Source organism: Cryptomeria japonica, chromosome 11 (assembly GCF_030272615.1).
Source record: "Cryptomeria japonica chromosome 11, Sugi_1.0, whole genome shotgun sequence".
Classification (NCBI taxonomy): Eukaryota; Viridiplantae; Streptophyta; class Pinopsida; order Cupressales; family Cupressaceae; genus Cryptomeria; species Cryptomeria japonica.
The window spans coordinates 641,667,987-641,740,075 of NC_081415.1; the positions used below are offsets into that span (position 1 = coordinate 641,667,987).

At 36.8% G+C, this 72,089-nt stretch overlaps 1 protein-coding gene across 2 annotated transcripts; it reads right to left on the reverse strand.

Annotated features, from left to right (window-relative positions):
* Positions 1-16,489: 16,489 nt before the first annotated feature.
* On the reverse strand, positions 16,490-58,655 carry LOC131055867 (lysine--tRNA ligase). Of its 2 annotated transcripts, XM_057990184.2 has the most exons (17): positions 58,316-58,655; positions 58,130-58,240; positions 57,964-58,039; positions 56,756-56,830; positions 55,994-56,159; positions 55,792-55,885; positions 51,718-51,803; positions 35,567-35,658; positions 35,368-35,448; positions 34,921-35,046; positions 34,527-34,809; positions 34,249-34,345; positions 33,954-34,110; positions 19,661-19,804; positions 19,290-19,358; positions 17,366-17,509; positions 16,490-17,282 (listed from the first exon to the last, which is right to left on the reverse strand). In XM_057990184.2, exons 2-17 carry the CDS (start codon positions 58,183-58,185, stop codon positions 17,208-17,210), a joined length of 1,821 nt encoding a protein of 606 aa, XP_057846167.1. In that variant the 5' UTR covers positions 58,186-58,240; positions 58,316-58,655; the 3' UTR covers positions 16,490-17,207. The 2 variants fall into 2 exon arrangements, with proteins under 2 accessions (XP_057846167.1, XP_057846166.1); XM_057990183.2 differs by having other exon boundaries at positions 58,130-58,655.
* Positions 58,656-72,089: the final 13,434 nt, after the last annotated feature.

Below are 72,089 nucleotides of genomic sequence, written 5' to 3' on the forward strand. Positions count from 1 at the left end.
TATTTAAAATCATTTCTTAGATTAAAAGGTGAACCTTTTAATATAACCCATTAAGATCTATGAAACTTATTTCTCTTCTAACTAGCAATGAAGCTAAACTCCTTTATTTATTATAAATAAATAAGCACTATATATATATATATATATATATATATATATATATATAGATATATATATATATATATATATAGATATATATATAGATATATATATATAGATATATATATATATATATATATACAAGATGGTGTGTAAAAAGGGGGTATAAGTGGGCACTTTTTTCTGAAATCAACTAAACCTGAACTTGGAGGAGAAATTTAAGAGTCATCCACTCAAAATATGAAGATACTCAAAGAACAAAGATTGTAGTACTCTGAATCTAGTTTCCAAACTACTAATTACTTTCAAAATTGGATAAAATTAAGGGGGCAAAATTCTTCGCACACGAAAAATAGATCCATTTTTTTGAAAAACATAACATAGTGTCTGACATGTGCATCAAAACAGTCATAGTTAAATTTAGTTTTTTGACAAATCCTTTGGTAGAAAGATAGTTAAGAGTGAGCACTACAAGATTTGTATTTTTTTATAATTTTTTGTTGAGTATTTTTTTTTTTTATGATTTTTCGAATCGAGCACATCCTGAAAATCGGGTACCTGTTCATGTGCGAAGCATAACTTGCACCAAATTAATCAAAAAATGCAAAAAAAAAATTGAAAGTGTAAAGAATCAAGTGGACTACAATAACATATAAAGTTTTTTAAATTTGGATAAGTAGATCAAAAGTTATTGAAAAAATGGCACACATGTCTCTGAGAACTATGGAGACATTGGTAAAAGAAATTCAAGATTAATATGTTATTGTTGTTCAAATTTTTAAAAAAATTATATGGCTAGAAAGCTCATAAGATGGGTGAAAATATGGTGGCAATTTTAGAAATACCCAATTGATGAGGTGTAAAAATGATGATGACAAAGTCGAGAAACCAATTTGATTAAACAAAACACATCAAAAATGAGAGAAATGGAGGAAAATCAAACTTCCAACCCTCGGACTTATCATCCAAGCATATTCACAAGCCTAAATGCATTAAACGCATACATGTTTTGTTTAACTAATAGCTTGTACGGGGTTTGTAGAAACAAAAGCACGTACACGTTTTAGAGAGAACAAAACTTGTATGGGTTATGTCAATATAAAGACATCCTAATATATAGAAATACATATGTATGTATATAATATGTGTATGTGTATGTATACATATATGTATGTAAATTATATGTGTATGTATACATATATGTATGTATATAATATGTACATGTATAATATGTATGTATATGTATATTAAATATGTATGTGTATGTATACATATATTTATGTAAAATATAAGTATATATATTATCTCTCAATATCTTAGTACATTGTATTACTACCCTCTTTAAATCTCTCTCTCTCTCTCCCTCTCTCTCCCCCTTAGGACCCCTCATCTACCCTACTGACATCATATAAGTTCACTTAGCACACAAGATGACCCCTTAAGACCATATGATTTCCTAAGGGGTCATATGATGTTCTAACACGTGTGCGGCCCCATTAGGACCCCACATGACGCCCAATGACACCATATGACCCCTTAAAACCATGTATGATATTCTAAGGGGTCATATGGTGTCGTAAAGGGTCATATGGTGTTGTAACACATGTGTGGACCAATTAGGACCCCACGTGACCCCTAACAACATCATGTGACCCCTTAGCACACCACATGACCCCTTAGGAACATATGTCGTCCTAAGGGGTCATATGGTGTCGTAATGGGTCATATGGTGTTCTAACACATGTGTGGCACCATTAGGACTCCACATGACCCCTAATGACACCATATGACCCCTTAGCACACCACATGACCCCTTAGGACCATAAGATATCCTAAGGGGTTGTATGGTGTCCTAAGGGGTCATATGGTGTCTAACACATGTGGAGACCCATTAGGACCCCACGAGATCCCTAATGGATCCATATGACCCCTTAGCACACCACATGACCTCTTAGTACCATATGATGTCCTAAGGAGTTGTGTGGTGTCCAAAGGGCTCTTATGGTGTTCTAGCACGTGTGGCCACATTAGGACCCTGAAGACCCCTAACGACACCATAAAACCCCTTAGCACATGACATGACCCTAAGGACCATATGATATCCTAAGGGGTCGTATGATGTCCTAAGGGGTCATATGATGTTCTAACACATGTGTGGGCCCATTAGGACCCCACATGACCCCTAATGACACCATATGACCCCTTAGGACCATGTATGATATCCTAAGGGGTCATATGGTGTTGTAACACATGCATGGCCCAATTAGGACCCCACATGACCCCTAATGACATCATGTGACCCCTTAGCACACCACATGACCCCTTAGGAGCATATGATGTCCTAAGGGGTCATATGGTGTCCCAATGGGTCATATGGTGTTGTAATACATGTGTGGCACCACTAGGACCCTAGATGACCCCTAACAACACCATATGACCCCTTAGCACACTATATGACCCTTTTGGACCATATAATGTCCTAAGGGATTGTATGGTGTCCTAAGGGGTCATATGGTGTTGTAACACATTTGTGGCCCCATTCGGACCCTGCATGACCCCTAATGACACCATAAGACCTCTTAGCACACCATATGACCCCATGTAGAACCACATGATATCCTAAGGTATCGTATGGTGTTTTAAGGGGTCATATGGTGTCCTAAGGGGTCATATGATGTCATAAGGGGCAAGATGAACCATTATTACAATATAAAAATCAATGCCAATACTTCTTACAAAAATAAGTTTAAATCACCCAAGCCCTTAGCATACCATACAACCCCTTAGGACCCCACATGAACCCTAACAACACCATAAGATCCCTTAGCTTACCATACGACCCCAAGTAGGACCATATGATATCCTAAGGTGTTATATGGTGTCCTAAGAGGTCATATGGTGTCCTAAGAGGTTGTATGGTGTCCTAAGGGGTCATATAGTGTTATGAGGGGCAATATGAACCATTATTACAATATAAAAAGTAGTGCCAATACTTCTTACAAAAACAAGTTCAGATCACTCTAGCCCTTAGCACACCATACGACCACTTAGGACCCCACATGACCCCTAACAACACCATAAGATCCCTTAGCACACCATACGACCCCAAGTAGAACCATGTGATATCCTAAGGCATTGTATGGTATCCTAAGGGGTCATATGGTATCCTACAAGGTCGTATGGTGTCCTAAGGGGTCATATGGTGTCCTGAGGGGAAAGATAAACCATTATTACAATATAAAAAGAGTGTCAATACTACTTACAAAAATAACTTCAGATCATCCCCTGAGCGCGAGCATGAGGTTCAAGAATGAAAATAATAAATCACTATGTTCCCCCTCTTTCCCTTCCTCCATACTCTCTCTCTCTCTCTCTCTCTCTCTCTCTCTCTCTCTCTCTCTCTCTCTCTCTCTCTCTCTCTCTCTTCCTTTCCCATCCTCTCCCTCTCCCTCACTCTCCCTCTCCCTCCCTCCCCAACTATATTTCCCCCTTCCTTTCTCTCTCTCTATCTATCTCCCTTTTCCTTCACCCTTTCTTTTCTAGAAGTAACGTGTACAGGTTTTTAACATAAGAAGCACGTACGGGTTATGGTAATTATGAACGTTGGCATGTTGGGGTATTTATAGGGACTAATTATGTGTATGGGTTAACTAAACATAACTCGTCTGTGTTTCTTGCACATATTTTTATTTGGTCAACAGCCTCAACAACCACAAAAGGATTTTTTGAAGTCATTGAGAACCCGACTACAACTGATACTGCGATTATGTGACAGTTTTATATGTCAAAGTAAGTGAAAATTTTGGTTTGCATGATTTCAAATGATTGAATTGTTGTTCTAATTAGTTTGTTCAATGTTCATGGAAGACCTCGGGAGAAAAGAAAGAAGAATGAGATGCAAATCGAGAGGGAGATCGAAACCTCCTGGAAAGTCCAAAGTCATTTGCTAGAATTGAGGTAAACTAGGTCACGTCCATAAGGACTGCAATGAGTCCTAAGTGGACCATTCATTCTCATGAGAGATGGGTTCTTGTCAAACACTACTCATAAAACATGGGACAATGAGTTTGACTCAAACACAACACAATTGAACAATGATAGCAATATCATAGTTTGACTTGCTGTGAAAATAACATCCTGAAGAGGGGGAAATGAGCAACATAAGGATTGATGGTTAGTATTCAAATAAAATATTCAAAAAAATAATAAACCACTTATACCTTATTATCTTGCCTACTCCTTCGGATTAGACCTTTGGTGAAGTGAAGAATGCACCCTTTCCTCACTTGAGTGGATCGGTCCTTGATGGGGATGTAGATTTATCTCCTTTGCTCAACAAGAGGGATTGGATTTTATAGGATTTTGGATGGATTTGGATTGGAATATTGAAGGAAGAAGAGAGAGGAGAAATGGGTAGCATGATAATGCTATGGAGGAAGTGGATCCTTTTGTGAGGAAATGATCCTCCAATTTATAGATTGGAGGAGGCCAATGAAGGACCAAGATTGATTTGGTTATGGAGGGTTGAGATTGATCCAAGGTGGAAGGCATGGATCAAAGGTGCCTTGGGAAAATAAATAGGAATATAAAATTCCTTGAGAAGAGGGGGGAAAGAAGATTTGAATTTCAAAATGAGAAATTAAAAATTCCAAAATAAGGATGCATTGAGGGATTCAAAGAAATTTGAATTTCTTTGAGAGCCTCAATGTTAATGTGACATGAGTGGGAATATAAAATTGAAGGATAATGATAAGAGTGATTATGAGAGATTCTAGAAGGATTGACTAGGCTAAATGGGATTAGGAAAAGTGATTTGTAGGAATCACATGACTAGGTTAATTAATTAAGCTTAATTAACTGAGTGGGTTTAGAGGAAATAATTATTGAGATGACTTTAGAAGAATTGGGGAGTAATTAATTAATTTGATAAATTAATTAATAGAAAATAGTGACAAGATTAATTAAATTAGATTTAATTAACACTGGGAAGAATAAGGATAACACAATTAAATCAAGTGGATGGATATGGATAGGAAATGAAGGAATAAAGGATGGAGGGTAAGATGATGGAGACCCAAGTGTTAGGGTTTCAACCAGATCCGAAGCAAATATGAACTAACAATTATATGCAGATTTAAATACAAAAGATAAAGAAATAAAGTAGGACACAGATAACACAGAGATTTAACGTGGTTCACCTAGAATGGGTTATGTCCACCATACACAGCCGTCCAATCTTTGTTATTATCCAGCAAAAACAGTACGCCAACCTTACAATGCCTTAAGCATCCCATCTGCTTATAACATGCATTTTTAGGGCAACAAACAAAGTCAGCTTTTTTAGGGTTTTATTACAATGTCGGTTTTCATCAACGAAACTAAGTGTACAGTACTTTGCTGATCAGTCACCACATTTCAACAATCTCCCACTTGGAGACTAATCAGGCTCCACACCGAACAATCTCCCACTTAGAGGCTGATACTACACGACACCACTGTACATGCAACATCCACTGGATAAAACACTGGGACTTGACTGGTATAAATTCCACAATTATCAATCAAGAAGACCAATAGAAACTGATGAAGAAATCAACTTCTCCTGTGGAACTGCCTTCGTGAACATATCGGCAGGATTCTCACTTGTGTGAATCTTCTCAAGCCATAACTGACCCTCCTCCAAAACAGTTCAGATCAAGTGGTACCTGAGCTGAATGTGCTTTGTCCTTGAATGAAAAGCAGAGTTCTTCGCAAGATGAATGGCACTCTGGCTATCAGTATACAATGGGCGATCCTCCTGTGTCTGACCCAATTCCTCCAGAAAATATTGTAACCAAATCATCTCCTTGCTGGCTTCTGTAGCAGCAACATACTCAGCTTCAGTGGTTGAAAGTGCAACAACCTTTTGCAGCCTAGAAACCCAACTGACTGCAATTCCCCCTATAGTAAAAACATACCCTGTAGTACTCCTCCGTGAATCAATATCACCCGCCAGATCAGAGTCAACAAATCCACTTAGAGCAGCATTAGATCTTTTGAAACATAATGCCTTCGTAGTAGTTCCTTTCAAATACCAAAGAATCCATTTCACAGCATTCCAATGTTCCATACCCGGATTACTCATAAACCTGCTCACAACTCCCACTACATGTGCAATATCTGGCCTTGTGCACACCATTGCATACATCAGACTGCCAACAGCTGATGAATACGAGATGTTAGGCATTTTATTAACCTCTTCCTGTGCCTTTGGGCACATCTCCTTAGTCAATTTGAAATGACTAGCCAAAGGTGTACTAACTGCTTTTGCATCCTGCATGTTAAATCTTTTCAACACCTTCTTTATATACTCACTTTGGGACAAATTCAAGGTTCTATTTTTCCTGTCCCGTGTAATCCTCATACTGAGAATTTGCTTAGCTGCACCCAAATCCTTCATAGCAAATGACCTGGCTAATTTCTGTTTAAGATCATTTATATGTTGCATGTTAGACCCAGCAACAAGCATGTCATCAACATAAAGCAACAGGATAATATAACTGCCATTATCAAATCTCTTAAAATATACACAATGATCATAATGACATCTATGATAACCGTGTTCAACCATGAAACTATCAAATTTTAAATACCATTGTCGAGGTGCTTGCTTTATGCCATATAGACTTTTCTTCAACCTGCACACCAAGTTCTCCTTACCTTTGACCTCATATCCCTGTGGTTGCTACATGTAAATTTCCTCCTCCAAATCTCCATGGAGAAAAGTTGTTTTGACATCTAATTGTTCAAGATGTAAATCATCTGCAGCCACAAGACTAAGTACAGTTCTAATTGAAGTCATTTTTACAACTGGAGAAAATATTTCATCATAATCTATACCCTTTTTTTGTGCAAAACTTTTTACCACAAGTCTGACCTTATATCTTTTCTGACCTCCTTCCTCCTCCTTCAGCCGATAAACCCATTTGTTAGGCAAGGCTCTTTTTTCTGCAAGTAAAGGGACTAAGTCCCAAGTCTTATTTTTCATCAAGGAGTCCATCTCCTCTTTCATGCCTAGCTCCCACTGTTGTTTGGCATCTACCTGCATTACTTCTTCATATTCTTCTGGTTCACCAGAATCCATTAATAAAATAGAATACAAAGAAAGAGAAAATCTTTCAGGGGGTCTACTTGTCCTCGTAGAACGTCTAACACTTGCAGGAGTTTGCGGGACAATTTGTTGTTGCTGAGCATCAGGTACTTGTGGCATTTCATTTTTAGGAATCTCATCCAACACCACATATTCTTGTTTGTCCTGTTCATGCTTCTTTTCCTACATCTGTTCTTTATACATAACCTTCTCATTGAATATAACATCTCTACTTCTAATTATTTTCTTATTTTCAAAATCTCATAACTGATAGCCATATTCATCTATCACATATCCAATGAAGGTACATTTCTGAGATTTAGCATCAAGCTTGGTTCTATTTTCTTTATCAACATGGACAAAAGCTTCGCAACCAAAAGTTTTTAGAAAAGAATAATTTACCTTTTTACCATACCATGCCTCCTCTAGAATACCACCATCCAAAGGGGTTGAAGGTCCTCTATTTATCAAATAGATAGCAGTATGTACATCATCTGCCCAAAAATGTAAGGGCAATCCAGCATGCAATCTCATGCTCCTCGCACATTCCGTGATGGTCCTATTCATTCTCTCTGACACACCATTTTCCTGTGGAGTTCTTGGAACTGTCTTCTGCTTTCGAATCCCATTTAAGGAACAGTAATCTTCAAATGCTTTGCTGCAATACTCACCTCCATTATCCGATCTGAGACACTTCAACTTTTTTCCTGTCTCATTCTCAACCAAAGCTTTCCATTTCTTAAAAGTTTCAAAAACATCTGATTTTTGTTTTAAGAAATATACCCATGTTTTTCTGGTTGAGTCATCAATAAAAATAACATAATAACAAGAGCCACCAAGAGATGATACCTGAGCCAGTCCCCATACATCTGAATGTACAAGCTCTAACTTCTCACTCTTCTTCTCTCTCCCAACCTTGAGAAATCTGACTCTTTTCTGTTTACCATAAACACAGTTTTCATAGAACTCTAAATCAATCTTCTTTAGTCCTGGCAATAGATTTTTGGAGTGAAGGATTTTCATCCCTTTCTCACTCATGTGCCCAAGCCTATGGTGCCACATTATCGAATTTGTTCTTGCAACATTTATTGTTGTTGTCCCTGCAGTAACTTTATCTGTAGCAGCTAAGGTAGAGTAAGTGTTACCAGTACACAGATATAATGTGCCTACCTTTGCACATTTAGCTACTACTAATGATCCTTTAGTGACCTTCCACATACTGTCTGAGAAGGTAACTATGCAACCTTCACTACCTAGTTGCCCTGCAGAAATTAAATTTCTTCTTAAATTAGGAACATGTCTTACCTCCTGTAGAAACCAGTCATTACCATTCTGCAACTTTATCTTTATCTTTCCTTTTCCAACAATTTGACAGGGCTCATCATCACCCAAATATACCTGTCCAAAATCACCTTAAACATAATCTAGAAAATATTTTCTATGGGGTGTGGCATGAAATGAAGCCCTAGAATCTATTACCCAGGAATCATTAACATTATCCAAACATAAGATTAAAGCATCTTGTAAAGTATTACTTGCAATATTAGCTTCCTTACTGTCATTTTCATTTTTGTCTCCTTCTTTGTTTTTCTGAGACCAACAGTCTTTCTTTAGATGATCAGGCTTTCCGCAATACCAGCAATCTTTCTTTCCTCTAGATTGAGAGCATCCTTTCTTTGACTTCCCTCGTGACTTCTCATTCCCAGGGCCTTTTCCTCTTTCCTTTGATCTTCCTCTATTCTCCACATTCAAAACACTACCCAATGATGTTGGAATCTCACCTGTGCCTTTTCTTTGCATTTCCTTGCTTAGGATAACACCAACAATATCATCAAATACCAAAGTATTTTTACCAGAGATAGAGTTACTTACAGCCATAACCAAGCTATTCCAGCTTTCTGGCAAAGAACATAAAATCAAGAGAGCCCTAACCTCTTCTGCAAAGGTAATTTTTACCAAAGACAATTGACTGGTAATTGTATTAAATTCATTTAAGTGCTCTGCTACAGATCCTCCCTCACTCATTTTCAAATTAAACAAACGCTTCATAAGAAATACCTTATTCGAAGATGAGGGTTTCTCATACAACTTAGCCAATGTTGCCATCAAATCTACAGCCGTTTTTGCTTCTGTTATATTGAATGTTACAAACAGCGCAAGGCACAATCGAATGGATCCCAGTGCCTTTCTATCTTAAATGTCCCACTCTTCATCTGACATTGTGGTCGGTTTCTTTGCCTTTCCTTCCAATGGCCGCCACAAATCCTTTTGATACAGGTAATCCTCCATCTGCATTTTCCATAACTGATAATTCTGGTCGTTAAACTTTTCGACCTTGAATTTGGAATCCTCCATTGCTCCCACTCAAATTTGAAAGTCCTGCCAATTTACAGAAAACCTCGCTCTGATACCAATTGTTAGGGTTTCAAGCAGATCCGAAGCAAATATGAACTAACAATTATATGTAGATTTAAATACAAAAGATAAAAAAATAAAACAGGACACAGATAACACAGAGATTTAACGTGGTTCACCCAGAATGGGTTACGTCCACCATACACAGTCGTCCAATCTTTCTTATTATCCAGCAAAAACGGTACATCAACCTTACAATGCCTTAAGCATCCTAGCCGCTTATAACATGCATTTTTAGGGCAACAAACAAAGTCAGCTTTTTTAGGGTTTTATTACAATGTCGGTACTTTACTGATCAGTGTACAGTACTTTGCTGATTAGTCGCCACATTTCAACACCAAGGACTATGTTGCAAAGGAGTGCAATGCCCCACAATAGAGGCAGTGGAATTAAGGATGTAAGGATGGTGTATAAAGATGTATGAGTTTGAAGGATAATATGTAATGGATTTGGATGGTAGAGGATTTAAGGCTTGTGTTTTCCAAAGCATACATGCATATACATTATTTTGCCTCTATATGATCAAGACCAAAGATAAGAATGGAGGATTCATTTTGATAGGATGAGGGATATGAGATGGAGGATATGGATAGAATAATAAAGATCAAAGATAGGAAAGGATAATGGACTTAGATAGGATGCAGATGGATGGGAGGATTGCATGGATGAAGCTTTCCCCCAAGTGTAGAGTGCAAGAGGATGAGGGAATTACCCATGAGGATTGTTTGCCAAGTTTTCATCACGGTACTTACCCAAGGTGCCATAAGAAGTGGTTTTCACCATTGGATGAAATGATTTTTCTTTACTTTTTTTATAAAAAAAATTGTTTTGTATTTTTCTTGATGTATTTTTATTTTTGATTTTTTGATTTTGAATTTTTAGAATAGTTTGGATGGATAAGGATGAGGATGAGTGGATATGGAAGATAGTGGATACGTGAAGGAGTAAGGGAGGACTCAAGAATCTAGCTCCATGGATGGTATCCCTTAGTATTGCTTTGAATTGGAGGTATGCTCATAGATGTTGGTAACCATAATTGGGCAGATGAAATGGATAGGGGATGGAAAATAAGGATTTGTGAAGGATTGGACTAGCGGAATGGGATTGTGAGAAATGGATGGTGGATAATGGATGGGTTTTTGAAGAATTTGTGGAAGATCAACATTGGCACACACCTTGAAGGGTGGTGGAGTAGTGGGAGGGAGTGTTTTTGAATTAGGTAGAGGATAAAGTGTGGATTTTGGGAAATGTGGACCCAAAATAGAAGAGGGGGGTGACGGAGTTGTGATGGTGGATTTTGGGACATAAGGACCAAATATGGATTTTGAAGATGGAGGAGTGATTGATTTATGAATGGATGGAGCTTTTTGATTAGCAAATTTGGATGCCAATTTTAATTTTACTTTGGGATGCATTGCTTCTTTGAGTAGTTTGGGAATCCACATAGTTTTTGATTTTTTCTTTTGGGGCCTTTGTGGCCTTTTTTATTTTTCTTTCTTTTAGATCATATTTTTCTTTTGAGCATGTCATTTTGAGGGGACATGTTGATCCTTTGATTTTTGTGGATTTTGAGCTTTATGCTTTTTAGATTGGGCATCCAAATTGCTTCCAATGGCATTGGGATGGGTGTGCGAGGATGAATGACTTAATGATTTTATGGATGGTGGGATGATGAAAGGAGAGTGTTGGAAGGCATTCAATGATGTGTGCCTTTGTTGATCTTGCTTAGGGATTATTTGAGGTGATGGAGTGGTGGATAAAGCGATGTAAGGACCCAAAATGGATGGAAGGAATGAGGGATTTATCTTTGGAATATAGGGTCCCAACATGGATGTGGATGATGGGGGATGACGAGATTTTGATTTGCATGAAGCATTTTTTAATTTAGGAGGAATAGGGGATGTACCAACATCTTGAGAGTTATCTTGAGGACCCTTATTATTTTGGAAACAAGATGCGAGTCCATTTTGAAGGGGATGAGATGTGGAAGGAATTGTAGGCGATTGAAGACAGCTGGCTTGGATGGGAGTGATGGGATCTAGAGAAGGATTAGGTTCGTGTGGGGGATCGGGATTATGCGGAGGATTGGGATTATGTGGAGGATTACGAGTGTGAGATGGATTGGGATCATGACATGGAGATGAAGGGATACTTTGATCTTGACTAGGGAGGGTATCATGAGATGGAGTGGGAGGGGTGATTGGATCATGAGATGAAAGAGGATCATGCAATGGAGGGAGAAGGTTGGATTAGATGGGGGATGAGGATTGGATGGAGGATTGGGATAATGGGTTGGGGAATTAGGATTAATGCTTGGGGGACTATGGAGTAAAAGGATTTGGATGGGGAGTAGAGGTAATGAATGTGTTGTAAAAGGATGGGGATTGGGATGTAGATGGGAGGAGAGATGAAGGTATATGTGTGGATGAGGGATAATATAGAGATACAGATGGGGAATAAGATGGATTTCCCTTGTCAAAGGTAGAGGAAGGATAAGAGATATGATACAGATTGGGATTAGGTGCAATGTGTTGAGGTGGGATGGATTAAGGTTGAGGTGGTTCATGAACTTCCATGAGCATCTTCTCATACCAATCTTTGAAATTCTGGGTAGCCAAGTTGAGAATGAAGGATTAGATGGGAATTGGATGAATATGAGAATTAGGACTTGGCTTTGAATGATGATGGGTCGAATTTGATTGGATTTTGATTGGAATCAATTTGGATTGGACTTGATTTAATTGAATTGGTCCTTGGATTAGGAATTGGTTTGATTTGATTGGTCCTTAGATTAGGACTTGATTGGATTGGATTGAATTGGATTGGAATTTTGGAGATTTGATTAGATTAGAGGGAGAATGATTATGGAAGAACGAATAGATAATAGAAAGAATAAAGGGGGAGGCTACCCAAAGTCGGATGAATGATTTGGAAAAAAAATATTAGTTGAGGAAGGATGATTGTTTGAATGGATGAAAGTGGATTGAGGATTTGAGAACTGGAGAACTGCTTGGATAAATAGAAATAGATTAAAGATTTAATGATGACAAGATGAAATTTGGAAAGAGGGAAGATTGATTGGTTGGAGGAATGATGGAGTTGGCAAGAGATATCAAGCAATGAATACACATTTGCCACTGATGCACATAGAGAATCCAACCACAACGTGATATCCTAGGAAGTTGGATGAGGAGGAAAACCTTTGCTTGCTAACTTAGGTACACACCCAATAGCTAATTAGAATACGGTCGTTAAGTCTCACACAATGGATTCTCAATGCTGTATTACCCGACTCCAAACGCTAATGGGGGCACGATATAGCAAGTCTCTTGGGGGAGTTTCTATCTCCCTTGCACAAATATTATCCACCTTTCGGAGGTGAATCGAGTGGCTTCTATTCCTAGGGTTTTTAATACGGATTTTTCGTTCGAAGACTACTCCTTGTAGTCGCACAAGCGCAATTGAGGCCTATAGCCCTACAAAGTACTAAGAAAGATGTAGTCACACAAGTGTGATTGAGACCTCAAGGGGCCCTACAAAGTGCTCAATATGAGAGTGAACTCTCAAATAGCTCTGTCCTCCGAAACTTTTGTCTCAAGAGTCTTATTTAACATAACTCCTTACTAAGGCATTTGATGTCACAAGCATTATTTTATGTTATTTTTTTATATGTTCTGTGTTTAATTTAATTACAAAATCAAAAGATGCGCCCATGCATAGTGTATCTTAAATTAAGTGAGGTTCTTTATCAATTAGATCACCATCTTTGCTTTTCTATATATCTTTTCCTCTAACTTGCACAGCATGTCACTTATCTTTAAACGGTAAGCTAATAAATTTTATTACCTAAACTTCCTCAAACCTTGAGGCTTTTGTAGTTTTGTCGACTCTTCAAAACAAACATTTAATATTTTATGTGCTTCATTTCATTTAATGGCTTGATTATTAAAGAGTAGATTGATATGATCGATCGAATATCCTTACTTTTAATTCAGCCTTTTTCCTTATGGCAATGTTTTTCGTAGTCTCTCTTCCATATTCGAAGCCTTCTCTATTTATAGGAATATTCAAAATATATTTTTGTTTTTGTGTTTGTAGGAATGTTAAGCTCCTACATACTATTTTTAGAAGAGAAAATTAAGGGAATTCAACCCATTGGGTAGAGTGGGGGAGGTGGTGTTCAAAAGAAAACAAATAAAGTAGATAGTCTATAGATATCTTAAATTTTATAAGAATGTGTTTGGGTATATAATTGAATGACAAGAACGATCTTTTCAAATCATTATCTTTGATTTTATTATGATTATATCAAGAAATCAGATCTTACTTATTGACATGAAATCTATTATTTAATGTTCTTTTTAGATAATTGCATATGTAATGAAGGTTATATATATCCATATGTGTATATATATACTATAGCCAAAATAATTTTAATAGTTTAATAATAAAGAAAAATATACTTTTTAGAAAACCTTCATTTAATTCTCTAAATCACGCTCAAGTATATCACACTTCAACCAAGTTATGATATAGTTTTTTAGTTACAGAGCTTCAATGAGCTGAAGTTGAGTTGCTAATATATTAATATTTTGTAAAGATGTAAAGAGTAAGCTGTAACCAGTAGCGAAATACAAAATTGTGCTCAATAAAAGAGCAAGATAAAGAGCTAGGCTAATAGTAATAATATGATTATAGAATTACAAGAAATTCTTCCCCTAGCACCATCCTAATCACTTTGAGCATTAGGTTATTCATAGCCAAGAAAAACTGCATTGTCACTGCTCTATAATGTGGTCAAGAAAAGTTATTTAGCAATGAGGGCTTAGCAAGCGAATTGGCATATCCATGTCCACCACAAAATTCACTTTGCTTGATGAAAAAATTTGAATGCCTAGAACTAGCTTCCTCATCATTTTGGACGAGCCGAAGCAACAAATCGCAACATTCAAATGAAGGAGATTAAAAGCTATCACCGCATAATGTAATGTTCCCACTTTGAAATATAGTTTAATATAAAATAATAATAATAAAATTAAAATACAAAAGAATAAAAATAAAACTATATTCAAATATAATTAAATATTAATACACTTATTTAGTACTATTAATCATTCATTTATTTCTATCAGCAATGTAATATGAATTGAATCAATTAAACTATATTTGTCACACCTAATCAATGAATATAACCTAAATGTAGCAATTAAATTATTATTAATTAATAGATGTTTATTAATTTAATATCTAATTTGAATATATTAAATAAATGTAATAATTATTATTAAATTAATTTTATAATTAATTCATGAATGTTTATTTGATATTATTATGGAAGATGTAAATATAAAGATGATCTTACATATATAGAATGGAAAAATTTGTATCAGAGAAGATCTTGCAGATATGAATTCAGATATATATCAAGAGTATTAATGGTGTGAAGGGGAATATATGATACATTGCTACAGAGCAGAAATTTGGAGGAAAACGTGGTCACATTTATGATCAAATTTTGAGGACAGATATTACCATTAGCACAAATAAGAGGAAGTTATCAGGCTAAATTCTATCTTTCGAATTATTCTTAGAATTTTAAGTTAAATATTATAATGAAACGACTGTGGACTTTAAGAGAGAATTATTGTTGACTAGATTATGAAAAAGCCCGGAAGGGGACATTACACATAAGGAATGAAGTGATGCCAGTTTGCTACCTCAATCAAAGAGACTTTGATTCCAAAAGAGTCACCTATTTCCTCTTCAAGTGATAATTACATTTTATTATTCCTACACACAAATTATGATAGATCTAATATAAAACATGACCCATTATGATTTATCTATTCACATTTCACTAGGGAGCCTAGTGTTGATGATTTATCATCCTCTAAGAAAGAATTCAAGAATGATCCATAAAAATGGGGCAATTTATGAGGTAGACCCATTATTCACATTTCATAATTCATTTTTTAAATGAATGCATAGACTTTCTGATTGATGACTTGTCATCCTCTAAGAAAGAATTCAAGAATAATCCATCAAAAATTATGCATTTCATAATTCATTTTTAAAATGCATGCATCGATTTTTATTTCAAAATCTAGGATTAGTGGTGGTTGTTGGGCCCCCAAAACTACAGCCAAGTAAACTTTTCGAAGTAGGTAGTCTCTCCTACTCTTTGGAATCAACTAGGCCCAAAAGGGTATTCCTAGAGGTATCCTTAATACAGTTAATAAATCATTTAGAATATAACACATGATTGTAGTAACGATAACTACCTAACGTATGCTTCACCCTTACAATTTTCACTTTCACTAGGACAAAGACTGTCTATATAAAATCTCTTAATTGATATAATACCTTGCACATTCACTTATAGATATCAACGGTATTTAATCCTTATAGATAATTTTATGGAACATTTCATACCCATTGGCAGGGTAAAAAGATACATACCATGATGCTTTGATGACTATGTTTTTTTGTGTGGCTTTAGATTATTCCATGGTTTATGATAATTAATCATGAACAACATGCATGGATCCTAATCTACTCATACTTTTAAGTAGTAGAATAGAGAGATTGTTTAAATGAAGAATATTTGATCCTTCACCAATATAAACTAGTTCCTACTGCATTGGGCAATAGAGTCTACGAAAAACAAATAGGAAGGAGGTACATCTAGCAAACATCAAGAGAGCTAGCTTTCATTTACATTAAAAATCAAATATTGCATCATACATAATGGGCATACTTAGTAATCCATCACAGTGATAGAATAACCTATATGTGCCGAAGGAATGACCATTATAATAGCATTGTAACGTATTAGATGTTATCACATATACATCAAACCCTCATTAAATTCATATTGCCAAATAAAGTCAGGAAATATATAACCATTGTTAAAATATCATACATTCATATGTGATAACTATAATATCATTCCTACATTTTAACAGATTTATTCCAACACTTAAAGGCTAGACATCCAATGTTTTATACCACAACTAGCTTGAGGCACTTTCAGACCAAAAACGTGCACTCAACAACCAACCCTTTGAATCATGAACGAACTGGCATCTATAGTTTTTTAGTTATGGTTTCTGTTAAGAGTTGGTAAAGAAGGCTCTATACCATGTAACATTGGCTAAAGATTATAGCCACCCAAGATCTAGGCACTTCATGAAGAAGAAGAAGAATAGTTGAAGGCAAATTGATTTGATTCTTCTTAAGAAGATGCTTCAACTCATCAATCTATTTTAAATAACATTAGCATTCATCATGCCCTGTTTTCTTGTATTATGCACATTTAGGCTTCTCCTTAGATGATTCCCCTTGACAGCAAGATTTGGTTTGTTCTTTTTCTTCTTTTGCTTCTTATCAAGATTCCCTGTCTTTGCCACCAATGCTTGGGTGTTTAGAAGACTTGATTAAACCCATGTGGATTAACTTTTCCACTTGGATTAGGAGATTTGCAAAATCATCAAACTTAGTATCAACTAAGGTTGCTCCCATGAAAGCCAGACAGCTATGAAAGCCAGAAACAAATACTGAATACTCAAGACCAAGTTTGATCGATGTATTTAGAAGAAGAATCTTCTTGAGGTTTCATTGCAGGGAAGAGAAGAACTTCCTGAAAATGGCATGCAATTATTAGCTCTTATATCAAACAATTGTGTATCTCAAGAAATAAGCAACCAACCAAACAAAACTGACCTTAATATTCTGGGAGTCTGTCAAAATCATAGCAAGACGATCTATCCCCATTCCCCATCCACCTGTTGGTGGCAACCCATACTCTAATGCAGTACAAAATGTTTCATCTAAGGCCATTGCTTCATCATCACCAGATTGCCTGTCCTGAAATATATGATAACATACAAAATGAAATTTTCTAGAAAACATTTAGATAATATATTCATCTGCAGCAACCAAACATACAGCCTCAGACCAGTTTCTGACAGGCTAAATCCCTCAATTTTAAAATTTTTAGTAGTCAAACCGTAACCTAGCCGATGGTCATATCTATATTTAACTTGCAAAATATGATCTCAATGCTCAAGCAATAAATACTTTGTCCATCACATCGAAGAACCAATAAAAATATTACCAAACACTAGAAAACATGGGCTCTCTCCGTAGCACAAAAATATTAATGTCGAGTTTGAATTAACACATAACTGCCAATTTCCAAAGCTAATCATTAAGGTTATAGAAGAAAAATAAAAGTCCAAACGGACACAGCGATTCTCATTCTTAAATTTTTTATTTCCAAAAATCATAGAAACTAGAAAATTGTGCACCTATGTTTCACAATAAAAGTAGTATTATAACTAGAAAACTGTGTGCCATGAATATATAGTAATATCACTAATTCTCCAGGAAAAAGAATAGTCTAATGTTCCTAGAATTAAGTTAGCCAGATCTGAGTCAGCAATAGACAAATCTTCAGGCGAATCCATGTCAGCTTTCTGGATAGTTGCATCTCACATCTTGTCCCTTCGATATAATGTTCTTTTGAGGAGGAAATGGATTGAAAGTTCTTATATCCATGTATTAAACCCTAGTTATTCAAAACGAAATAAATATTTGTTTACTACATTATTAATCCCAAAAGTTACTTTTCTAGTTTTCTTTTCTCTTTCAAGTATTTATATGTTAATTCTCATTATACATGTGAGAAATCCAAATCTACGGTTGGAAGAGAAAACAAAAGGATCAGTTAAAAAACTAGTTTTGCCAAAGTAATTATATTGCACTGAACCATTTTTCTGTATCTTGATTAGACAAAAACACATTACTATCTTAAGAATATACAGAGCTGAAATGTTCATTAAACTACTAACTCGAGGATTTTTTGTATTTCTTACATTCTCTAAGAATCTATAAGAAAGTCGGAAATATGACCTAGAACATATTGGGTTGAAATAAAAGGAGAAAAGTTCCTTTCCCATAAGCAAAGGTTCAAAGATCAATGAAAATTTGTGATAAAATCGAATAGATGACTCCTACAAATGTAATTGTGAAAATTTCAAAGGAATATAATTTTGAAAATTCAAAGAATGTAGTGGGCATAACATCACATTTCCCTGATGCTTATGGAAGAAAGAACACAACATGAGAGGGTAAATAATCCTTTAGAAAAAAAGGTTCACTAGAAATACTAAAAAATCATTTACAATATATCAGGCATATGTGTAATGATCAATATGTACCTTTTCACAAGAATCGGATGTTAAAAAAACTGCAAGTATCACATCACTCCAGGTGCCTTTAAATACTTCAGAGAAACATGCTTTAAATGATAGATAAAGGTGATTGTTGTCTTATTGAAACGTATATATCTTCCTTCAAAAACAATTTTCAATCTAGAATGACAAATACATTCTCGTCGTAAATGTAAGACAAATACTATTAGATAATATACAGTGCAAGGAAGAAGCAGAATTGGTAACTTATATTAAGCATGTAATCACAAGATTGTCTAGCAAAATAAAAATGCAGCCAAAGATCACACAATAGATAATATCTGTAATTCACCATATACACGGTACAGATAATTCAAAAATCAATTGTTCTCAAGGTTAAGCCCAAAATTAAGGCAATGGATACAGAAGCAAGCTGTTTAAAATCTGTGTACCTTGAGCTGATCTGCAAAGCGCTCACGCTGGACAATAGGGTCGTTAAGTTCAGTATATGCGTTGCACAACTGCAAAATACAAAATATAACATTTCATATAGCAAAAAGAAAAAAGCAAGCTTCAAACCCAAGCATATGCAACAAGCCTTGATCTTTGAAGCAACAATATTTAACCGGTCTTTAGCTCTGTAGAATTCCATCATTAGATACACCTGTTAGGGTTAGACAAAATGCAACAGTATGAACTTTATTCATTCTTGTGTACTTTAAGAATCAATCTTTTCCTCACCCCATCAATAGAAACTGAACAATTCCATCTGAAATCTAAAATTTTTAAACCAAAATTGAAAATAAGCAGCTGGCTGAAATACCTCATGCTTATTCACGAAGAGTTCAAATCGCTCCGTCAATTCTGGTTGATCTCTGTGCCACTTTGCGAGAGGGCTCATTATCCGGGGATGGTTTATGATGAAGGAAGGATTCACACACATTTCCTCCAAGAAATGCCCGACAAGCTGCCAGACAATTTATGTTCCAAATGGATCAAATTTTCCAGTGCATACATCAATATAGCAAATCTTAACGTTCCACAGGTTCCTATAGCTAATGCAACATTAAAGAATAATACACTTATTGCATGCACTTAAAGTAATTGCATATCCAAGAAACAAACTTATCTGAGACAAACAAGAATGAACTCATCAACAAAATCCACAAAACTGCCTAGATCGTCTTAAGAAGCATGCAATAAGAACAGCATTCATGAGAAGTATTAATAGCTGTGAAAATCTAAAAGGACAATAGGCATTTTCAGTTTCCATATCCGATTGAAATGTCCCAAATGCCTGAAATGGCACTCTTGACATTAATAATGAGCTTTATTGTCCTTGTTCAGAATAGTTTAGTAACCGTTGCTGATCTCAAGCAAATAAATATGTGCATCCCATTTATTGCAGTTAGTATATCATTTTATTGAGATTCTTAAAAACGCAGCTTCAGTTTTAGAACTTTATAAGAAATAAATTACTAATGCTAACATCAAAAGAATTAAAGCATATATTGAGAAAACTTCATCTGATCAAATACAAATAATTTGCATTAAACAAATTTCTCAAATCCATTTCATACATCACTGCAAGGCTTTTCAATCATTCAATAACAGCATCTACAATGTTTTACATCCACAAGCAAGATCAGATGCTTACAAACTATTTTCCATTTGAATCCTGTATTTGATAGCCTGAACTAAAGTTGCTAATGATAGTACTCTAAGAAGAGTATTTATCCAGTATTTCCCTACTCTTCTTAACATATCATTGTTGTGAATACCCTAGAATTATACACACTAACTCTGGAAACATCCTGTGATTTTCCATCCTGCTCTGCCTTCAATAAGGTTGAATTCCATTCCATTGTCTTTTATTTCATGAAATAGTCATCATGAATAGATCTTCACCAGCTTTAGGATATCATATAATACCAACCTGCAATCTATACATACTATGTTACTACGTACACTGCCTTGGGGTCCTGAACCCATATTGAACTTGTCCAAGTACTGGTCCTGCAACCGGAGAAGCCCGAGTTTGCCCAAGGTCCTACCCAAGCACCCCAGGTTTGCATGCTTGAATGTTACGCTAGGAGAACTTGGGTCAATCCTGGACAAGAGCAAAGGGAGCCTACAGACCACCTAAACATATAATAAAAAAGCAAAAAATCATTTTTATAAACAAAAATGTGCCAAATACCTAATTTCACCCTTAAGTGATAAAATTGTGAAAATAGCTGCCCCCCAAGCCCACTTGTGTTGCCCCAAAGCCTCCACAAGGGGCACTGCCCCCAAAACCCAATGAGGGGGTGCTGCTTCTCAAACCCATTGGTGTCTCCACTACCTGATCCCCACTAGTTATTGATGATCATCACACGGTTATACTAAGAGTGGGGGTGAGGGTGGGGTGAATCAGTACAACAACCACCTTTTACTTTTTCAACCTAATAAGCATAGCAATTGCATAAACAACATGAGGTGCAGCAATTACACAACAATTAGAACATGTGAATTTACATGGAAACTCTTGCAGGACAATACCACGGCACAATAGTGCTTTTATATAAATTCTTCTTACAACTCTGATTGTATTTCCGTCACAAATCTGTTTGTAGCATCTTCCATTTCTTTCACAAATCTGCTCTTAGATCATCTTTAAACTGCACATAAACAAACTTCTTTGAATCTCTATGTACTTTTATGCCTTAAATCCTTAACAAATTTGCTTCAGAACTCTTCTCAAATCTGCCTTGAAATCTCTCATTTATTCTCTCCACTGTGCTTCATTTCTTTATATACTCTTCTTACGATTCTCTCTTAATCTGCTGGTGTATTTGATATACTTGTTTTTATTTTCACACACTTACTTTTCTCTTGAAATCTGCTTCTTTTATTCGTCACATATTTCTTATTCCTTCATCTAAAATCTGCTTGATGGATATATTACTTTTATTACCTAGACTGTTGTAGATCTGATTTTATTTGAACTGATATATTATTGTATTTCCACACATTTTCTTATTCACTTCTTTCTCTTTTTATAACTTCTTGCCTGTATGAAGGATGGCATCTCTTGACAACGTGACACAAACTTCATCAAATATTAAAACCTTTGAAAACAAATAACACCTCTTCACCAGTAACCACTGCCGTTGGAATATTAATTGTTTTACACAAATCACTGCCTTTATTAAACTGTAAATGCTTTCTTTTTATCCAACTGTAATGGCTGCCTTTTAGACTTTTCATTAATCTTTAAATTCTCTCACATATCCTTTCACAGAGTCATTGTCTTTTCAGAATGAATCGCTCCACTTCAATTAGACCCTTTAAACCATATTAATTGCTGCCTTTTTAAAACAATTTAACTTGGGTGATTATTTGTCTTTTATAAGTTCAAATCTGAATCGTACCTTTTCTTCATTTTGACTAAGACAAATTTGAATGAGACAAAATTCGTCTTATACAACTTTTTCTTTTTTATAAATTTTGTCTTATATAACTTGATATATATATATTTGAACATAGTTTCTTTTAGTATATGTGCAATATCATTGCTGTTCATATTGATTAATCATGATCATAATATTAACTTCTCCCTTGATAATTGCTATCCATTAGTTATGTGCACAAATTACCTGAATCTGAAACTGCAATGGTGTGAATCCATTCACAAGCAACCATGCCAAATTTCTCTCTATTTATTGCACCCACCTCTTATGGAATGAATCAATCACTTCAATCAACCAAACCTAAGTTACCATAACGGCCCCAACACAATTATCCAAATCCTCAACAAGAATCATCGTGACTTCAATGACAATGTTTTTCCTTAATCAATGTCCATATACTTTGACATCAATGACAACTTTGAATCATCTATACCTTTGACATCAATGACAACATTTCCAACAATCTCCCCCTTTTTCATTGATGGCAACATAATTCTCTCTCTTTTCTCTAACTCTCCCCTTTTGACATCGATGGCAAAAGGGATGTTCATTAAACATCTATCCACAAATGGATCAATAGAAACATCCAATTATATTCTCTAATACTCACATCTAATATGAAAGGAATATTCTTCTCTCCCTGTCAAAGGTTATCTAATGCTCCCCCTTGCCCTAATTCTCTCTCTTTTCTCTAACTCTCCCCCCTTGGTTTCTATGTTGTTTGGGTAACATGGTCCGTCCATGGCTGTCCAAGAGAATTTGGATCATCCCCTTGAATTTAACAAGTTAGGAAAATGTTTAGCTATCCCATTACTCTTTTATGCATTGTCAATTCTTCCTTCTCCATCAATGGCTGCTAAATGAAGATAATCACTTTTTGATTTTTTTTGTGAGTCTTCTCACCTTCTCAAGTTTTATGATTGCCACAACTGAATTATTGTTTTTCTGCTCTTGTCATCCCTTGCATGAGAACTTCTTGACATCAATAGCATCATCTCTCTATCCTCCCAAATCTTCAATCTCATGGAGACACTTGTAAATGCCAACTTCCTGTGCATGAGTTAAAGGTATGCAATCTTTCATCATCTAGGATCTTGAACATATCCAATCTATTGCAAAAGTGGATTGTTTTCTTCAAGTTTTGTGATTACTTCATCTTTTGAGTTATCTTATCCATGGGGCTGAAAGATAATGCCATACTTAGCTTTCCTATAAATTATACTTCTTGTTATGAACTAGGAGATATCTCTTGTGCATGTAGTGCAGTTCACACAGTCATAAATCTGTCCTTCTCATTATCTTGTTCTTGTTTCCTTCTCCAAACTTTATTTCCTTTTGTTTGGTCATGGTATCCTCCATCTTGTGAGTGGAAGAAAATATGAGAATATTGATATGAAAAATGAAGATGATGATGATGAAGAGAGTTTTGAGGAATAACAACTCTATCGTGCTATAGATGAGATTGAGAAACTTAGAAAGAAGAATTCAATGTATAAGCTGTTGTTTCAAGAAGAGTGTGAATCAAAACCCAAAATACTAGAAGAATCCAAAAAGGTGATCATTGATTCTAAAGATCAAATAATAATTGGTATTTTCCTTTTTCCTTATTTCCTTTACTTCTTGCCACGTGTGCACCCCAAGATCAACCTTCAAGCGATTAATCAATTTCCGAAGGAACCAGCTCTGATACCAACGGAACAAAAGATAATATCCTTGAAAGAGATGACTTTATGAGCAAATAAAAAAAGTAGATAATTGTATTATACTGATTCACAACAAAAAATGCCCTGTTAGCATACCAGAACCACATACCAATACCTAACCTTATACTAGAACCAGCAGCCTAATTTGAGTCTGAAGTCCAAGCAATACTTCAAATAGTACAGAATGAGCATATGCCTGGTTTTGTTAAGAATTGCATAGTCATTGACTCATTACATTTGCTTGATTACCCACTATTTATATGGTATGAAAGATAATCACCAGGTTCTTAGAATTCTGCCTAAAATCAGCATTGCAGACCCTCAAACATTAATTCTTTTGTCAGATTATTCACATATTTATATAGAACAAAGGATGTTTATCAGTTGATTAGTCTTTTGCATAAAACCTGCATTCAAGTTCCTGTTGTCATTTTATGACACCCTTGGTCCATCAGTAGGAACCGATCAGAGATACGATCCATGGACCAGCACTGCCCTAGTTGATCAAGGAGAAAGCAGAAGAATCATGAAGTGTGAAGTTTTGCCTTGTCCGGAGGAAGTTCCTCCCTTGGCCTTTTCTTCCTTCCCTGAAATCCCAAAACCCCGAGGTTCTTTCCCTTTGCCTTCTCCTGTTCTCCTTCCCCTGAAACCCCAAGGTTCTGAAGTTCCTTCTCTTTGCCTTCTCTCTCTTTTCTTCTATAGAACTCCGGAACCCCAAGGTTCCAAAGTTCCCTCTTCGTTTTCTTCTTTCTCCGGAACTCTGGAACCCCGAGGTTCCGAAGTTCCTTCCCTTTGCTGCCTCTCCTTTCTTTTCCCAGAACTCCGGAAACCCGAGTTTCTGAAGTTCCTCCCTTTCTTTCCCCTTCTCTTCAGTTCCATGGAACTCCATAACCCTGAGGTTCCAAAGTTCCTTTCTTTTCTTCTTCGCTTCCCCGGAACTCCGGAACCCCAAGGTTCCAAAATTCCTTTGCGCAATTCCACCTTTTCCTTTCTTTCCTTCTCAATTCCCCAGAACTCCGAGGTTCCGAAGTTCCTTTCCCTTGCCTTCTCTGGAACTTCAGAACCCCGAGGTTCCAAGGTTCCCTCCTAGCCTTTCTTCCTTCCTTTCTCTGAAACCCCGAAGTTCTCTTCCTTGCTTCCCGAAGTTCCTTCCTTGGCCTTTTTCTAGTTTCCTCGGAACTTCGGAACATCGAGGTTCTGAAGTTCTTTCCTTGTCTTCCCCACTTCGGAAACCCGAGTTTCCAAAGTCCCCGGACTTCTTTCCGGTTGGCAACACTTCCGAATGGCGTGATCAACACTCAAAGCTTTAAATGCTCCAACAATTTTGGTGACTTATGCACCTTCTTTTGTGGAGCCACAGGGGTGCATTTAATGTTTTTGGTAAGATTTCCATCAAGGGAGGCACGGGGCCATGCTTGTTGTGGTAACTTATGTCATGTCTACATACTCTGACTTTGGAAGGTCAATCAATCCACCTTCACAGGATTGCCTTGTGTGGGTATGGCTAGGTTGCTTGCATGTACAAAAGTCAAGTGCATGCACTTCCCTGCACTCCCAGACTGACATGTAGGGATCATGATCACTCTTGTAACCATTTTTCTATATAAGGTTGTGTTGACATGTATTTTGTACACTATCAAACACAGAATAAAATACCCAAGGGTACCTTATCCTCTCTTGAGTAAAGCCTCTGAATGCTGAAGATATCGCGAGAAAGGATTAATCAAGGTGACTTCAAGGTTCTTCGTTGTAGGATCTCTACGTGTGGATAAGCACCAGTGGTCGTTGTAAATGATGTTTCTTCAAGGGGCCTTACGTTTTCGAGCTGCAGGAACAGAATTTTCCTAAAACTAACAAGTTCTCAAAAAAGATCAAAAGATAGGGTTTGCAAGAGATGAATTCTAATCTAATCCTAAGAATGACTCAATGTAGGCTAGACTTGGTAAGATTCTACCAATTTTAGTATTGCCAAGGAATTACAACTCTACTGGAATTGATGCGATCTTCTAAGATGACTAGTGATTTTTCAAATCATCAAGAATTATAGACACTACCATGAAGGTACATATCAATAGTTCAATAATGATTGAAGGTTCAAGCAATCCAGATATCTCCAATTGACCACACAAGGCATCCTTACAATCAGTAAGAAGCTAGTGGTTTGGAACGTGAATCTCACCAAAGATCAAGCCCAACACTTAGTCCTTCAAACTTAAATACTACTTCGACTGAGAATGATTCAAGAAAGTAAACAACCATGAAAGTAGCCACAAGAATTGCAATAAAACACCATAACTTCAATATTTTATTGATCTCAAAGCCAAAATAGACAACAATTGCTTGAAATTCTTTCTTCAATGCTCAATCTTGCTACAAAATAACTTTCTTCTCTCCAAAAGCTCTAATCTTCTATTTTCTAGCTATGACAAAAATGAAAATGAGTGAGGGTATATATAGCATCCTCAATTACAATGAACGGCCTAGATAAAAAGAAGATCAATGGCTGAGATTCTGACACCTAAACCCTAATTAGGGTTTGTTACAAAAAGTTCCCTTTTTAGTTGAACATTATTAAATGCATAGCCAAATATTTAATTGGCACAAAAATTGAGTGAACATAGACCAATGATAATTAAGATGCCACATCATCCTATAACAACCTCTCTTCTAGAACCTTGTTCCCTTTCCAATGCTCTTTCTTAGCATATGCAACGAATCTGGACACAATTACTTCAATCTCAGCAATAGGAATCTTAGGAAGATTCTTCATTCGCTCTTCCAAGTGAATGACCTAGTCAAAGGCAGTGAGAAGAGCCGCTTCCCATCCAAGTTCGAGTTCTTTGATCTTCTCAATCAGGAGCATAGTAGTGAACATTAGATCTCGTTGTTCATTTGTGATGACATTCTCATCTTTGCAAAAGATGACCTTGACTCTTTCTTCCAACTCTTGAAGGTCTACATCTGTCTCGACTTCGATCCTCCTGCCAAGAATGGTACACAACACTTCAAACACCTTATCCTGAATTGGATGGATGACGCCCTCAACTTGATTGCATTTGGTGTTGATGTCCTCGAAAAGAACTTCCTTCATTTGGAGTAGAGTTGACCACTGGAGTAAATTATGAGCTCCTCCATCCATTATCTTTTCTTGTGCTAGGATCTTCCTTGTTGTTTGCCTGATCACTTGCAAAACAGGAATGATAACATCTCTAGTGTGAGCGAAAGCGGCTACCGTTATCATCAGGTTGTGGACGATCTCAAGGACCTGGATAGCTCGGTGGATTGTCTGCATCATTCTTGTCGTAAATTCAACGGCAACCGTGTGGGATTTGTCAATCCAAGAGCCCATAAGCTGAACCAAGCTCTTGACTCTCTCTGCCTCGCCAACTGATTCAAGGGGAAGTGCTTGCACAGGAGACACTGCTGGATCCTGACGTCCCAAGGGCTGATTGAGATGACTAAAGCAGCCTCTTCAAGCACTGACCTCTCTCTCAAGCTTTCTATTCTTTTCCATTTCTTCCTTAAGCTTGTCTTTAAGTGCTTCAAATGAATCAGTTGCCTCATCCAGTGCCTGTTTAGCAGTAAGTGGACCAAGTTCAAATGTCTCTACATCATATTCTTCAGCAAGGATTTCACCTTCATACTTGTCCACTACTGGTGTAGCTATCTGCAACTTCCTGGACCCTGTCTCATCTCTGATCATCTTGGACATCTTGGTGGCCTTCTTCTTCTCCGTTACTTCTTGAGAATTCCCTATAAGGCTCTCTAAGTCAATTACATCATCCTCATCCTCAATCACAATCACCTTCGTCAGTCTCTCCTTCAACCAATCTGGAATGGCGGATCTCATCTCTCTAACTTGTATTTCTTTAGGCAATGGTTCGTCTTCTCGGAGAGGAGATGTCACTTCATCATCATTCTTCTCTTCATGTAGCTCATCGACTTGGGGATGATTGACTTGATGAATGCTGAGGTGCCTTCCCCTTTTCAGGTTTATCATTCTGTACCATCGACTCCATAGACTCATCAACCTCAGGCACCGTCTTCTCTTGTCCTTCAACTTGACTTGTCCTTTTTTCATGTCGAGAAGATGTGCCTGATGAGCGATCTCGATTGGCCTCTTGCTTCTTCTTGGAGGGTTCCCTTTTTTCAGGTCTTTCTTTCCTCTTCACGCCTCTATGATGAGAATTGCCTTCACTTGCGCTTGCTCCTCCTCCTTCTGGTCTTTCCTCCAAAGTAAAAGTCATTGGTACATTCTGTTCTCTTAACTTTTGATGTTGTACATCCACCCATCTGCGAGTACATGACAAAACTAGGGCCATCAAAGCTCTCAAGTCTGAAATCTCAGGCTCGTTCCAATCTATCTTCACTGCTTTGTCTTCTCTATCATAGGATGACTGGAGATGTCTGCCACTGTCCTGAGCTTGATCGGCCACTCTGTAAACTTTGCATTTCCTGATGAAATCTAAAGGTAATCAGGAATGCATCTTTCTTTTCACTTCTAAATCACTTGAGAGATTCATCCAAAAGTCCTCTACCTAAAATTCGTGCTTGTACTTCCTACCAGCTGTCTCTTCCATATACCCATAAGGATCAAAATTCTCCCTCAAGGCAAAGAACGTGAATGAATATAAGGCCAACTCCCTCTCTGCATCATCCAAGGCTAGAGCATTAGGACATACCTCAACTGAATTCCCCAATATGATGGGCACGGGAATTCCACTTCCATGCCTGTGTCTGAATGCCTTCGCATAAGCTGCCAACTGCCTAGTCACCTCAAGTAGCAGTATCCTGTCTATCGGATACCTCGGCAACATATAAGGAGGTGAAGGACACCCATGAACTCTGATATAAGTAAACTTTTGAAACTGGATGAACCAAGCACCATACCTCTTTACAAGTTCTTGTGCATCCGGAGATAGTCGATTGTGAATCCCACCTTGCAATATCCTAGTGATGTTCATCGTGAAGGTATCATTGACTAACTTGTAGTCACTTCCAGGTGGATGATGCAAATGAACATAAGAGTCACAAACTCTCACCTCTCCGGGTCCTCTTCCGATCACTCCTCTGTGAGGTAGTCCTGCATATTCGAAACTCCTGATCAAGGCATACATGACATATGAGCTCATGTGGAACGACTTGGTAGGCTTTAGTCTTCTTAACTGCACGTCCAGGCAATGGCTAATAATTCTAGCCCAATGAATCGTTCCCTTCCCTTGAACTATCATTTGGATAAAGTAGAACATCCACTTCTCAAAGTAGAAGGCTTGAGGGGCCCCTGTAACTCGATTGAGCAAAGTTATCAAATCTCTGTATTCCTCCTGGAAGTCGATCCTATGTGGTGTGTTGGGAATCTTGCTCAGGCAAGGACGACTTTTGAGTAACCAATTCTTATTGATGATGCCCAAGCAAGTGTCTAGATCATCTTCATACATTGACCTGGCTCCTTCTAGGCTTTTGTAAATCATATCTTTATGCTCTGGAAGATGGAGAGCTTCACTTATAGCCTCCTCTGAAAGGTAAGCCAAAGTGTTCCCTTCCTTGGATACGATTGATCTTGATTGTGAGTCATAATAGCGGGCACACTCGATCATCAGCTCATGACACTGGACCGCTGGAGGGAAACCGGCCTCCTTGATGATGCCACTTTCAATTATTCTCTTTGCGACAAGTGATGGCTTTCCAATGTAAGGGACCTCTCGAAACTTCTTGACACAAAAGTTTCCCAAGCTGGTATCTCCAATATTGCTCCACTTGGACACGATCTTGGTCTCCAATTCCTCGTTCCTCTGATCTTCCTTCATGAGAGCTGGACGACTAGTGGATGCTCCTGCCTTTGGAGTCGCCATCTTGACACCTACACAACATTTCATAATGAGTAGTATATTTTGCAACGTAGAAATATAGAGTAGAAAAGAAGATTTAAGATTTTAATTAGGAAACCTCATGATAAATCTTGAGTTATCATTTCCTAATTAACCACATCGGACTTAGAATTTTCAAAACAAAGCGCCAAATTCAAATCTTCAATAATGATGTCAAGGTGATTTCGCCATACCTCCTCTTGAGAATTAACTCTAAGAAATGATGCAAAAATAGGAGAATTTGCTAGGCAAAATGTGGACCAAAACTCCCTTTAGCAAAATGCGCCTCCTTTAGTCTTCACAAGCATCAACTCCACCACCTCTAGTCTTCAATACTTAAGATAAATTCGCTCCAAATAGACCAGCTTTCGCACCTTCCTCCTGATCTCCAAATTCGCACTTGAAGTAATGAGTGAATGATTGATTAAACTCGATCAAAACACCCCTATTATATAGGGCGCTCACCACTTTGTCTCCCATAGGCCGACTTGGCAAAATAGGCCTAAAAAATAAAATAAAGTTGCAAAAAGAAGAGGCCGACTTGATAAAATAAATTAAAAAAATACCTTAAGCGCTCCATTTTTAATTTTAATCTCACAAAAATTAATTTTAAATGCCTTTATAATAAAAATTCGATTTTCTAAGGCTCAAAATTAATTTATTAAATGCCACCATGTTCTTTATTAAATGCCAATTTAATTAATTCTTTCAAATATTTCGAAGTTGGTAATTTTGGCATCTAAAGCGATTTGGAAGATGTTAATGCCCAATTATGGTAAAAAAAATACTGAATGCCACTAACTTCGCCCTGGTCCCTTGGAGAGGGACAGGAGCGAACTTTTAATTTAGGCCTTGCATTCCTTATTTTCCACGTTCAAAACTTCATCTAGGCTTTAAAAATGGCATTTTAATTGGAGTCTCGAGTTTAATTCATTTGATCTCTAGGAGGAAAGTGTATTAGGACATTTTCGCCCTGGTCCCTTGGAGAGGGACAGGAGCGAACTTTCACTTTTGTCCTCAATCCTTCATCTTTTAATTGCCAACTCTCAAGATGGAGTAAGTAATGATCTCTTTCCTCCGTTCTATGCATGTTTAACTTGTTTTTGCAAGGCAAAATAGGTGCTCCAAAGATTTTCGCCCTGGTCCTCCAGTGAAGGACAGGAGCGACTTTTGCATTTTAGCCTAGGATTACCAAGTTTTGGAGGCAAATCCTTGTTCACCATGTTTTAGAAGACATCTCTCATCTTGCACAACCTTGCCTAAATGTAGTCTTGGAGGGAAGTTGTTGATTTTGTAAAAATCACCCTGGTCCTCCAATGAGGGACAGGAGCGCTTTTGAGTCCTTGTGCAACCTCTTGATCGCTTCAATCTTCAAATTACCCTCAAGGCGTAGAACATCACACTTCACTCCCTCTTGAGTCTTGGAAACAAAAATATCATCTTGAAATATAAGGTAAATGGGCATACTTGGAAATTTCGCCCTGGTCCTTCAGTGAGGGATAGGAGCGCTTTTCCATATTGTCATCAAAATTTGCAAATCTTGTATCTCAATTCCACCTCAAGGCACTTTAAACATCCTTTCAAACTTGCGCGTTGGCTTAGGTTTGTCCAAACTTGGAGAGAAAGGCTAGCTATTAGGTTTTTCGCCCTAGTCCCTTGGAGAGGGACAGGAGCGACTTTTCACTTTTAAGCGTATCCGTCCCTTGTTAGCCTTCCAAATTATCTTCAACGGGCTAAACATGCCTTCTTCCATTCATTTTAATCACAAAACTCGCCTTGTCTTTGCAAGAAAATTGCACTTTTAGAAAATCGCTTTGGATCCTTGGAGAGGGACAGGAGCGCCTTTTGTCTTCTAGATATATTTCCTTGTTCTTTAGACTCCCAATCGCATCTAAGGTATAGAACATCATTTCTCCCTCCCATCCAAGTCAAGCCTTGCCTCAAAATCTCAAACAAAGAGGAGAATCTTGAAAAAACGCCATGGTCCTTCAGTGAGGGACAGGAGCGCCTATTGTCACTTGGGTTGATTTCCTCCTTTGTGGACCACTCAAATTATATTCAATGGACAAAACATGCCCTCCTTGATCTCTTCAAATCATAAAATTACTTTGATCCTGCAGGAATAGTGTAAATTTGAAATTCAAGCTCCGGACCTTCAGTGAGGGACAGGAGCGAACTTCTCTTTAACCTTCAAACCCCATCATTTTCATGCCTTCAAACCTTCAAAAGCATCATAACTACGTCCATTCATCTCTCCTGGAGACCCTGCACAAAACAAAATAGAAAAGTAAGTGACAAATATGCATAGAATAACATTTTCGCCCTGGTCCCTGAGCAAGGGACAGGAGCGATTTCACCCTTTCTGGCTAAAATATTCAAAATTTAAGTCTCCAATCATTTCACAAGGCAGAGTTAGGTCATTTTCAAGGCCAGGAACCAATTAGCAAGCCCTCGCAAAATAAGAAATTGCACTTAGAATGAAATTCGCCCTGGGCCTCCAGTGAAGGACAGGGGCGATTTCTCCGTTTCAGGCGTCATCTTGCCTCCAAAATCTAATCAAAATTTACCTAGGCAAGGACACACAATTTCACCTCCAAAATGCTAACACTTAGACAAAATTTTGGATCTTACCCCAAAAAACCCTGATTAGACCTAACCTGAGACCTATCGAACTCTCCTGGCAGGCTTACCTTATTTCAACAATCTCAATCCTCGGGAGGACGCTAAATAACTTTCAAAATTTGACTGGACTCAACTTGAATAATGTCCAAAAGAAACCCCTAAGGTTTAGCTCTATCCCAGACAGACCACTCACTCAAAAACCTAAAAGCAGAGAGAAGAACAGGCAAAACAAAAGCGAAAAGAGGGGGTCCCCATTTTAATGGGGCGATGTGTGAAATGGTCACAACAAGTTGTTAAGCCTCATTGTAAAGGGTTCTCTCCCTGCTAGCTTGAGCTATTCTATGCTCTTTCACTTCTCTTAAAGACTTGTAATTATCTTGCATTACCTTCATCATAGGTGTATGTTTTGTGGCTCTTTTCTCACATTTATGCTATGTTTACTTGTTTCTGAGTGTGACCTATGGGAAATCTTCTCCCCTTAGACATTCAGCAAATTCTAACCTCCATACATGCGTTGGGGTCACTCATGCAACTGAAGTTTGTGCATCTCCTGGGTATTTCAATTGATTCTTTGTGTCATCTCTGGGTGGGGAGAGAAACATCTCTTATCTTGATGCATCACCTCCTTTCATTTCAAGCATTTCTCTCTTCCCTTTTCCTCCTAATTTGTTAGGATAGCTCTAGGAGTTGATAGCTCAGCAAGGGTGCGAGCTTTTGTGATAACAGTTCCTATAAGACCTAAGAAACTCTCCATACCATATACTGTTCCTCCAGTGTGTACCAGAATTTGACCTTGTAAGTAAGCCACTACAATATCAGATATGAGGAGCTTCTTGTCAATGTGAATGCTTCAATTCAATCTTATATATTATTATGAGACCAACATTAATAATTTAAATGTATTTTTCAGAATGTGCCCGATGTTCTCCAAGACATCCAAAAGAACAGAGCAAACTAAATTTTGCTTCCAACCATGCCTAAAACTTCCTAAAGCGTAGCTTGTCATAAGTATTGATACAAAAAAGTTTGCAGAAACCTTATTTTTTGAATGAGTATTTAAATATCTTTATTCAAATCTGACAAGCTACTATGCAATTCAGTGCCTACTGAATAAGCAAAAGGTTGCATTAAAAGTTAAAACCCATCTTTAGGATTTTAAGTGTGTCAGAAAAACAACCACTTGAAAGGAAAATTATGTTCTGATATATAGTTAACAAACACCACATAAACCATTTACTTAACGTTATAGTTCTACTGTTCTTATTTTACAGAAAGAAAATGCTAAGAAGATTCCAAACTATTTAATGCCCTGGTATAGAAGCAGAAGCTATATAATACACAACCACAAGCTCCTCATCACCATAAAATAGAAGTTGCAAACAAGATAGGAAAAACATGACACGGAAATAGCAACAGAATCTGAATAAAAACCATGCAACATTCAGAAGTTTACATTCAATACATCAACTAACCTTGTCAAGCAAACGACTCGTTGTTAGTGGAGGGGGGCATTTCACATCAAACTTTTCACAAGCAGCTATCAGATACTTATTTGCCTCCTCGGACGACAGGTCTTTAGGAATGTTGAGACCAGCAACCTCTTCTAACCCCTTGATCATATCTATCCTCCTGAAGTTAAAAAGAAGATATAAACTGTACGGCCTTGCTTTTAAAGATATCACATCAACTCAGGTAAATAGTCTAAACGATAAAAACAATATTTCCCACATAACAAGCCATTCAATAATATCACAACCAGAAACTCGCCTGAAAGGAGGAGTGAAATCAATTTCAATGGGATCCTTATCCACACCATTAGCATGATATTTGATTTTATAGCCACCAGTTAACTCCTTGACCATTCCTGACACATGGAAAGCAAGAAACAATTTATCTGGAGATATTGAAGATTTGATAGTGTATGAAAGTAGAAACTGACTAGTCCCTATTCATCATGTTCACTTCATTTTGTGTGAAAAAAATAATATCAAAAAACCAAAATATCTATGGTTACAAAGTTTGATAATAAACATTGTTGTCCTAACCAGACAGCATTTGCTCTGTGAGTTCCATCAAGTCATTATAGTCAGCATAAGCCATGTAAAATTCACAGGTGGTAAACTCAGGGTTATGAGTCAAATCTATGCCCTCGTTCCGAAATTGCTTTCCAATTTCATATACTCGATCAAGGCCACCCACAATAAGTTGTTTTAGGTAAAGCTCTGGAGCAATACGCATGTATAACCTCATATTAAGTTCATTATGGTGAGTAACAAACGGCCTTGCAGCAGCTCCACCAGCTATCATATTCATCATTGGTGTCTCCACCTGTACATCAAATTTGCTTAAGGCAGCAAAATAAAGCAATATAATACACAACGGTACTGAAATATATTAGAAATTCATAACTAGTACAAGCAAAATAGGTAAGATCACTACCTCCAGAAACTTAAGCCTGCCAAGAAACTGCCGTACAAAAGATATTATCTTTGATCTTGTTATGAATATATTTCTAACCTCTGAATTAACCATCAAATCTAGATAGCGTTGCCGATATCTTGTTTCCTGTCACTCAAAATTTCAAGATATCCAAGCCACAAGTCACTCACCACACCACTGCAATTTTAAAGAACAGTGAGACTTTTGTAGTTCTCTTTATGTGGATCAATCAAAACATAGAACAATATTAATTTGTTTTCAGGGAATACCAATAAGACTCCATAACAAAATAATAACAAATCAGAATGTGTGACATTCTGACAAGCTACTAAGTTACTAACTCATAAGAAACAATCTATAGCAGAGTGTTTATAATACATATGCTTAAAAAAAGAATTGGCCAATGCCAGTTATTCAAGCACATTCAAATAAAAAGACCTAAGATACCTGATCCTTCAGGACATATTTTTCAGGGTTTCTGGTCTGACCAGAAGCCAATATGCCAATAAATTTATTTCCCTCACTTTCCTGCATGTTGATTAAAAACATTAGATATGGAGCAGGAAAGCTTCTTGATTTGTATGTAATGATATTTTTGGAGTAATCATTAAACCTTTTCCTGAGCACGATCATCCTTAACCCTCACCTGAGCTCTTTGTCTTGGCATCATGTGTAAACAAGGTGACAGAACAATGAAAGACGTTGGAAATATACTAAGCTCACCCATTTTACTTTTTCCTGTAGCACAACATCAACAATCCAGTTTACCAAGATTATCATCAATAGAATCATACTAAAACACTTTGAATGATATTATATCAGCAACCAAGAAAATTGGGAAAATAAATACTAAATACTACTGTAAAATATCAATACTTCCCAAAACTTTGGGACTCATACTGTGTATAACACAGGAAATTAATGAACATATGCAGATGCTGGTGACCAAAATGAATAAGCCTTAGAATTAACAAAGTTGTTATGATCAAAGAAGTGAGTAAAATGGAGAAGAAAACTCCATAGTCACAGCAACCAATATTCACACATATTCCACACATAAATATTAAGGCATTGTACACAAACAAACACATAGGCAGGTAAATCTCATCTCTATTAACAAATAAAACAGGTGAGTCAGCCATCCTTGCTACTTCATATCACGAATTTACCTTGCCACTTCCTCAAAGAGGTTCTTCAGATCCCCATTCAAATTAAGCCTGCAGCCCAACCAATTGCCTCACTCCCATACCTCATTCAGCATCTATTACTCTCTCCCATGTTTCCTTTGCAATGTCATTGTTCAAATTATAACATTTCTTTGTATGTTCCTCAAGTGTGTCAGAAGCAAAAATATTATGCTTCAAGGAGCACACACATCCTGGGGGCAGCCATATGGGAATTGCATGTCCACCCAGGCAACACTCACAAGAGAGACCATCCTCAAGACAGCCCTGCAGAGCAGGAGAAATACTGCTCGGGGCAGGAGTGTCTGAGGATGCCTTAGCTTAACATTCACAGAGACAACAAGATCTCCCAATGCCCCTAAAAAAACTTCCCAATCATAAAAAAATCAGGAAATTTTTTTGAAAAGCTAAAACACTACACCTGAAAGGAGCCCCCATAATAGAAAATTAATGACTACACTAGCCCTTCCTCTTTTGTAATCACAAGGAGGAGGAGAGGATGATGAAGAATAAGACCTCTGCAGACTGTAAAATATAATCACTTCAAATAAAATTTTGAAAAAAAAAAAATAAGGTAACATGTAAGGAGAACTACCCCCAAACTCCACTGAGGGCAGCCACCCAAGACCCCACTCCAGTTGTAAAAAGCAAAAATAAAAGTAAAACGGTTTTGAGCTGTGCCAGCTTAAATTTCAGGTAATTGAGTTACATTTATACCTTTAATTGTCCAAGTCAATTTAATTCCAAATAATGCTGCAAAGGTTACACTCAAATGATTTAGACAATAAACATAACAATCTTAATGAAGATGCTTGGATTTCAAACATTTACATTGGCACTGCAATTTGTTGTTGAACTCTTTCTCAAGTTTTATTCTCTAGTGAATCCCTTACTTGGGAACATGCTTAAGGTCCTGACTGATATCATAAAACTACTTATTTGGTGTATCTACTCCTTTTCTGTTTGATAGATAATGCTAGAGCTTGTTACTCTTTTTTTCAGATGATGAATGTCAACAGCTTATATCATCTCTAAACCAAAACAATTACTACGGAGACAGTGCCAGAATTTGCTAGGCAGTGAATATTTTGGAGAATTTTCCTATGTCCCCCATGCTAATGACCAAATCCAAAATCAGAGACTCCTAGATCAGTGCTTTGTAACAACCAACATATCACATTTCAGGAATTGCATTCTTTCCTTCTATTTCATACTCAAACTTATGTCTAGTCCTTGCAACTGCCTTTAATGATGTGTAAAACATACACAATCCTTGACCTTGTCCACTGCACTCTTGAGAAACTCAGCCTTTTCATATTTGTCCAAGACTCGATCTGAATGCCTCGTGAGATTATTCCCTAAGCTTATTTTCCCTAGAGCCTCTTGCCTATCTTCAGATACCTTGACTTTCTTTAGCTTTAGAAACCCCTGTTCTCTAGTTGCACGATCCCATATCACAGTTGTGACATACATAATGAATTTCAACAATTTGTCATTGAATCTATTCGAAATTCTCGCATTTGTACTTGAAACATGATAGTTTTTTGGTATGAAGAGCTATTCTCATCACCTGTCCTCTTACTTGCCCATTCATCAATCCTTTCTTTCAGTCATAAATATTTTTGAAAAGCCCACCTTATAATTCAATCTACTGTTAACTTTGGGCAGGTAGCATCTCATTATCATCTCAACTTTTACATGGGTTAAATTTACAAAACATGTTGCTTTGGTAATACTACTAATAAAAATATCAGTAGATGGCATGTGATTAATGCCTCATGTATTAATTCTTAGAAATAACTAACAAGTTTCACGAGTGTCAAATACCTACCTTTTAAGCATGTAATAATAGTTTTTGTTTTGTAATAAAAAATTAATGGAATTGTATTTTGAATAATACAATAATTACCTTAAGAGTTACATGTTTCTATTATTTTTATGTAAAATTTTAAGTTAACTATTAAAAAAATGAAACAAAATCTTCATTTTTTTAAAACTACCCCAGAAAATAGGAAGGAACCACAACAAAAATGATCAAATTAGCAACAATAAATTACTGTCACGAGATAGATTCTATAGGCTAGTTTAATATAATATTAGAAAGTTTTGTGTAATCACGCCAATAGGTATTCTAGAATGGCATGAAGTAAAAACAATAACTATTTACAGCCAATATTTATTTCTAAACTACTGAAACTATAAAACAACTCTTAAGTAAATAAAATAAGTTTGAAGTAAAATAAATTAACCATTAAATAAATAAAATAAGTATTAAGTACATAAAATAATTATTAAGAAAATGAAAATTACTACTAAATAAATAAAATAGCTCCAAACTAGTTATTTACATTAAAACTAAAACAAAGCAACATATATTTGGAAAAAATAAAATACAACAACTCTTAAGCAAATAAAATAATAACAATACTTAAATAGTTCCAAAGGAAAATAGAATAATTTTTAATCAAATAAAATAACTCTTTAGTAAATTAAAAAACTGTTCACTAAATAAAATAAATCAAGTAAATATAAATAGCCCTTCAAATAAAAATAAACAGGGTAAATAAAATAAAACAATTCTTAAGTTCTTAAGCAAATAAAACATCTCTAAAATTCTAAATTGATATTTATGAACATTTTTTAGATAGATGTATTTCAAATATCGTATTTAAGTATATACAAGTTGTATTTTTAAAGTTTATATTTGACCTGAGTTGAGGAAGGCATATGCAAAAAATTACATTTAACCCAATTTAAAAAAAAAGGGCATCTCTTCAATTCATAAAAATCTACAAGATGGTTGAAGTCTCTAGGCATGTGAGGAAATGAATCAACAAAACTATTACTACTTCAGCTCCATTTGCATTAAATTTTTTATTACAAAACAAATTCTAACCCTGTTGTGTTGGGACCAAATTTGAAAAATTGTAAAATTTATCCATCTTTTGACCCCCTTGTGTGCATGTGCCCTATTTGTCCATCATAGATAACCGATCTAAGAAACATTTAATGGAACCTTCCCCTTTATCGAAATTTGCCGAACTGTGCTCTCTTAAACTCCGCAATGGTTCTTTATAAGCATGTAGGAGTGTTCAAGAATTCTTAAACTCCGCAATGGTTCTTTATAAGCATCTAAGAGAATCAAGAATTCTTGAACTCTCTGACATGATTCAAAAACTGTTAAAAGCTCTGACGTAGTTCAAAAGAGAGAAAACAGCTAAGGAAGAAAAGGTCATCAAAGAGTTCAATAATTTTTTAACTCCTCGACATGGTCAAAAAACTCATGAAAACCCCAACATGATGAATAAAATTAAGTGAAGGACAAAGAAAAACTTAAAGAAAATGAGAATGTCAAAAAGTTCAAAATTTCTTGAACTTGCCAACATATTTCAAGAGAGCTAAAGAGCATCGACAAGCGACAATGAATCTTCAAATTAGTTTAAATGTGAAAAACAAGAAATTGAAAAATGTTTAAACATGATTAGTGCATCATGATTGCAAACGATACCTGCTCGATTTGGGCCATTCATTTTTTAGGCAAGATTCTCCATCTACCATTGATCTCAGTTTCAAAGAGTGGACTGCATTCATTCCTCAACCATTGTGATTTCATTTTGATTTCCCTCGGGCATTTTTTTGTTGATGTATATGATGGCTCGCTTTCTTTGTTTCTATTGGTCACTAGAGATAACTGTTTGGTCTGAAAATCCCTAAGGCTGATTCTAGGGAATCAAACATTGCTGCTCTGAGCTACATATGGATTATATCTTGTAGTGTAGGGAGGGTCTTCAAATGCACATGATCATGTAATGGTATGTCTTTGTGGTTGTTTGTAATGATTCCATTATATATCTTCTCTCACCACAATTGTTAAAGTGTTTGTAATAAGTGATACATGAAAGTGTGATAGCTTCCAGTGCATTGCACTCCTACTGTAATGATCTTTCTCTTGCTCCAAATGGGTTATCACAGTTCTATGATGGATTATTAAGCATCTCTATTACATGGAATGTGATCATTGATTTGTTTATGAATACAAAATGGTTTTTATATGTTTTATTGGATGTATCTCCTTCCTCTTTATTGTTCATGACTCAGTTGCCTAATCGAGTAAACACCTGTCCATATTGGTGAAGAATCAAACATTTATCTTCTAAATAACTTCTCCTTGTTAATTAATTTAGTCAACAGTCAATAATACTCTAGTTCTTGTGGTATGCATGAACAATTGTTAATATATATATCTTATGAATGCAGAAATAAATGCACAAATATTTATATACTAATATAATATATCTATGCATTTAACACCATGTATATTAGACATGATAGTAAGATGATTTCCAAATAAGTAACAATCAATCATGGCAAGGTGAGGAAGGGAATACAAGGAGGGGGAACGGCTATAGATTCCTCACTAGGCACACCACCTAGGTGGAGGATCACTTTGGGCACCCTATTGTAGTTTCTCCTCCAACCTCTACATTGACCAATTGTTGGGATGGATTTAAGGGAGTCTCAATCATAGGAGGGTAAATAAGGGTGGCATTAAGAGAGAGAACGGCTATAGGACACCTCACTAGGTAAGCCACCTCATATGAGATGGCAAGAAGCCACATGAGGCCAAGAGGGATGGTATATCCACTCTTGGGCCTAGGGGAGAGGATTGCTTTGGGGACACTATCACGTCTCCTTATCCGAGATCCGTTCTGATTGAACCCAAACAATGGATTAGATAGGTTAAGTGACTAAGATAATTATGAATATAAGAACTTTAACCCTAGTAATGATTGATCTTATGAATTGTATCTTCAATATTTGTCTAACATGATTGTAGGATCTCAACAAGGATCTATATTGCATTTACATCATTTGAATAAAGTTATATCTCTAACTATATTATGTTCCCCGTTTTTTGAATTTGTGAATCGAGGGCAGAATCTAGGGTAATTCCCAAATGGGGACATTACATAATACAACAACAATGTTAAGTGGGTATCTCAAGTATGCTTATACGCAAAAGAATTTCTACCTTAAAAGAAAAGTGGCATTAGCATTGGCAAGCAATGTGAGAGGCACTCTAGAAGGCTAGCACCTCTGGATAAAGACAATTATTTGATCGGTGTAAAGCATCCCTATTGACAAGTACAATTGTAGTTCTTGTGGGAGTAATGTTTGAGAGTAAGACCAAAGGAAGGCATCCTAGTAGAAAGGGATTTGTTGTACCTTTCATATATGCATATATGTTGCATCTTGTTTGATCCAATATAAGATGTAAAGCCTAAAGGAGTTCATTTAATTTCATAATGAGCCTTCTTCATTGAATTGTTTTGGCCAACTTGAAAACTCCAAGAAAGTAGAAGTTGTTAGCGCAGTTTAGGAAGCTAAATTTGGATCATTCTTGTAGGATTGTTTATAAGATTGTGGATCAAAAAGCCTTCCAATTAAGGTGTGATCTGAAAATTATTGGCCAAAACTTTAGACACGGTTGTGTTGATATGTTTTTCATGCACATGCGAACACAAAATAAAATACCTAAAGGTACCTTATCCTCTCTTGAACAAAGTTTCTTGACTGCTGAAGATCTTGCCAAAGGATCAGTCAGAGTAACTCCAAGGTTCTGATATTTAGGTTCTCTATGTGTGGGTAAGCTCTTTGCGGTACGATGTGATTTTGCTAGAATCACAAGGGGACTTACATTTGACTGCCTGAGCATCTGATTTACTGGAACTCAAGTCCTATCTACTAGTTGGAAGATAAAAAAATGGCAAAAGGTATAGAGTTTAGAGAGTCTACTCTAAGACCTAGAATGCAAGAAGATGGATGAACGACTAGGTGGAGTCCTACTGGGTTGGGTCTCACCATCAGGCTTGAACAATCTGACACCAACTCAGTACGATCTTCTGAGGGATGCTTCAAATATATTCAAATCAGATACCATCAGATACTGATCATCATTCAAGTTAATTCATGAACAATAGACGTGTAACGATTTGAGATTAAGCTCATCCTATTCCAGTTGACCACGCAAGGGGCACTTACAGTCAACAAGAGGCTAGTGGTTTGGACTAGGGGGATTCCATGCGAGTGCATTCAATAACTTCTTTCATTCAATCTAATCATTTATCATCTACAATGAAGATTCAACAAGAGACCATGCATATTGCAAAGAAACGACACATTTCACCATATCTTCAATGAAAAGGGGGTTCATTTACAATCAAGGCAACAATTTATTGCCTTCTCTTCCTAATTTACTCTAATTGCTATTCTATTATCCATTCTCTATTAATCAATCCCTGACTATTATCTATTAACCAACTATTAACCTCTACAAATGAGGAGTCAGGGCTTTATATAGAGAAACCTTTACAAATCGACGACTCTGATTGACTTAGAATCAATGGCTAGGATTACAAGATAGAAACCCTAATTGGGGTTTGTTACAACAAACTTCCTTAGCCAATTAGAAAATTACATTTCAGAAGTGAGGACCAATAGGAAGCAGGGGTAGGTACATTGACGTTTGTGCCACCTCCAGTAAATTAGGTACATTGAATCTGATCATGCTGAGGTGGACCAATCCGACTGGAAGAGGTCGTCCTTGCCCTGGCCTGGTCTTCTTCTATCTGCAAAATAAACCAAAAGATGATTAAGGATACATAATAAATTTATTTAACATAGCATTTTCTACCTTAAATCATCAATAAGAGTTATCAAAATGAAGTTCGTTTGAAATCCTTCCCAGGGACAGGCCCCATAAAATTTTGCCCTAGACCCTGGCCAAGGACAGGACCTATTCGGGATTTTCGCCCTCGACCCTCTGGAAGGGTCAGGAGCGAAATTCTTGTTTAAGCTCAAATTCCATCATTTTATTGGTTCAAAATGCCTCCAAGACAAGCATATGCTATCTTTCTCTTGTCCAAAGCCTAGGAATCCATGTCTTGACCTTCATCATGAGCAAGTTAGGTAAAATTGAGAATTTCGCTCTGGACCCTTAGGAAGGGTCGGGAGCGAATTTCTTCCCTTAGCTCAAAATACTCACTTCTTTCACTCACAATCCCCTCTAGGGCTCATTTTATTGGTTCAAAATGCCTTCAAGACAAGCATATGCTATCTTTCTCTTGTCCAAAGCCTAGGAATCCATGTCTTGGCCTTCATCATGAGCAAGTTAGGTAAAATTGAGAATTTCGCTTTGGACCCTTAGGAAGGGTGAGGAACGAATTTCTTCCCTTAGCTCAAAATACTCACTTCTTTCACTCACAATCCCCTCTAGGGCATGCTTGTGGCAATCTTTAAGCCCAATCTACCTTGATCACTGTCTTGGCCTAGCACAAATTTGGAAGGAAAAGGACATTTTGTGAATTTCCCCCTGGACCCTTTGGAAGGGTCAGGAGCGAATTTCTAGTTTTAGGCTTAATCTTACACTTCCTTTACCTCAATTCATCTTGCAAGGCAAGAATACCTCACTCCACCTTCAACCATGCCACAAGAATCAATGTTTTGGCTTCACCCAAGGAGAAAATGGTGGATTTGAAGAATTTTGCTCTGGACCCTTTGGAAGGGTCAGGAGCGAAATTCATGTTTTGCATGTTTTCCCTCACTCAACTCCATTCCTCTCACTTTGTTTCCTCTAGACTCCCTCATTTGAATCCATTTCTCAACTTGCTTGACAACATTTACATTGCCTCAAAAATGGCTGAAAGGAGAATTTCGCTAAAAAACATGGCCAGGGACAGGACCTATAAGGGATTTTGCCTTGGACCCTCTGGAAGGGTTAGGAGCGAAATCCTCGTCCAAGCTTAGAATCTTCATTTTTGGAGGCAACAATCCATTCAAGGGCAATCCTAAGGGCATCCTCCAACTTCTCCCACCTTGGTCTAGGCTTAGCTTGGCATAAAAATGAAAGGAAAAGGGTGTTTTAAGGAATTTCGCTCTAGACCCTTTGGAAGCGTCAAGAGCGAATTTCATATTTTGAGCTTATTCCTTCATTCCTCCCACTTCAATTCATCTTCGAAGGCAAGGTCACGCCACTTCACATCCATCCAAGCCATAAAAAACCAAAGACTTGACTTGCTTTGAAGGGAAAATAGGTGATTTTAAGAATTTCGCTCTGGACCCTTTGGAAGGGTCAGGAGCGAAATCCTAGTTTTTGCTCAATTCCTTCAAGTTTGAAGATCACCAACAAGTCAAAGTCATGCCTAAAGACACATCCCATCTTAATTTACCCTAGCCCACACTTGACTTAAGCATAAAATTGAGAGAAAAGAGTGGTTTTGTGAAATTTCGCCCTAGACCCTTTGGAAGGGTCAGGAGCGAATTTCCCCCTCTAGGACAAAATCTCCACCTTTTATTGCTTTCAATCACTCCCCAAGGCAAGATCATGTCCATCTTTCTTCCAACATGCCTTGGACACTAAGAACTTGGCCAAACAAGGAAGAAAATGAGGTCCATGGAGATTTTCGCTCTGGACCCTTTGGAAGGGTCAGGAGCGAAAATCATGTTCTAGGCTTGATTCTTCATTTCTCCAACTCCAAACCACCTCAAAAGGCAAAGACATGATATCTCACTTCCATCCACGCCATAAAGACCAAGGACTTGACCTCCTCTAAGGGAAAAATAGTTGTTTGCAAGAATTTCACCCTGGACCCTTTGGAAGGGTTAGCAGCAAAATTCTTGATCTTAGACAAAATCTTCACATTTTGATGCTTTCATTCACTTCCTGAGGCAAGAACATGTCAAAACCTTCTCAATATGCCTTAGAAACTAAGATCTTGGTCTAGTCAAGGAAGAACTGGGTGTCTTCTAAGAATTTTGCTCTGGACCCTTTAGAAGGGTCAGGAGCGAAATTCAAGTTTTGGGTTGATTTCACACCTCTTTCCTCCTCAAATCACTTCAAACTTGATTTAACCAATTTCTTCTCACCACAATCAAGTCCACTTACCACCAAATTAGCTTGAAAACTTCGCCTTTCAATGCCTTAGGCAAAATAGGGGGTCAAATGAGGATTTCGCTCTAGACCCTTTGGAAGGGTCAAGAGCGAATTTCCTCCTCCAGGCTAATTTCCATCATTTTGTCGCTTCAAACCTTCTTCCTAAGGCAAATATGCATCCAAGTCCTCCATACCATGCAGTAGAGGTTTCAAACTTGGTCAAGTTAAAGAGCAAAATAGAGGAAATATGAATTTTGCTCTGGACCCTTTGGAAGGGTTAGGAGCGAAATCCATGTCTTAGGTCAAAATCTTCATTCCTCAATGCTTTCAATCACTTCCTAAGGCAAGAACATATCAATCTACCCCCACCATGTCCAAGGAACAAGAATGTTAGCCCAAACAAGGGAGAAAATAGTGTCTAGGGAGAATTTCGCTCTGGACCCTTTGGAAGGGTCGGGAGAGAAATTCACATTTAGGCTCGAATCTTGGCTTCATTTCTCACATTTCTTCATCCGAACAAGTGTTTTGCCCTCAATAATGCCTGGGAATGAGTTAGTTCTAAGTTTGGGTCAAAGTAGAATGTCTTATGGAGAATTTCGCTCTGGACCCTTTGGAAGGGTCAAGAGCGAAATTGAAATTCGCTTTGGACCCTTTGGAAGGGTTAGGAGCGAAATTTGACATTTTGGTCTCTCGGTCAAGATTCGTATATGGAATATAACATTTAAGTATAAGAAAAAGATTCTTATACTTTAAGTTATATTCCATATATACTGTCAGGATGTTTGAGAGTGGTTTCGAGCCTCGAGGAGTTATAATGCAAAATCTAGTTTTTGGAGGATTCTTCAATTTTCCAGACAGTCAAATTTCAGGATCAGGATGACATTCCAAACTTAGCCAAATTTCAGGACATTTGAAGATCAGGATGACATTCCAGACTTCATCACTCACCAACTTGACCTAACTCAGACCTTCAAAGAGGATATTCACTCACCAAGCTTCATTGACCTCCTCAAACTCAAACAAGACACAATTAGCAACAAGAGCAAAACTAGGCCTAAGGGAGACTTTCAAAGAAACCCTAACCTCGAGCATCCACTGACTCACCTTTAGCTAAAACAGAGCCTGCTCTCTTAGTGATCCCTCTGGCAACACTCAGCATGCAAAGGCTAATAGACAAAACCCTTAAAACCTAGAAACAAACCCCAGAAAGAAAAAAGAAGTAGGGGTCCTGTTGACATGTATTTTGTACACTATCAAACACAGAATAAAATACCCAAGGGTACCTTATCCTCTCTTGAATAAAGCCTCTGATTGCTGAAGATATTGCGAAAAAGGATCAATCAGGATGACTCCAAGGTTCTTGATGTAGGGTCTCTACGTGTGGATAAGCTCGCCGTGGTATGATGTGATTTGCTGGAATCACAAGGGGACTTACATTTGATGATTGAACTTCCGATCTGCTTTGCTGGAACACAGGCTCTGACTAACTTAGATTTGAAAAAATGGAAAAAGGATAAGGGCGAAGAGAAGATTTAATCCTAATACTAAGAATGTAGGAGCAATGATTTGATTTTTTGATGAAACTCTAACTAGGTCTTGTTTTGACATCAATGGACCATCTCCACAAGGCTAGTGCGATCTTCTAAGGGAAGCTTTATGATGTTCAAATCATCACCGCAGGCATAGACACCATCAAGTTGATGCATATCAATGAAGAAGCGACAAATTGAAATTGAGCTTAAGCTGAACGATTCCAGTTGACTACACAAGGCAAGTCTGTAATCAACAAACTGCTAGTAGTATGGATATATGAATTCCACCATCAATCAATCACATTTCCTCCATTCATCTAATCATCTACCATCTAGGATTGAAGACTCAACAAGAAACCATGCAAATTGCAAGAAACGACACACTTCACCATTACTTCAATGAAAATGGAGTTTGTTTACAATCAATGGCAACAATTTCTTGCCTTGTCCTCCTATTCTACTCTAATTACTATTCTATCAATTTCTAACTACTCTCTATCTACTAACTGCTTTCTATTATTTACAACTCTCTCTAACTTATTGCTAATTAGCCTTTACAAATGAAATGCCAGGGCTTATATAGTGCCCACAATACAATTCGATGGCTTAGAACAATTCGAGATCAATGGCCAAGATTCAACAATGAAAACCCTAATTAGGGTTTGTTACAACCATTACATAACATTTAATGCTTGACCAATGATAAAATTGTATTGCTTGGACACATGTCCTCTCTAGAAAATTCCACCAATGGATAGCTGGGGTAGGTACATCGGAGTTTGTGCCACCTTCCATGAGTTAGGTACATTGAATCTGGACATGCTGAGGTGGACCACACTGACTGGAGGAGTGATGACTAGGATGCCACCTCATCTGACACTTGTAGCTTGCTAGATATTCAATTTGATATCGTTGAGAGGCTATCTTTAATTAACTCTTGTTCTAACTCCTTTTGTCCTTGATTTGCAAGATGATGATGTACCTCGCCTTGGAATGCTGGATTGGAAGAGGCCGCCCTTATCCTTGCTTGATCGTCCTTGAGGAGACCGTCCTTGATCTGGCTTGATTTTCCTTGAGAGTCGCCATCTTGGTACCTACACAACATTTCAAAATTAGTAATAGATTCTGCAATGTATAAACATAGATTAGATTAAAGATTAATTTTAGGAAACTTCATGATAAGTCTTTGAGTTATCATTTCCTAAATATGATTGAGCTACTGGGAATTCAAAATTTCAAAATTCAAAATTTCAAGATTGAGGTTAGGACGACCAATACTCAAAATTTAGACAAAAGAAGTTTTCGCCATACCTCACTTGAGAACTAACTCTAAAAAGATGCAAAATAAGGAAATTCGCCTAGGCAAAATCGAAATTTGAAGCTTTCAATGTGATCCTCCTCTAGCGAACGCCCTCCTTGTCAATTTCACCACCTTTGGGGGGTCTTCAACGTCTTGATGGCAAATTCGCTCCACTTCAAACCAAGTTTGCACTCCCCTTGAATGGAAATTTCGCACCTTTCCTCAATGAAATTCGCACTTCCTCCTTGTCTTCTCCAAATCGCATGCAAAGGAAGTTTGAATGATGATTTGAAAATGAAATAACTCACCCCTCCCTTTATAGGCGCTCACCTTCACATTGACCCTAGGCCGACTTTGGTGAATAAGGCAAATTTAAAATAAACTTAAAAGCCGACCTTTGTAAAATGAAACAAATTTTAAATCAAGCGCCCCATTTTATTTATAATTAATTAATTTAATGCCTATAATTTTAAATAAACTCGATTTTTAAAAGGCAAAAATTAATTAATAAAGACCCATGCGCTAATGTTAAATGCTAACTTTAATTGGATTTCAAATTTATCGATTTTTTAGCATTTAATGTAATTTGAAAATGATGTTGGCACCAAACATGGAAGATGTAAGGGGTACAAACCACATCGCTCTGGTCCCTGGGAGAGGGACAGGAGCGATTTTGCATTTTGCTCTTGATTTTCTCGCCTTTTACGTTCAAAATCACATCCTCTACGTTGAAACTGGCATCTTCATTGGGAATCTCGAGCTTGATCGATTCAATGTTGTAGATGGATGCCTCTTAAGACCATTATCGCCCTGGTCCCTTGGTGAGGGACAGGAGCGAACTTGCTTTTTCTTCCTTGGTCTTTCGCCTCTTTAATCACCAATTTATATCACAAGGCAAGTAATGACTTTGTTCTTTCATTCCACGCATACTTACTTGTCTTTTACAAGGCAAATTTGATATTTGAATGTTCATCGCCCTGGTCCCTTGGTGAGGGACAGGAGCGATATAGCTTCCTTGTTCAAATTGATAGTCTTTTGACGTTTGAAACCTTTGCATATCATCATCTTAATACGCCTTAGACCCTGTGCAACCATGTACAATCTTGACTTGGCATGAATTTTGAATGAATTGGCAAATATGGTGGATATCGCCCTGGTCCCTGACTGAGGGACAGGAGCGAACTTCAATGTCCTGGGCTCATGCTTGCTTTCATCAACTTGCCATTGCTTTCATCGTGTAAAATGAAGTCCCTTTGATCCCCTTGGACACTTGAAACGTGATTGACTTTCAAAATCTAGGCCTTTATGGAAATTTCGCTCTGGTCCCTTGGAGAGGGACAGAAGCGAACTGGGGTATTTTAGTGCAAATCCTTCAATTTGGTGGTCTTCGTAACTTTGTGCTTGATTGAGATGCTTCGAAACGCCCTTACCACTCTTCACCTTGTCTTGGAGAGGCTTGAACTTAGCGAAAAGGCAACATAACTAAGATATCGCCCTGGTCCCTGGCTGAGGGACAGGAGCGAATTTGTACTTGTAGGCTCCATCATACTTTGTTAACTCCAAAATTTATCTTCAACGGATCCATTACACCGTCATTGCTTGCCTCGAACCTAAAACTTGCTTGATCTTTGCCCACAACATGCCTTATAAGGAATTTCGCTCTGGTCCCTGGGAGAGGGACGGGAGCTACACTGAACTTCGCCCTGGTCCCTGACTGAGGGACAGGAGCGATTTTTGCATTTTGGTTCATTTTTCTTCACGACGGCACTTCAAGTTATATTCATTCGGTAAAATGCATCTCTTTGGACTTCTTCAAATCATCAAGTTGTTAAAATCCTACGAGGACAAAGCAATGTCAGACTTTAAGCTCCGGTCCTTCACTGAGGGACAGGAGCGAAATTTGCTCTCTAGGCCAAATCGTTACAATTTTCATCAAAAAATGTCTTGGCTAAGGAAGATATCATCTTACTTAATGCTATGAATAAAAGTTAATGTCCAAAAAAGGTCTAAAATTGTGCACATAAAGAAAATCGCTCTGGTCCTTCAGTGAGGGACAGGAGCGAATTTGACCTTCTAGGCAAAAACTTCATCATTTCATTGTTTTTGATCAAGTCTGGATGCTTTATCATGCTCATTTCGTCCTTCACCATGCTTTTGATGTCTCAATTCGTCCAAACAAGGTCAGGAATGGCTCAAATAAGTATTATCGCTCTGGTCCCTTGGTGAGGGACAGGAGCGCTTCGCCTTGGTCCTCCTGAGAGGGACAGGAGCAAAATTCGCTCTGGATCCTCAGTGAAGGACAGGAGCGAAATTTGACTTTTCGAACTCTCTATCAGGATAAATTTTATGGAATATAACATTTAAGTATAAGAATACTTTAAGTTATATTCCATATATACTTTCAGGATGTTTGAGAGTGGTTTCAGACCTCCAGGAGTTATATTGCAAAATCTAGTTTTTGGAGGTTTTTTCAGTTTCCAGACTTAGTCAAATTTCAGGATCAGGACTCTCAGACTTAGCCAAATTTCAGGATCAGGACCTCACTCAAGCCGGACTTGCTACCCTATTGATCTCCCTGACAGCACTCAAAATGCAAAGGTCAACTAACAAAACCCTAAAAAACCTAAAGAACAAACCCTAAAAAGCAAAAAAAACAAGGGTCCCCATTTGCAATGGGGCGATGTGTGAAAACGTCACAACAGGTCCCCATTTGCAATGGGGCGATGTGTGAATACGTCACAACAGGTTGGACTGCTAAAAGCATGAAACTTCAGTTTTGGAACTTGTTGCAAGATCAAGAACAGCATATAGGGGTTATTTCAAGTGTGATATTTTTACATATTTTTAATTCCTATCAAAACGTTATTCAATTTCAAATCAAGCAGAACCTCGATTTGAGCGTGCATGTGAAAGTTATGACCTCTGAAAGAGGAAGGTATGTGGATCAGTGACAGGTATGGCAGTTACCAAATTTTTTTTATGATTCAACTGTTGTTGAAGCTGTCACATACAAGACAAAACAGGACTTACGATCATTCGAGGAATTGAAACAGTTCTTTTTGGGTTTCTTATAAAGGGCATTCCAGCTACTTTTTTTACTCATGTGCTCATACTTGTGCATAAATACACCCATTGGTGTATGGTATCGAGAGGCATATGTGTGTGTAGTAGCCTGTTTGGACTGTGAATTAAGGGATGTAACTGATATAGGCAGGGATGTGAGCATAATAAAATTTGCCAAAGGATTCTAAGGTGTTAAAGAATCAGTTGTAGTTGTTATATTGACACCTCAGTTTTGTAAACTTTAAATTAAAATTATGTAAATAAATCCATGTTGAAGGAATGATATGAAACTTGGAAAATACTTTCAACATCAAAAGCATCTCCAAAATAAAGTACTGACAAAGGTTAGTATTAAAAACTATATACTTCCACACCAGATGACTTCCTATGCATCCAGCAAAATAGGGACTTGTCAACCTACAAATAAAATGCCTTCATCTTACATAGGGTTTATTGTTAATATATACTCCAGCTTTGTTTAAATGCACCAGATAGCAAATTTTCTTGAGGAAAATTATACAAGTCAATAAAAAGCATTACCCATTGAACCATGTTGAAAAAACACAGACTACAACATGAATCTGTGATTTACAAAATAAATGGGCTGTAAATGTAAAAAGCTGTAATTGTAATACCACTATCACATCTTATGTCACTAAAACAGAAGCCTTACTTTATTATATCTAACCTTTTGACATAGACACAAAATTTATTCCCATAATGTAAGTTCAAACTGAATGCTGGTCTCAAATAACAGTATTTAATTATCTGAGGAGATCCACACACCTGGAAAGCCGCCAATACCAACAATATCACCACGCTTTACACCAGCATGATGCTTAACAAATTCAGCCTCTTCCATTGCTGAATTCCTGAAAAGCAATAACAGTTTGTGCATGTCAATGCAACAATGAACAGTTAAGATGAAATAGAAGATAGAACTTTCAATCACAAGATTGAATTCACAATCAAGTTAAATGCTTGAGAAAAATATATCACTGATTAGAAATCAATACTATTTGAAATATAATCCCAAATGTGGAATCTCCCATATCTCTGAGATCAAACAGATAAATGTAGGTGAACTAGAAATATGAGCTGACTAACATTTTCTAGGACATATAAACCCTAAACCAATCCTTTGTGTAATCATAATAGCAAAAGCTTAATCAATCTGATATGCTCCTGTTGACTTCTCAACAGTACATTTGGCACCTCCACAGTTGATAAAACAAAACAAGCTGATAATACATGACATAATGATCACCAAACGGATAACAACAAATGAAAGTATGTAGAAAAACGCATGCAAATATCTCAACACAAAAGTTTCTGTATGGTCAATAAAGTTGGGCAACAATTAAAACATCATTTAAACTTAAATTAAGGATTGGGTTTGAGTTTGGAATTCAGCTATGACAGATCAAAAAAAAATATAGATTACCCAAGTTAGGCACCATTTGGGTAAAGCCATACAGACAAATATAAAGCATAAAAAATAATAGAAAACACGTATAACTTGCAAAAAAGCATATGAAACTAGCCACAAAACACAACTATAATTGATTATTCAAAGCCAAATCTTAAACAATAAAAACAAAAGACTTATTGACATGTTCAAAATAGTATAATAGTTGACAAAGTACAACAAAATTATACAACTACATATGGAAAATCAAAAAAAACCATAATATTACTTTGCATTGAGAGCGTCAACATCTTCAATTAGCTTCAATATATGTGTAATAATATTATCCTAGAAAGCTATATATTGAAGGATATGTATGCACATATGTATGTATGTATATATGTATATATATATATATATATATATATACACTAAGTCACCAGGTTCGAATTCAAGTTCGGCAACCATAAAATTCAGATGAAGTTCGGCAAGGGTAAAAAATCGACATTAAATTTGCCTTATATAATTTATTTTTTAAATATAAGTAATATATTCACAAAATTATAATTTATAAATACTAAAGTTTAAAATAATATTATATTTAAGTTGATAAGTTTAAAAATTAAATTTAGATATTTAGATACGTTTAATTATTATTAAATATTAATATTAAAAAATAAAAATAGCAAATAAAGTAAAATAATATTAAATGTTAATATAAATAAAATAATATTAATTTTTTAAAATAATATTAATTTTTTAATGAATGTAAATTATTAAAATATAAAATATATGTTTTAAAAAATTTTAAACTATAGAAAAGAAAACTACATATAAGAAAACTTAAAAACCTCTGGATGAAGTTGCAACGAGAGATAGAGCAAGTGAATGAAAGCTTATCCGTGATCGAAGGGAACGAATGAAAGTTAAGCTAAGTCAGGCCGCCATACTTCGAGAAAACTCCTCTCACCCACTGTTTCTCTATGATCCCAAGCAAACTTACATTTGATGTCATGCTTAATGCTATGTGATCTTGTGGTGGTGTAGCTCATCATGTAAAGCATCTCCTCTCACCCATTGTTTCTCTGTTGTTATGCCTTGACGAAATATGTTGTGCCCTAGCCACAAGCAAGAGGAATTTTGTTCTTAAAAAACCTAATAAAATGTGTTTCGTACGAATTTAGCAATGAATTTTAACGAACTTCATACATTTTTTAAATGTTCACCGCATTTTGAACTTCAACCATGAAATTTGGCGAACCCAATGACTGAGCATATATATACATATATATATGTATGTTATATACATACATACATACATACATACATATATATATATATATATAGATCTCCTCCCTCCCCGTTTCTTTAATCGGTGAGCGTCGTTCAGGCCTAGTAGAATAATAGGTTCCCTCCATTCAATCGATAGTGAGAGCACTCCATGTGCCTTTAGTCATTTGTTTGTCCCGGAGCAGCACCGAAGAACTTGAATTCATCAAAAAGTACATGTTGAAACTGATCATTGCTTTAATGACTAATCCCTAGCTAGGGAAGACTGGGGGATGGCCGCTTGACCAACTGAAACAAATGCACCCTGCTCATCAACCGCACTCGCGCCATCGAGCGCTTCTCGGCCCTAAGGGAAGGAGGGGAATGATAGTGTGAACCTCCTCACATCAAGTTGTTATTACGTATATGAGAGATAGGCTATACCTTTTGAAGGGTTCATCGTTTGTTTTCTATCGACCATAGAATAGCCTAGTTGTTATTAGGTATATGAGAGATAGGCTATACCTTTCGAAGGGTTCATCGTCCGTTTTCTATCGACCATAGAATAGTAGGGGCGATTGATCTTGACCAAACGAGGTTTTCAAACCAAATAAATCATTGAAGGGCTTATTGCTTATTCTAGCAGGCTGATTAATGCCTATAATCCCCACCCTGAATTAATCAGCCTGCGGCGTGTAATTATATATATACATATACATATGTATATATATATACATACATACATATATATATATATATACATACATGCATACATACATATATATATACATACATATATATATACATACATACGTACATACATACATGGTATGTATGTATGTGTATGTATATGTATGTATGTATGTACGCTTAGTCATATATATGTGTGTGTGTATGTGTGTGTTACGAACACACACACACACCCACACATAAGCTAGTTTTAAGCAAAGCCCAAAATACAAAAGTAGTTCCTGAAGGATCAATGTGCCTTCGAAGATTTGTGGAGGACTTTCAGCAGGATACTTGTAAAAAGTGCCACCTTACTATATGATAACTAGAGCTATTTAATCTTATAAAAGAAGATCATTTCCAAAGAGAGAAAACTGCATTGAAGATAATGGACACCTCACTCAGGTAAATGTATTCCATCATAAAAGTTCTCTCCAATTATATTCAAGCAAAGGTATGTCTTTCTACGTGTATGAAGTCTAAATTTATATAAGCATAAAACCATTATATTTTTTCTCTAAACTTGGTAACTTAACCATATGATATTTGCACTTCTACAGTGAAAACAGTTTTTAAGTTAGTAATACATTACATTTACTAATCTTTGAATGCATAGCAGACAATTAGACAAGGTTACGGAATACGTACAAAATATTAAGTCAAAAGTTTGTTCATAATCACTCAACTTATGTAAAAGCTAAAATATAATTTATATCCATAAACTATAGAAAAACAGCTTGACGCAGTAAGAATTTCCAGGGAAGCATTGAAATTCAACTAAACACTGTAACAGAACGGCTGGCACTTTAGAACAAGGCTGGTAACAATTTTATAGTTTAATGGGTTTGTTAATGTCCTCTAATCTGGCAAGACATCATAAACCTTCTGGATGCTGTGGACCTCATAATTCATAAATACTATTACTTAAAATCACAGGTTGGTGATCTCAACAATCAACTTATTGGAAGCTATTAGTCACTCAAAATGCTGTTAAGTTTATATACCTGTGTTTAGTAGATTTGAATCATTCAGTTGTTTGGTCTCTCTTTTTTCTTTGATTAGGATTTTCTGGTCTATCCACATGGAATATATCTCAAACAGAGAGTTTAGGCTAAGTTTATTTTTAACTTGTCTCAAGTTATCTTTATTTAATGTTGATTTGGGATCAAGGAAGCATGAGTCTGTTTTATGGTATTTTCCAAACATATGCATGACCATGTTATTCAAGGGCAAGGCCCCAACAGAAACTCTCACTTAATATTGCAGAAGTTCATATATTATATGCAATAGACCATCTATTCAAATTGTTTCTGCATGTTGAAAAGGCTGCATTAGAAAGAAAGTTCAAGTTTTTTTGTAGAGTATAAAAATCTGTTTACCTAACAATAAAATCAGACACTAACTAAGAAAAATGAATAAGGGCAAATAAAAATAATTTAATAAACCATAAGTACCTTAAGTCAGCCATAACCTGAACTCTTGCTCCATCCGCATGCAAATCATAAAAGTTTAGCTTTGCTCCTGAGCTCCTCTTACTCATTATTCTCCCTAAAATAGAAACAGAACTGTTAACAATACCCACAAAAATTATCACTGAGATTAGCAATGGCAATGACCAAAAACGACAACAAAAATGAGAATTACAATTCCACCAACCAGCTAAAGACACTTCTTCATTATCAAGATGCTGTCCTTTTCTTATATTCTGGTACTCTTTTATGAAATCAGGAATTGATAAGGTGGCAGAAAACTTGTGTGGATAAGGGTTATTTCCAGTGCTTTTCAACGCAGCCAAAATTTTCAATCTGTTTTCACGGTATTGCTGCATAGAAAAAACATATTTCAGTTTGGTAAATAATTCTCACTTCTGCAAAATCCAACAAAGGTTCTCTCCTAAAATCTCTCAGAAGCATTCACAGAGGTAACCATGTTAGCTCCTCTCCATGGAAATGCTAGGGCTGCTTGCTTAACTTCATCATATTCCTTTTTACTTCATATAAGTTATTCTCCACCAAGATTCAAAAAATTTAACAAATATTATGAAAAAATTTCAACACTCCATTCTACTACTTGTTTAGTCTGATCAATCTTATCTTTCCTTCATTAAAGTCATTCTCCACTGATATTGTAAAGATTCTAATATACATTGTGCAATTTTTTCAACAGTAAGCATTTCAAATATCAAATAAAAGGAGTTGATTTAAAATTCAAACCTTCAATTACATTAAAAGGATACAGAACCTGTACACCATGTTTTCCCTCAAATTTTGGAATGGTTTACTCAAGTTAAGAAAAAGAGAACAAAATATTCTGGCTGCTTCCTGGTGTTTTATGTGCATCTGCTGTGTACTAGAGTTTTGCAGTGTTTTGTAAGTAGAATGACACGATGAACATTAGTTTACAGAGTTTGATACATACCTTAGGATCCACATCTTCCTCTTCGTGATCTAGGGCTTGATGCTTCTGTGCATTCACACTGTGTGCAGATGCAGCCTGCATTAATGATGTAAAAGCATCTTAAAATTAGTATTGCTAGAAATTATTTCTCAAACAATCTTAAACAAAACGATAAGCTTTAAAAAAAGGACAGACAATAAGAATATGAATGGATAGACAAAAATAAAAATAAAGAATAAAGAACTTTTATCTATGGATAAATTTATTTTATAATGGGATGTGAATTCGATAAATAAAGGAGCAAGTTGCTTCTTCTTTCACGGCCAAGCCACATGCCCATTTTAAATATGAGACTCCTCTTGTGGAATTCCATAAGGATATCTTTCCATTTACAGAAAAAAAAATGATAAATCCGTAACCCTAAGTTTTGATTTCTAATCTAGGCATTAACAAAAAAAATGATAAATCCGTAACCCTGATTTATGATGTCAAGACCAATCCAAATATTAAACCAGACTTTATGTACTGTGGCAGAAAAATTACACCCAAGGGCATTTAATATTGATCTTGTGACCGAACTCAGCAAATGAAGCCTTGTGTAAGCAGAAAGAAGAGTTGTGACCTCAGAAGTAAGCGCCAATCTATAACTAATCTCAGGAGTAAACCAGAATCCAAATATTCTGTAGGAAGAAAGAGGAGGCCTTATGAGGGTTACATGAAAGGAGATAAAGATGAAATCTGTCTCATGAAATGCGTGGATATGCGTGTTTTATCGTAGACTGTTATTCAATTTTTTTGTCACCATTGGCTGCTTTTACACTTAATCAGATTTTCCAACACAATCATCCAAGTCTTTTAAATAAAATGTAACAGAAGTTATGAGATTGACTAAATATATGAATATAATTATTGTGAATTCTATGTTCTCCTGAGAATGTGTTGCAGAGCATACACTTACTATTTTTTGAACTAAAAAGATTCACCTACCATTCAACACTGATAAAAAAATTTCAATCCTCAAATTGTCCATGGTCCAGAGATTAACTCCATCTCAAAGGAAATTACCTGGAAAGCTATTAGCCTAATGCTACACATATCAAACAACTAACAAGCATTGCCGTCAATAAAAAATGCAGCGCATTACCTCTGCAAAGCTAATTTTTTGCCTAATGCTACACATATTAAACAATTAATAGGCATTGCCGTCAATAAAAAATACAAAGCATTACCTTCTTCTTCTTTTCCTCTTCCTTATGGAGCCTCTCTTCCTCCTTCTGCTTTAGTTTTAATTCCCTCTTTAAAGCGCTGAATAAACAAAATCAATTCAAGACAGGTAAAATAAGAAATATTTTAAACATAATACGAAAAGAATTCTTCAGGGAGGCTTAGACTGACTTTTTGCTGGGAGCTTCTGCTTGCGGCTGTATCCGTGAAATGGGTGGCTGGGTCATCGCTGAATCTGCCGTTGTTTCTATCTTGTTGCTTTGGTTCTTTCCTCTGGAAAACCTAACAGTAGAAAAGAAATACAGAGTTCGATTTTTTACCTGTTACAGACATTTAAAAGAAGATTTTGAGACCTACGTGTCAATCGCCAACACCAGCTCCAATCCTCCACTACCCTGCAATCACTGCACGGTTTTTCTTTTACAGATGGAGTGCGCCGGTGAGATGCCATGCAAAATGTAACGGCCGAGAGTGGCAATGGAGTGCGCCGGTGAGATGCCATGCAAAATGTGACGGCTGCAAATGGAAATGGACTTCCTGCGATTTTCTATTATTAGGCTAAATTTAACACAGGCTCTGCAACCCATCTGCAGATGAGGAATGCCTCTCGGCTTAACTACACTGCCTCCAGCCTGCCGCCATTCTTCCGCCAGCGCCACTATACTGCCAAGTCGGCACGTATTTTTTTCGGTGTAAAAAAATGGATAAAATATTTTAAAAGCAAACTCATGTTTACACTGCAGGTGTTTTTGTTTTTTTTAATTGAACAAAGCAAGATAGATCAAATGGTAGAAAATGATCTAAAAGAAATCAAGTGAGCATGACTACAATATTCACACTAATATTTATAACTATCTAAAACTTCCTTCATCCTCTGTCCTAGCGGAATGGGTCTCTCGGGCTAGAGACATTCTCAGGAAACATCAACAGGTTAAAATCAGGGGTGCCTTCATCAGAGTCTGTAATCATTGGCTCAAATTCGAAGACAAAGGCTCTAAAGTCTTCTTCAATCTCCTTAAACAAAAACAAAATAGAAAAAAAATTGACAGAATCATAGTTGAGGATAAGGAACTCCTGAACATCAATGAGATCAAAGATGCTTTTGAAATGTTTTATAAGACCCTCTTTACCTTGAAGGATAGTGAAGCCTCAAAAGATGCTAGAAATAGGTGTTGTAACATTATCCCAATAAGAATCTCCGAGAATGAAGCTCTCCCTCTCAAGACCAAAATTTCTATGACAGAAATTGTTGATGCCATTAAAGCCCTCAAGGATGATAAGGCACAAGGCCCTGATGGACTTCCTGTTGAGTTTTACAAAACCAATATTGAGTGGGTCACCAAAGACTTATATGACATATACATCGAAGCATTTGATAATGGCACCCTTGGCGAGTCCATCAATAGGGGCATTGTTAAACTTATCCCAAAAGATGGGGACAAAGCCCTCATAAAAAACTGGAGGCCAATTACCCTCCTTAACATTTGCTATAAAATCTTGGCCAAAGCCCTAGCCTCTCGCCTTGAGAAAATCCTTCCCAAGTTCATCTGCTCTACCCAAACAGGATTCATTAAAGGTAGGTATATCTTGGAGAACCTTGTCACTAGTTGGGAATCTATGGAATGGGCCAAGACCTCAAATCAAGATACTGTCATGTTTCTTGTGGACTTTGAGAAAGCCTATGATAGGGTGGAATGGGACTTCATCCTCATGATGCTCAGAGCCTTTGGTTTCCCTAGCGAGTTTTGTAAATATGTTCAAATTCTCCTCAAAGATGCCTCCGCCCTGGTTGAAGTTAATGGGTCAATCTCCCAACCTATTCCTCTTTCTAGATCCATTAGACAGGGATGCCCCCTTGCCCCTGCCCTTTTTGTCATTGCCTCGAATGCCCTCTTTTACCTCCTAAAAGATGATACCCTATCCCCTAAAGTTCATGGCATTAAGATGCTGGATGACTCTGAATTGCTCAACATACAGTTTGTTGATGACACCACGCTCTTCCTGGAGCTCTCTAGGCATAACATTGACTCCCTCAATCAAAAACTTGCAACCTTTGGCAGAACCTCTGGTGCTCGTATCTCCAATTCCAAATTTATTATGCTTGGGTGGAAAGAGGAACCCCTGGATTGGCTTCAGCAGTTTGGATACTCATGGGGAGGACCCAATAAAATAGTTAGATACCTTGGTATCCCTTTTTCTGTATCTCCCTCTCTCAAAGACATGTGGATTTGGGTCAAAGAAAAGATTGACAAAAAAATTAACAAATGGGACAATAGGGTTCAATCATTGGCTGGTAGGATCCAAGTATGCCAGAAAATCATCTCCTCCTATAGTTTATACTACTCCTTTGTCTGGATGTTCAACAACTACCAAATTTATGAGATCCAAAAATCTATCAGGCGCTTCCTATGGTCTGATGGTATGGGTAAAAGAAAGGCCCACGCGGTCAAATGGATCTGGTGCCACATAGATAAGAAACTTGGTGGGTTGGGACTTAAGGATCTCAGAACGCAAGGAATTTCTCTGGCTGCCAAGTGGATATTTCATGCCTAGGAAGGACAAGAACCCTGGAAGATTCTTGTCAGAAATAACATACAAAATGGCGTCCCCAAGTCTGCCAAATCTTGGAAAGCCCTCCCCTTTAGTGATCTAGTAGCAGGCGGATACTCTGTGTCTGTTCAGGGAACTTGGGTGTTTAAGTCCATCTGGAAAGCCTAGGAGCATGTGCGTAAACTTATTGCCAACTCTCATATTGACTGTAATAACACCTTGCATGGGGAAAGGTCAATATGATGGAACCTCTACCATAACTCTAAACCCCTTGCTTTAACCCAAGGATGCTCTGCTAGGTGTTGGTATAATAAGGGCATTAAATATCTCATGGACATCTTGGAACATGATAATCTCATCAGCTGGGAGGATCTTAGCAATAAGTTTGGCCTCCCTGCCTCGCATAAGAGAACCTGCAATATGATTAAAAATGCTCGTGCTTGTCTAGATCTTCCTAGGAACACTGATGTAGACACTCACAGATACCTCTCGTTCCGATGGAAGGTTGGCTCCCTCCTCTCCAAGGTCAAAGACAAATCTATTTACAAACTGCTCACTCATGATACCACGGTGATAGATCATGTTAACTCCCTCTGGTATGTTGACCTTAATACCTCTGCCTGGCATAAAATATTTGAGAAACTATGGAAGTCCCCCATCCCCCCTAAAATCAAATGCATTAGGTGGCAACTAATGTTGGATAGACTGCCTATTAGGAATAACTTTGCCGCCTTCGACCTATGCTCTGTATGTAGGAAGCCTGAGACTATGCGGCACATCTTTTTTGATAGCATTTTTGCCAGAGAGGTCTGGCTGATGTTTGGAATCTCCATTACTAAACATGTTTGTACTCTTGATATTATTACTAGATTCATTCATGGCCTCGAGAAGGATGCTAACCTGTTCTGGCAAATTCTTTCTTCTTTCATACTTTGGTTTATTTGGAAACTTAAAAATGAGAAAAAATTCCAAGGTACTGATAGGACTCTTACTGGGTTTTTTAAAAAACTCACACGTTATAAAATTGTTGTGCAAGTATGTTTTTTGATGAATGTTGAGAGGGAGAAGTTGTTGTGTTTTCTCATAGATGGTCGTGCAACCATGTTCATATACGAGATGAAGGATGGCTTTGAATGGGCTAGAATTGTGGAGAACCAGACTGCATTCGATGAGGCTCTAAAGAAGTTGATCAAGTAACTCAGGGACAACAAAGGTCCCTACTTTGATAAGTTTGAGATGTTTACCGAGGTCCTGGAGCAGAAGAAGGTGGTGTGGATGGAAGGCCCACAAGGATGGACAACATGGTTGGAAAACCAGGATGAGATTCTACAATAGGAGGATGTCTATGTTCAGTCGGATAATCTCTCTGGTTGATGGCTGAGGCTCTGCCTCCCATGCTCATTTTTGTATAAACTCTCCTTATTTTGGTCTCTCAATATTTAATATATAAAAAAAAAAGCTACAATTAAAAGAATTACAACATAGCATAAATATTGGTTGAATTAGAACTTTACAACATACATAATAATAAGTCAGCTAGCCCAAAGTGGCATGAAAATAGACTAAACATAAGAAACTCAAGCATTACGTTTGGAATTTGAAGAGTTTTTGAAACTATCTTGAGCACTTAATATCATAAGATGCATATGAACAAATTGGTACTTAATCTTTTCCAAAAGCATCTTGTAGGGGTCTTTCTTTTCCAACTCTTAGCACAAAAAAACAAATTGTAACATAATGTTACAGTAAAATTGTAGAATTTCCACTTCTTGACAGGTAATTTGATTAGAAAAAGTAGATAAACGTCTACTTTTTTCCAAATATGAAGCAACATAGTTTGTCTCATCGAATTTGCAATAATATTCTTAGTCAAACCAAAACCCAAAATTGCTTCCTTCCAACCCAAAACATGGTCAAAAATAAAAGGGAGGTGTTCAAAAATTGCCATCCATTTCTTTTTAACACGAAAACAGTCCCAAAAAATATGTTTTACACTTTCAGCATGTCTACAAAAAGGGCAAAGTGTTGGAACAATTTTTTAATGTCTCAATCTATCTCCAACAAGCAATTTGTGATGCAAAACTTGCCAAACAAGGAACCAAGCATTTGAATCAGATTTGGACTTCAATATTTGAGCGCTAAGGTTCTTCCATGTTTTCTCTTTAAATTTACATCCCCATTTAACATTCAACCTATGATTAGGCTTCAAGTTTGGAAGCAACTTGTCAAATAAATCTTCTTCAATGGAAAAGATGCAAGAGGAATTTTCCCAAGACAAAGCCAATATTTAGAAACATTACATTGCAAAGGAGAGCATATTTTCATAACTAAATCAACAGGCACTAAGGATTTAAGAAATATCAAAAACCCTCTAGATTTGTTATTCAACTTGAAGCATAATTTAATATTCTGCCAATCAGCCCAATCAAATGAATTGTAATCCCAAATATCATTAAATTGTTGTGCCCCTTTCTTGAAGAAATACAAGGCTTGCTTGGGAAAGATAACCGCAAGAGGATGTTACTACTTATCAAGTTGCCATTAGTTTTACATCCAAAGTCATTCTATATACTCTAGTCGGTTACCTCTACCGAAGTATTCAGTCGGTATGCACAAAACAATCGGTTATAGAAGAAAGTAGTCACAGAACCCAGTATACACCGAGTTGTCTACCGAGTATCATTCCATGTCTTCCGAGCATAAATAATCATACACCGAGTGAAAAGTGTTACCAAATTCATTGAATCTAGACACACATGGGAAAACGTGTTACAAGATCGAGGAACATAGAACCGTTATCACATTGGAAATTGTTCTTAAAGATTGTGTATGATTTTGAGGTCATCTAACCAATGAAATATTTTATAAAGTTATTCATTCGATAAATCATGTTTGTAAGATCGAAGCAATGAATCAGATCACCGACATAAGAGATCTATTTATACAGCATTGATTAAGGATAAAAGAGTGACAGACAGAGATATACGGAGGTGTATGAAGCAAGACATGTGTGATACATAAGAAAGCACTAAGTGTTATGACTGTTAGAGAGACACAGAGGTCACTGAGAAGGATTTCAGAGAATAGTCAAAGAACAGAGTAAACAAAAGGGTTTACCGAGTTACTTTATGGGTTATCGAGGTATGCTATAAGTAAGTTAATCTTATTTTGAGCACATAGAATCTGCTATAACATTCCAGGTGTAAAGTTGCAGATATTTGTAAAGATTTTATTGAAATATTTTGAAGTTGTAAGAGAAACCTTTAACTGGGTAAAAGACTCTAACTAAGTCTATAAATTGTAAAGCCTCTAACCAGGTACAATATTTAGTTTAAGTGTTGTAAAATCCTTTAGCAAGGTAGATCTAACAGATCTTAATACTCCTAACAAGGTAAGCTATCAAAAATAGTTGAACATGTAGCTCTAACCGAGCACTCTTTATTATTGCAGTAGTGAAGTTGTAGGTGTCATCCCCACTGCAATTTTTCTCTCTAACCAAGAGTTTTTGTGTAACCAAAATATATGTGTTATGGAGTGAATCATGTATGATTGTTATTTATTTGTTTTAGCTTTATGTTATGTTGCAGCAGTTTTTGGTTTATGCATAACAGTAAAGTTATTGTTGATAAAAGGTTTTGAAGTACTGATTCACCCCTCCCCTCTCAGTACATTAGCTTTCCATATTGGGCCTAACAATTGGTATCAGAGCTTGAATCTTGGAAAAAGGTTTAACAACCTAAAGAGAAAGATCCTATCAATGGAAGGCTATAAACAATCTTGGAGAATTGTGTATCTGCAAGAAGAGTTGGATCATGCTAATCAAGTGATTGCGGACATGCAAAGACAAATGCAAAAATCATTGAAAGTGAGAAGAAGATTATTTGATGATTTGCAGGACTCTCAAGAGTTAGTGGAACAAATTGAAACATCATCTGAGAACAGTATATCTGAAGAGACTGAAGAAATGACTGGAATATTGAAAGAAAAGAACAAAGCACTGGCTGATCAGCTAAAAGCAATGAAAAGAGGACATGAACATTTCAGCACACAGATGACTAAGAATCTTGATGCATTGAGGACAGCTGAGGATAAAGTAAGAGATCTAGAAAGAGAAAAACAACAGCTTGAAGCATTAGTATTTGAAAAGAATGATGAAATCATAAGGTTGACTGGGATTCAACAAAATCTGTCAGATCAATTAGGTTATGCACATCATGAAGCAAATCTGAAAGATGATGAGAATCAAGCATTGAAACTTGAAATATAAAGGTTGACCAATGAACTTGAAACAAAAAAAAAATCCAAGGAAACACTGAAGAAGAGCTATGAAGCATCAAAGATGTTGGATGAGAAGCTGAATACAAGAAGACCCAACAAAGAAGCAGGACTCAGTTACAAAGAAAAAAACTCTACTGAGAAGGGAATTCATACAACCGAGAGAGGAGAATCATCAAAGCAAGATGGAAACAAGAAGCACATCAAAAGAAAGAAGCCTATTTGCAACTACTGTGGAAATCAAGGTCATACTACTAACATGTGCCAAATCAGAAAAGGTAAGCAACCGAATGTCACTAAGTCTAATGGTTATTGTTACAATTGCAATAAATATGGTCACACATTTAACCAATGTAGGACAAAGTCTGTTAACAGTTATCAGAAGGCAAAATTCAAAGGGTTTTGTAAAAACTACAATAGATATGGACATAGTACCGAGGAGTGTTGGCTTAAGCAGAAAAACTATATGTGGTCTGCACACCGAGCAAATACTAGAGGTTACCGAACTCACACAGATCCTTACCGACAATATTCTGCAGTACCATGGGATTACAATACAAGGATATGGTGTGACTGTTGTGGAAGATATGGACATATAAGTGCCAACTACTTTGTAAGGTTTGGAATGAACAACCGAAGATCATGGAGAAATCCTGGTATGGCATGTTTTCATTTTCATAAAATTGGACACTTGGCTAGAGATTGCAGAGATCAACCTAGAGGAGACACTGAGGAAATAAAAGAAAAATTACAAATGATTTGGAAAAAGAAGGAAATTGTGTCAAATGAAGAAAGCACCTTACCTACCAAGTTAGGTGCACCTATTCCAAATTAATCGGTAAAGGTACGAAGGGACTGCATTCTCTCAAAGGTCAAATCTTATCCTATTTTATTATGTACTTAATTCAAAATCTGCATAACTAAGATGTATTAGTAAGTTTGAAATTCTATCAAAGTCTTTTGGAGCACTATACAGGAAGACTGTCAAGTCGGTGAATACAGGAAGCCTGTCAAAGTGGTAAATGAAGAAAGTCTGGTTACTCGGTTAAAGCGCAAAAAGGAAAGAAAGTTTAGCGGAACCGAGTGCATTTAATGTTTTTGACCTAACCTACACGGAGCCTGATAAGGTATATTGTGTACTTAAAGCATTTACGCGATCATTTTTCACTCACCAAGTTTTCAAGAGAGCAGAGCAAAGCAAAGCAAAGGCGATCAAACCTCCTCCAAAGCAAAATTCAAGGTATTTACATCAATCTCAACGCATTGTTAAGCTGGTTTACTGATCATATCAAGTTGTTATTATCTGCTAAGTGTGAAGCGTCTGTCGTTTGAAAATATTCAAACCCTAGGGATCTTTTGTTAATTCTTATCTGAAATCTGTAATGGCACCTAAGATCCAGAATCCCGTTGTTGTTGAGAACATCGAAAAGCCCTCACTGAAATACTCTTTAACTCCCAAAATTGCATCTGAACTGGATGAAAAAACCGTATTTTCACTCATCCTAGATAGATTTTTATTAGTCGAGGATGTGAGATTCTTCACCAAATGTCGAGTTGAAGAACTAGGTCACATTGAAATCAAAGACACATATGATGAATTGTGCACCGATGGTAAAATGGATAGCAAGTATGAGCACATTAAGATCAAGGGATTGATTGAAGCCCTAACCTATCCCCGTGTATTCAAACCCCAATGGGTCAAGTTTGTTCTGAGCAGAGTTCATGATGACTTCATGTGGCTAGAAGAGCAACCGTTTAAGATCACCAAGGAAATCATTCATTTGATCACCGGTTACCCTATTTATGATCATGCTCGAGCTCAGAAAATGATATCATAGAAGGAATTGATCAGTTTAACCGGAGTAGAATCAGATTGCAGAGGACTAAAATTGAACAATGTCATTGATGCAGAACTAAAGTTTGCCATTAGAGTAATAGGTTATTGTTTCTTCCAATCGACAAGGGAAAATAGTGTACCCTGTGCAACAATAGACTTAGCATATAAAATTGTGAAGAAAGGTATGAAAATTGATTTGTATGAGGTATTGCTGAAAAACCTGTTTGAGAATCTAAACACCATAAGGAAGCCAAAGAAGAACAATTTGGCCAATACACTAAAGTTTGGATCACTGTTAATATGCATGTTTTTCTATTTTGAAAAATTCTTTCCATCAGTTGGTAAAGTTGTTTGGGAACTACACCGACCAATCACCCATCAGATCAATGACTTTGTCAAGAAGTTAGGTGATAATTTTAATGATATTATAGATGATTATTTTAGCAAGTTTCAGGAAAGGATGCATAATAGGTATCGGATTCCACCCAAGCTAGTGGAGAAATACAAAGATGACATATGTTTTGAAGTGGACACTGATTACTGTTATGTGAATGTTGTGGAACCAAGAACTCAATCTTTGCCACCTATGGGTTATGAGATTGATTTTGACATCACACAACATCAAATAGATGCATTTCTTACATTACCAAGGCATGCTACCGAGCTGAGGTATGGAACATATGAAGAAGTGAAGGAAAAAGTAAAAATGAGCATTGTAGTACCCAAAGCTACAAGGAAGGCAACAAAGATGATAAAGACATTAACGGAGAAATTTGGAGAAGATTCTTCCTCCACACCTATCAAAGGCACTATAGCCATTACCGAAGAGGAGTTTGAAGCCCAGGAGGTAGCTATAACACTGAGCACTGAATTGCCTAAGGGAAAAGTGTTGAAAAGAAAGAAACAAGATACATCAAAGGTCTCACCAACTCTTCCAGTAAAGCGACCTAACACAAGAGCATCTGCAGCTTCACCGAGTAAGAAAACAAAGAGTGTTGCCACACCAAAGGTAACAAAAACTTACAAGAAATCTACTCGGAGACTCATTTTGGCAAAGGAGTCCAGTGACACCGAATCTGAAGATGCAAGTAAATTTCAGATTGTCAAGAGCAAGAAGGTAAATGTACATAGTGTTGAAAATTTTTGTGCTAATCTGAAGAAATATGGTGGATTTGGATCATTCAGATATGTAAAATATGAATCCAGATCTGATGATGAAAAGAGACAAATAGAAGAAGCGGTCATCTGCACACTATTGAAATTCTGATTGGTCCCATTGGAAGCATGTAAATCTCTTCCAAATGAATTATATTTGCATATTGACAATAGGTGGAAGTATGCAATGGACTCAGAAAAGCAGATTAGAGAAAGAAGTCTGGTACATCTTTTCCCAGACATGTTAGTAGATGAGATCACCGAACATCTGACAAACTGCCACACAAAATTCCTAGTCAAGCAAAGAGCTTTGAAATTGATGAATGGCCTTTACTTGGATGTAGAGAATGAGACCAAGGAAAAATGGCAGGAAATCTTTAGAATCAAGAATGCTGGTGAGCAAGCTGAAGTTGAAATAGTTGATGTCACCGAGCAAGATCCTGATATCACTGAGCAGGACCCTGTTGACACCATACAAGTAGATGAAGATATCATGGATATAGAGGCACTGAAATAGGAAATGATAGAAGGGAATTCTTATGCCCAACTTGTATCCAGTGAATCAGTTTTGGAGAAAGTTCAGCCCTATCCTCCGGTCAATCAGCCTATTTCAATCGAGACCCCCAAGGATACAGAGTAAAGCACAAAAGGTCACAAGTCAATAGTAGGAGAAGGTACTTCTCAAGAACAAAACTCTCAAGCTCCTTCCAACACTGAAAATGTTGCAACCAAGACACTAAGCTCAGAGACACCAAATGACACTACAGAGGCTAAAGAAACCGACCAAAGTGTTGCCTCTACCGAGGGTCAACAAGCCTCACAAGACATTGTTTTAGTCCAATCAATGAAAGGTAAAGAACAGAAGATGAAAAAGCATAGTTTCAAATTAGATTTGTCAAAACCAATAGTGCTGCCCAATGTTGATATATCCAAATTAAAGGGGCAAGCACTCATTGAATTCGGTGAACTATGCAAAGCCAAAGTTGAATAGGAGAAGAAAATGGCTATTCAAAAGAAAAATAAAGTACTTCAGAAGGTAAAAGCACTCTTAATTGATATGCTACCTAAAACTACAGTAACCAAAGATGCAGCCATCCACATTCAACTAGATGAACTCCTAACCAAGATAGAGACATTTGGAGTAGATGCATCCGAATATTTGAGCAAGCTAAAAGACAAGGAGCTCATTGCAAAAATGATTGAAGAGGTACAGAAAGCTATTGCCATTGGCAAAGTTAAACTTGTCAAATTTATTGTTGAGTTGACCCCTCAACTCAAGCACATTCTTTATTTATTTTAGAAACTCTGTACATTTTCTTTATTCATTAAAGATGTCAAAAATAAAGCAGAAGCAATTGAGAAAGAGATCACCGATCTCTCAAATAAGTTGACCACTGAGCCTAATTCTATTCAAAAATTTTATACCAAGCTACAACGGCTCATGGCTCAACAATTGGAACTCAAGAATGAAGAACACAAGATAAGGATGGACATAATGACACTTCAAACATTATTCCTTCCTCATCTTTCCTCCGTCCAAGAATAGATCAACAAAGCTACCTCCCTATCCACTCAACAAGAGGGAAGCACCTTAGATGGACTCATTTCACTGTTAGCTAACATTCAAGTGCAAAATTCTCTCATGGACAGTGTTAAGGATGCCCTCTCTTCTGCTCTCACCGATGCAAGGACAAAGTATAAATCCATTTTTGACCCGTTGCCACCACCAAATGGTAACTAAGTTTTGGCAGGAGTGAGTATCTCATCAAAGTATACAGGGGGAGTATATACTGAGCAAAACATAGTATTCATTCAAATACAAAGTCAATTTTGATAGAGAACAAAGTAGTGAACTGAGCAGTTATCATAGAACATTGATCACCGAGCATGCAAAATCAGAGTTTTGTACCGTATATTGATAAGCAGAGTATATCTAAATATACTATTTCATTGACTAATGTATAGACTGTTTGTTTAGTCAAATTTTGTAAGTATATAGATTTTTGAGTTATGACTTTGAAAGTAGCTTTGTCAAACATCTCAACTAATGTCAAAAGGGGAGATTGTTACTACTTATCAAGTTGCCATTAGTTTTACATCCAAAGTCATTCTATATACTCTAGTCGGTTACCTCTACCGAAGTATTCAGTCGGTATGCACAGAACAGTCGGTTATAAAAGAAAGTAGTCACAGAACCCAGTATACACTGAGTTGTCTACCGAGTATCATTCCATGTCTACTAAGCAGAAATAATCATACACCGAGTGAAACGTGTTACCAGATTCATTGAATCTAGACACACATGGGAAAATGTGTTACAAGATCGAGAAACATAGAACCGTTATCACATTGGAAATTGTTCTTAAAGATTGTGTATGATTTTGAGGTCATCTAACCAATGAAATATTTTATATAGTTATTTATTCGATAAATCATGTTTGTATGATTGAAGCAATGAATCAGATCACCGAATAAGAGATCTATTTATACAACATGGATTAAGGATAAAAGAGTGACAGATAGAGATATACAGAGGTCTATGAAGCAAGACATGTGTGATACATAAGAAAGCACTAAGTGTTATGACTGTTATAGAGACACAGAGGTCACTGAGAAGGATTTCAGAGAACAGTCAAAGAACAGAGTAAACATAAGGATTTACCGAGTTACTTTATGGGTTACCGAGGTATTCTATAAGCAAGGTAATCTTATTTTGAGCACATATAATTTGCTATAACATTCCAAATGTAAAATTGTAGATATTTGTAAAAAAATTATTGAAATATTTTGAAGTTGTAAGAGAAACCTTTAACAGGGTAAAAGACTCTAACAAAGTCTATAAATTGTAAAGCCTCTAGCCAGGTACAAAATTTAGTTTAAGTGTTGTAAAATCCTTTAGCAAGGTAGATCTAATAGATCTTAATACTCATAACAGGGTAAGCTATCAGAAATAATTGAACATGTAGCTCTAACCGAGCACTCTTTATTATTGCAGTAGTGAAGTTGTGGGTTCCATCCCCACCGTAGTTTTTCTCTCTAACCAAGAGTTTCCGTGTAACCAAAATATATGTGTTATGGAGTGAATCATGTATGAGTAGTTTTTGGTTTATGCATAACAATAAAGTTATTGTTGATAAAAGGTTTTGAAGTACTGATTCACCCCTCCCCTCTCAGTACATTAGTGTAGCGTCCTAAAATTGCGACACTTGCAATTTCAACCGCATTTGGGTCTTCACGATGGCGACGCAACACTGAACCTGAATGGAGACCCCGAAACTTGTTCACGACATCAAAAACTGCATTTTTCAGCACCCTGGCCTGATCCTCCTTGCACCCTGCTGTCCCTGGAGGTGGGACCATGGCGCCCAGCGCCCTGGTCCCTGGCCCTATTTTGGGCCCGGTCTCCTATGGGACTTTGGGTCTTTTTGTTTGCAATTTGGAAAATAACATTTCCTGGTCGGCCTAAGGTCAGGAAAATCAGTCTTTTAACCCTAATTGGCAAGTATAAAAACTGCATTTCCTCTCCCATTTGGGGAGGAAGGAGATATGTGTACAAGACGTGGAAACGATACTCAAACATTCAAGCATTCAAGCATTCAAACATTCCTTCAAGCAATTGATCATTCTAAGTCTCCATTCAAGGCTAAGTGTTGCATTCAAGACAAGAATTCAACCATTGAAGAGGAGATCACATACTACAACATACAACATACAACGAACAACAACATCTATACCTTCGCATATAAGGATACAAACATCCTTACAACAAGGTACTAGTACTTGTTTTACATTACAGTCATTTACATTTACAACATTTCTCATTTCTTGGTTAATTCCAAAACCGGGGTTTGACCTAAGGGCAAACCCCTAATCCCTAACCCCCCAATCGTCTTCACTTTTCTGTGTGTAGGTTGCAGGTACACGGCTGAAATTGAAGATCTGGAATCCTTGTGCAGAGACGAACAGATCCCCCTTCGTTTCGCAGATTTTTCGGAGGACCGTGTGCACGCCGGGTGCCATCGTCCTATCAACTTTTGCTCAAATTTGCAGGACAGCACCGTCTCGACATTTTACTGCTAATTCCAGGTCCGCAGCTTCATATCATATCCCTATCTCTATTTATAAGTGAATCTTTCTTGCTTCTACATGCATTCCTAGTTCAATCATTCTATCTACATTTTTTACAAAAGAGGGTAGCCTTGCTGTCTTAACCCTTGAAACTCATATAGAATCCAATCTTGCATTGCGTGGGATTGGATCTTGTGGGTTTCAATCCCTCTTTTGAATGTAAAGTCCCTCTTAAGTGAAAACCAT

Coding starts and splice junctions, on each gene's coding strand:
- LOC131055867 (XM_057990184.2), bottom strand. CDS start 58,185: ATGACCCAGCCACCCATTTCACGGATACAGCCGCAAGCAGAAGCTCCC. Junction 35,047..35,367: donor AATATGTCCTGAAGGATCAG/GTATCTTAGGTC, acceptor TTTGAGTGACAG/GAAACAAGATATCGGCAACG. Junction 17,283..17,365: donor CAGACTCCCAGAATATTAAG/GTCAGTTTTGTT, acceptor TGCCATTTTCAG/GAAGTTCTTCTCTTCCCTGC.